Source organism: Xenopus tropicalis, chromosome 4 (assembly GCF_000004195.4).
Source record: "Xenopus tropicalis strain Nigerian chromosome 4, UCB_Xtro_10.0, whole genome shotgun sequence".
NCBI lineage: Eukaryota > Metazoa > Chordata > Amphibia > Anura > Pipidae > Xenopus > Xenopus tropicalis.
This window is the reverse complement of record NC_030680.2, coordinates 151,291,324-151,362,634: the sequence shown is the minus strand read 5'-3', so window position 1 is coordinate 151,362,634 and position 71,311 is coordinate 151,291,324. Positions and strand designations below refer to the sequence as shown.

At 52.9% G+C, this 71,311-nt stretch overlaps 2 protein-coding genes across 3 annotated transcripts in view; both read left to right on the top strand.

Annotated features, from left to right (window-relative positions):
* Positions 1 to 11,897, top strand: part of hrh1 (histamine receptor H1) — a 21,096-nt gene extending 9,199 nt beyond the window's left edge. For both annotated transcript variants that reach the window (XM_031901271.1, XM_031901272.1), the window contains exon 2: positions 10,198 to 11,897. In XM_031901271.1, coding sequence (XP_031757131.1) covers positions 10,267 to 11,766 — 1,500 coding nt within the window. In that variant the 5' untranslated portion in view covers positions 10,198 to 10,266 and the 3' untranslated portion in view covers positions 11,767 to 11,897. The remainder of the gene's footprint in view (positions 1 to 10,197) is intronic.
* Positions 11,898 to 29,172: 17,275 nt separating this feature from the next.
* On the top strand, positions 29,173 to 68,869 carry atg7 (autophagy related 7). Its single transcript, NM_001129922.1, is given in 19 exon segments — positions 29,173 to 29,211; positions 30,141 to 30,336; positions 31,420 to 31,474; positions 32,182 to 32,299; positions 33,138 to 33,215; positions 34,548 to 34,664; positions 35,226 to 35,369; positions 35,633 to 35,721; positions 36,269 to 36,390; positions 36,546 to 36,636; positions 37,007 to 37,151; positions 37,667 to 37,825; positions 41,050 to 41,244; positions 42,497 to 42,697; positions 44,591 to 44,706; positions 44,796 to 44,871; positions 46,443 to 46,523; positions 50,051 to 50,173; positions 67,891 to 68,869. Coding segments are annotated over 18 exon segments (2,121 nt in total). The 5' UTR covers positions 29,173 to 29,211; positions 30,141 to 30,158; the 3' UTR covers positions 67,924 to 68,869.
* The last annotated feature ends 2,442 nt before the right edge of the window (positions 68,870 to 71,311 follow it).

Sequence of the window (71,311 nt, the reverse complement as noted above, 5' to 3'; positions counted from 1 at the left end):
TCAAAATAAGGTAAAGTTACCCTTTAAAGTGTTAATTGGGCTGTGGGAGACCGATATGTTGGAGGGAAGACAGATCTCCATTTGGATCAGTTTTGTTGCCAGGGAGAAGGTTCCATCAGTACCTGGGTGAGGAATGGCCAGTGGGGATAATACTAATGTCACCTTCCCTGTAAGCTCCTCCCCCTGCGTCTGTTCCGATCCGACAGAACTCGCTAAATGATTCCCCGCTGGGGCAGAGGCGCAGGGAATTGGTTTCATTCTCTCTCTATAGACGGATCCAATAGAACTGACGGGTCTCACAGCGCCACTTCCCCAGCGCTAATTGCACCCATTACACTTTCCTTCTCTCTGACAGTAAATTGGATTTTACCCCCCCCCCCCCCCCAGCAAAGTAACAATGGGAAGTTCTGTGTCTCGGCGCCGCTGTTTGATCCGAAACTCACAGCATAAAATATCTCCATATCCTCTCATTCCGACATCGGCTTTCTCTATTTCCTTCATTCCTTTGCCTCTTATTTATGTTACTATACCCAGTGGGGCAAGATGGGGACAGTAGGGCAAGATGGAGACAGTAGGGCAAGATGGAGACAGTAGGGCAAGATGGAGACAGTAGGACAAGATGGAGACAGTAGGGCAAGATGGGGACAGTAGGGCAAGATGGGGACAGTAGGACAAGATGGAGACAGTAGGGCAAGATGGGGACAGTAGGGCAAGATGGAGACAGTAGGGCAAGATGGAGACAGTAGGGCAAGATGGAGACAGTAGGGCAAGGTGGAGACAGTAGGGCAAGATGGAGACAGTAGGGCAAGATGGGGACAGTAGGGCAAGATGGAGACAGTAGGGCAAGATGGGGACAGTAGGGCAAGATGGAGACAGTAGGGCAAGATGGAGACAGTAGGACAAGATGGAGACAGTAGGGCAAGATGGGGACAGTAGGGCAAGATGGGGACAGTAGGACAAGATGGAGACAGTAGGGCAAGATGGGGACAGTAGGGCAAGATGGAGACAGTAGGGCAAGATGGGGACAGTAGGACAAGATGGAGACAGTAGGGCAAGATGGGGACAGTAAGGCAAGATGGAGACAGTAGGGCAAGATGGAGACAGTAGGGCAAGATGGAGACAGTAGGGCAAGATGGGGACAGTAGGGCAAGATGGGGACAGTAGGGCAAGTTGGAGACAGTAGGGCAAGATGGGGACAGTAGGACAAGATGGAGACAGTAGGGCAAGATGGAGACAGTAGGGCAAGATGGGGACAGTAGGGCAAGGGCAGGGGCAACTGCTGGAGCACAAAATTAAGCTGTTTCTCCCCTTAGGGCCCATTAGTGGAACACCTGTGCCATTGGTCTGTGCCACCCGTAACATGTGCCAGATTATTTCATGCTGAGTTGGCCGCCGGGCACATAACCATGAGTTGCACAGACAGAGTAAGTAAATAGGTGCCAGGCCCTTCATGCCAACCGCATTTGCCTTGGGTCTTTCCGGCTTAAGTCCCAGTGGGAGTGGCTGCTCGGTGCCATCACTTGATGCTTCTCCTGGCCCCTCTCCTGGCTCCTCTCCTGGCACCCCTCCTGGCACCTCTCCTGGCTCCTCTCCTTACTCCTCTCCTGGCTCCTCTCCTGGCTCCTCTCCTGGCACCCCTCCTGGCACCCCTCCTGGCTCCTCTCCTGGCTCCTCTCCTGGCTCCTCTCCTGGCTCCTCTCCTGGCACCCCTCCTGGCACCCCTCCTGGCTCCTCTCCTTGCTCCTCTCCTTGCTCCTCTCCTGGCACCCCTCCTTGCTCCTCTCCTGGCACCCCTCCTGGCACCCCTCCTGGCTCCTCTCCTGGCTCCTCTCCTGGCTCCCCTCCTGGCACCCCTCCTGGCACCCCTCCTGGCACCCCTCCTGGCACCTCTCCTGGCACCTCTCCTGGCTCCTCTCCTGGCACCTCTCCTGGCACCTCTCCTTGCTCCTCTCCTGGCTCCTCTCCTGGCACCTCTCCTGGCTCCTCTCCTGGCACCCCTCCTGGCACCTCTCCTGGCACCTCTCCTGGCACCTCTCCTGGCACCTCTCCTGGCACCCCTCCTGGCACCCCTCCTGGCTCCTCTCCTGGCTCCTCTCCTGGCTCCTCTCCTGGCTCCTCTCCTGGCTCCTCTCCTGGCACCCCTCCTGGCTCCTCTCCTTGCTCCTCTCCTGGCTCCTCTCCTGGCACCCCTCCTGGCACCCCTCCTGGCACCCCTCCTGGCTCCCCTCCTGGCACCCTTCCTGGCTCCCCTTCTGGCTCCCCTTCTGGCTCCTCTCCTGGCACCTCTCCTGGCTCCTCTCCTGGCACCTCTCCTGGCTCCTCTCCTGGCACCCCTCCTGGCTCCTCTCTTGGCACCCCTCCTGGCTCCTCTCCTGGCACCCCTCCTGGCTCCTCTCTTGGCACCCCTCCTGGCACCCAGTGATGAGCAAATGGAAGCTGTCACTTTGCCTCATTAGGTCTGTGCGTTGGTGACATCCCTATGAGGCGGGTAATGCAGCCCTGGGTGCCTCGCGTCTGTTTGGGTGACGGCCATTTGGTCGGGGAGACAAATTGCACAGAAACACAGACTGACATGCGTGGGCGCGAGATGAGCTGGGGCACAACCGCCACTCGCACAATTACAGCTTGAAAATAGCCATTGTCTTGTTGAACTAAACCCTTCTACTCCCTGGGGCCCCCCCTCCCCGACCGTATCCCCCAAACTCCCCTGGGTGGCACTGTGGGGGGGCACAGAATAGTCCCATATTGGGCTTTTCTCTCTGGGACACTGGCGTCACTTTAGCGGATGCAGACCCCGTGCCTGCTGGGGGGGCACTGGCAGGGTCGGACTGGGAAAAATCCTGGTGGGCCCTGGTCCTAGTGGGCCCCAGCCAGGCCCTGATTTGTGGAGAGGCCACAAAGGCCCGGGCCTAGGGTGGCAGAAACCTGGGGGCGGCATGCTGCCCCGCCGCACAGAAATCATCTAAAAATTTGTGTTCCCATACGGAGCAATGGGGACTTCTCCAGACTGCTCCGTATGCAAGTTTGGCCTATGGCGCATGCGCACTTGCAAACCCCGCCCCCTCCCGCTATTCGCGCATGCGCACTTGCAACCCCCGTTCACGCATGCACGCACACCCCCCCCCCCGTTCACGCATGCGCACTGGGGGGGGGGGGGGCGTGCAACAGGGGGCGGCCTCGGGGCGGCAAATTTGTAAATCCGGCCCTGGCCCCAGCAGCCCAGACCCAACTCTTGCCAGCGCTCCCCCTGGGGGTTAGGGGATACAGCCGGCGGGGGCACCTGCAGGGGGGCACAGGGGGGCACAGGGGGTACAATCGTCCTGGGCCCGGACGATTTTAACTTTAAAAGGGGGCCTGGCCGTGCTAAAGTTTTCTTATTAGCTCGGGCCTTTAATCAGTTCCGGGCCCTGTCATTGGTGGTCAGCGGGGGATCCTATTGGTTGCGCCCCGGGCGTACATGCACGCCAGTAAGCACGGGGCGCAACCTTATAAAAGGGCCTGTCTTCTGCCGGCACTCAGAAGCGCCGAGGTGTCGTCCAGGGAGGATCTCGCCGGGGGAGTCCGAAGCCGCCGCTGAAGAAGAAGATGCCGGAGGGAGGAGCCGTGCTGTGCTGGCTACCAATGTACTGGGGGGGGGGGGGGGGGTGGTACAGCTGGCTACTAGGGGAGGGGCACAGCTGGCTACCAATGAACTAGGGGGGGGCACAGCTGGCTACCAATGAACTAGGGGGGGCACAGCTGGCTACCAATGAACTAGGGGGGGCATAGCTGGCTACCAATGAACTAGGGGGGGCACAGCTGGCTACCAATGAACTAGGGGGGGCACAGCTGGCTACCAATGAACTAGGGGGGCACAGCTGGCTACCAATGAACTAGGGGGGCACAGCTGGCTACCTATGTACTAGGGGGGGCACAGCTGGCTACCTATGTACTAGGGGGGACACAGCTGGCTACCAATGAACTAGGGGGGGCACAGCTGGCTACCTATGTACTAGGGGGGGCACAGCTGGCTACCAATGAACTAGGGGGGCACTGCTGCCTACCAATGAACTAGGGGGGGCACAGCTGGCTACCTATGTACTAGGGGGGGCCCTGCTGGCTACCATGTATTAGGGGGGGGGCACAGCTGGCTACCTATGTACTAGGGGGGGCCCTGCTGGCTACCATGTATTAGGGGGGCCCTGCTGGCTACCATGTATTAGGGGGGCCCTGCTGGCTACCAATGAACTAGGGGGGGCACAGCTGGCTACCTATGTACTAGGGGGGGCCCTGCTGGCTACCAATGTTTCATGTCTGTGAGTCCTTTGTACTGCTGGGAGGGGGGCCCAGAAAATTTTGTTGTGAGGGGCCCCGTGATTTCTGATGGCGGCCCTGGCCCCGGTGGGCCCTGGAACCCCCAGTCCGACCCTGGGCACAGGGGGGGCTCAGAGAACGGGGTGCGGTCCCTCTATAGTGACTCTAATCCCAAAAAGTTGTGAGGGGAGGGGGCAGCGAAGCCCATTGGGCCCCTCCAAAGAGTTTTAGTAGGAGGGGCCGGCGTATTCTTGTTACGTCTCTGCTCTGGGGCCACATTTATTAATGGGGGGGCACAGATTTCCCTTCTCTAGAGGCAACGCTACATTATTCATTAATGTTACGAGGGCACCCACTCCGTTTAGAAGAAGGGAGGTTCCATTTAAATATTCGGAAAGGATTTTTTACAGTGAGAGCTGTAAAGTTGTGGAATTCCCTCCCCGAATCAGTCGTGCTGGCTGATACATTATATAGCTTTAAGAAGGGGCTGGATGGATTCTTAGCAAGTGAGGGAATACACGGTTATGGGAGATAGCTCTCAGTACAAGTGAGGGAATACAGGGGTAGGGGGATAGCTCTCAGTACAAGTGAGGGAATACAGGGGTATGGGAGATAGCTCTCAGTACAAGTGAGGGAATACAGGGGTAGGGGGATAGCTCTCAGTACAAGTGAGGGAATACAGGGGTATGGGAGATAGCTCTCAGTACAAGTGAGGGAATACAGGGGTAGGGGGGATAGCTCTCAGTACAAGTGAGGGAATACAGGGGTAGGGGGATAGCTCTCAGTACAAGTGAGGGAATACAGGGGTAGGGGGGATAGCTCTCAGTACAAGTGAGGGAATACAGGGGTAGGGGAGATAGCTCTCAGTACAAGTGAGGGAATACAGGGGTAGGGGGGATAGCTCTCAGTACAAGTGAGGGAATACAGGGGTAGGGGAGATAGCTCTCAGTACAAGTGAGGGAATACAGGGGTAGGGGAGATAGCTCTCAGTACAAGTGAGGGAATACAGGGGTAGGGGGGATAGCTCTCAGTACAAGTGAGGGAATACAGGGGTAGGGGGATAGCTCTCAGTACAAGTGAGGGAATACAGGGGTAGGGGGGATAGCTCTCAGTACAAGTGAGGGAATACAGGGGTATGGGAGATAGCTCTCAGTACAAGTGAGGGAATACAGGGGTAGGGGGATAGCTCTCAGTACAAGTGAGGGAATACAGGGGTAGGGGGATAGCTCTCAGTACAAGTGAGGGAATACAGGGGTAGGGGAGATAGCTCTCAGTACAAGTGAGGGAATACAGGGGTAGGGGGATAGCTCTCAGTACAAGTGAGGGAATACACGGTTATGGGAGATAGCTCTTAGTACCAGTTGATACAGGGACTGGTCCGATTGCCATCTTGGAGTCAGGAAGGAATTTTTTCCCCTCTGAGGCAAATTAGAGAGGCTTCAGATGGGGTTTTTTGCCTTCCTCTGGATCAACTTGTAGTTAGGCAGGTTATATATAGGCATTATGGTTGAACTTGATGGACGTATGTCTTTTTTCAACCCAACTTACTATGTTACTATGTTACACAAAGGGCAGAGGAAAGGGTTAAAACTCACCCCCCTGTGACCCCAGTGCTCTCTGCACCATGGCAACAGATCAGGTACCACAGTTGCCCCCCCCCCCCCGTACCTGTAATGTGTATGGGGCAGTAGTAGTGTTTCTGCCCTGTACAGGCTAAGGGGGGGGCAATTACAGATCTGACTCCCCACTAACAGTTCCATCTGCCCCGCATTGATACAGATTTCTCATGTAGTGGGGGGGGGGGAGACTTTGCTTTATGGGGCCCCCCCGCCGGGGGAGATTTGAATGAAAGGTTTGAGATAACAATAAAATGATCGCCATGGCAACGGCATGCAAATGAAATGATTTCAGCCACTTATGCGCTAATTATGAGATTATTCCCAGACTTCCCCCGAGGGGCGAGTAAACGAGCCGCATTATCGGCCCAATCAGGGTCATTTAGCAATTAGCCACCACGGCCAGAACCCTGATGTGTGGGGCAGCGGCAAGCGGAGGTGGGTGAACCTGGCAGCAAATGCCCCCCCCGGGGCAAGGTGAGAGCCTCATCCCAAGTGGCACAGGGGCATTAAATGGGCACCTCGGCAGCCAATCATAGTGAATTAGTGAGGGGGGTAGCGTCGGCCCCCTCAGGTAGGGAGAATAGAAGTGGCCCTGGGGGGACCCTATCGAGTGGGTAGAATCCCGGGACCTGCTGGGTTTCTCTAACTGGCCTGATAGACAATGATTATTGGCCAAATGTGGGCCAGTCAGGCTGTTGGTCGGGGCCCATACAGGACTCGGCTGAAGGAGCTTTAAGCCATGAACATTCATGCCCAGTAGGGTTGGGCGGTTTGGCCAATTGCAACCATAATGCTGGGCCCTCTTTATATGAGGGGGAATGTTAATTTTAATATGTTATAGGGGTACCCACAGCAACCATCACGCAACACCCCCAAATCTCACCCTAACTGGCCCCCATCAGCCTTTATCATGGTCATAGATATCAAAATTGGGGACCAGATTCATTACTTACAGGGCTTTCTGGTATCTTAATAATAAGCCTTTACCCCCAAGGAGCTGACCCGTCGCTCCATATATATTTATATTGGGGGTAAAGAGGCTGAAGATGAAAGACGATTGGGAAGAAACGTCTGTTGGCAGCGCAGATTGGGATTTGTTGGATCTCGGGTTGATCTGATCCATCAAAGGCAGATCCAATATCGTCCAACAGAACCCCCGGCTTATGTACTGTGGGGGGGGGGGGGCAGAGTGAGGAATAGAGAGGGGTCTCTGGGAGTCCTGCTGGGGGTGTAATTATATTCTCTCTTCCCCGCTGGCACTCAATACATATACGTGGGTATCCCGGGGGGGCCTGCGGGGTGCGGGGGGGCCTGCGGGGGGGAGAACATAGGGACATGGGCAGAACAAATCCAATTTCACTGAAATCCCCCGGTGGGTTTGTCCCGCCCCATAATGATAAATATGCCTATTGTTATTTACAGATTCATGTTCAGTAAGTGGAAAATATTTGCTTTGGTGTGTGAGGAACATAAAGGGGAAATAAAGGAAATTAAAGGTTGTGCCTCTGAGAGATGGAGACAGTAGGGCAAGATGGAGACAGTAGGGCAAGATGGGGACAGTAGGGCAAGATGGAGACAGTAGGGCAAGATGGAGACAGTAGGACAAGATGGAGACAGTAGGGCAAGATGGAGACAGTAGGGCAAGATGGAGACAGTAGGACAAGATGGAGACAGTAGGGCAAGATGGAGACAGTAGGACAAGATGGAGACAGTAGGGCAAGATGGAGACAGTAGGACAAGATGGAGACAGTAGGGCAAGATGGAGACAGTAGGGCAAGATGGAGACAGTAGGGCAAGATGGAGACAGTAGGGCAAGATGGGGACAGTAGGGCAAGATGGAGACAGTAGGGCAAGATGGAGACAGTAGGGCAAGATGGAGACAGTAGGGCAAGATGGAGACAGTAGGGCAAGATGGAGACAGTAGGGCAAGATGGGGACAGTAGGGCAAGATGGAGACAGTAGGGCAAGATGGAGACAGTAGGGTAAGATGGGGACAGTAGGGCTTACAATCTAAGGTCCCTATCACATTCCCATCAGCCCCTGCCCCAGTGAGCTTACAATCTAAGGTCCCTATCCCATCAGCCCCTGCCCCAGTGAGCTTACAATCTAAGGTCCCTATCCCATTCCCATCAGCCCCTGCCCCAGTGAGCTTACAATCTAAGGTCCCTATCCCATTCCCATCAGCCCCTGCCCCAGTGAGCTTACAATCTAAGGTCCCTATCCCATTCCCATCAGCCCCTGCCCCAGTGAGCTTACAATCTAAGGTCCCTATCACATTCCCATCAGTCCCTGCCCCAGTGAGCTTACAATCTAAGGTCCCTATCCCATTCCCATCAGTCCCTGCTCCAGTGAGCTTACAATCTAAGATCACACACACTAGGGCAGATTTATCAGGAGCCAATTATCCTGCCTAAATTTTGGGGGGGTTTGGGTATGGGATGAAGACTATGGAATTACCATTGGGGGACACAGGATGTATTTAGGGGACACCCTATCCCTGAGGTTGAATTGGTTACTGCCTTGTTGTGTTCCCTTATATAAAGCTAATAAATGAGAACAGGAATGGGTTAATGGAAGTGGGGGGGCAATGGGAATGTATTGGGGTGAATGCCGACACCATGCTGTGTGTGTGTATCCGTGTCAGTCAGTGGGGGCCCCGGGCACTTGGGCAGGGGTCACATCCTGTGCCAAGGAGAGTGGGTTGGCGACGGTTACCATGGCACCCGGAATATCCAGCGTCTCACCGAGCAAATAAATTCCGCAAATTAGAGAAAGTGATGATAATCTTTATCCTCTCCGAGCGCAGAACCGGGTCTGGACCTGCCCAGTGATTCAGCATTGTGGGCGAATGATGCCACCATTGGTGCCACCCTGGCACCCCGGCACCCTGCCGGATAGAGAGGTGTCACATGTTCCTGGAGCTGGGGGCTTCTATTTATCCATTAGCCCCTGGGGTACCAGGTGGGCACATTTCTATAAATTACTTGCACCCTTCTGGTATCATGAATGTGTACTCGCCCCCTGCTGGTCTGTCCTGGTAACAGTGGAACTGACGTAGGGAGCATGTGCGGCCACTTCTCTGCTCACTTCTATTGCTGATATCATAATAACAACATGATTAAGGGTATATGTGCCCTTTAATGCCAGGGCACATCTCTAGGGGAGTTCAGGCAGAGGTGTTTTTTCCGGAACATTCTATCTTCTGTGCGTGTTTAACGTGTCGGGCAGAGCTGGTCCGTGTGATTTACACGCCAGCGGGAACTCCTTGTACTTGTGATGGGATTTATTGTTCTTGAACAGACTTGTTCTACTGAGGGGAACAGATGGGACTGGGTCTGCGATCAGCAAATCCTATAAACGGGACTGGTCTCTGCCCCACTGCTCAGTGACGTCTCCCAGGGCCCATGGACTCACCCATATTCCAGGGGCAAAGTACTAAAATATATGTTTCCCCCCCCCCCACAATGCAGTGATTTCCCAGAATTCCCCCATTATAGCAGGCACCCACCAAATAGAGTGCCCCCAATTGTGTGCAATTTCCCAGTATGACCCTGGCGCTGTTGCACCCTGTATGCCAGCGATGGCTTGGTGCTTATGGAGCACTTACTGTATAGGGGTAAGTACCTTGGTCAAATGAGCCCCCCACATGTTCCTTACACCCCTCTACTGCAAAATCTGCGAGTCTGGTAGAAACAAAAACCAACCCAAGAAGATGGTCCAATCTGACTGTACCCGATGGCACTGCCCGCTCCAAGTCCTGGGATTGTACATCTCTCCCATTGGACAGCCCAAGCCCCGCCCCCACTCATCTCCTCAGCTCTTTATGTAGAGCAGGTATGTGCCCAGCAGCCCCCACCATTTTTCCCTGGGCACGTGCCACTCCTTCCTGCCCCAGGTTCCGGGCCTACAGGACAGACCAGACTGGTTCTGGGACAGGGAACACAAATGAGGGGGGCAGATGTCATTCCCTAATCAGTCATCCTCATGTACCGTCACTGAGCAGGTAGGAGTGGCGCGGCGGGTACAGTGCCAGCGCAGATGGGAACATTGAGTCTCCGAGTGGCACAGATTGGTACAATTACGTTCATTACGGCAGAGGGCAGAGGGAGCACTTTGCCACCTGTGTCTGATTCCCAGAACCGACGTTTGCCTCTAGAATAACGGAATTTGTCGCCAGTAACGTGCTTTATACATGGCGTGCTGGCGAGTATTTACCTACGAGGGCAAAGGTGGGTGCTGTGGTGCCCCTGGAATTTCATGAACCGGTGTTTCTTTTGTGTTACAGGTCACAAGATGGCGGCCCCCAGAAACCCACACCTGTGACCATTGCGCCTCCCACTGACCTGCAGAGACGATGTGGCAAACCAATCAGAGCATAGTACAGAATGGCACCGAGATCCACTCGGCCAGCCTGGGCCTGGCACTCGGAACCATATCGGCACTGACAGTCGTTCTGAACATCTTGGTTCTGTACGCGGTGAGAACGGAGCGCAAGCTCCACACGGTGGGGAACCTGTACATCGTCAGTCTGTCCATTGCTGATCTGATTGTTGGCGCCGCAGTGATGCCCCTAAACATTGTGTATCTGCTCAACCGCGAGTGGATTCTGGGGAGGCCCGCCTGTCTCTTCTGGCTCTCCATGGACTACGTTGCCAGCACGGCCTCCATCTTCAGCCTCTTCATCCTGTGCATCGACCGCTACCGCTCCATTCAGCAGCCCCTGCGCTATCTCAAGTACAGGACCAAGACCAGGGCTTCCCTGATGATCTCCGGGGCGTGGCTCCTGTCCTTCACATGGGTTGTGCCAATCCTGGGCTGGCACGTGTTCGCCAATGGCGGCATCAGGTCGGTGCCGGAATCTACCTGTGAGACGGAATTCCACAAAGTGACTTGGTTTAAGGTCCTCACCGCCACCTTGAACTTCTACATCCCCTCGTTGCTCATGTTGTGGTTCTACGCCAAGATCTACAAGGCAGTCAGGGAGCACTACCAGCACCGGGAGGTGGTCAATGGCTCCTTCCAGTTGTTCTACGACAGCAAATTGGTGCAGAGCGTTAGGGTGCTCAAGGGCCAACAGAGCTGCACCAAGACCCAATGTAAAGATGGGAATCTTACTGTCCCGGAGATGAACTTTCCGGCACAATATACCCCCATATCCAAAGAGTTCAGGCAGTCGAGAAGCACCCAGGAGAAAGACCCGGTGGAGGATTATGGGAAACAGAAGGGGTTTAGCCACTGTGATAATAATGTCTTTAAGTTGCATTGCTTTCCACTGGCGATCATCCAAGGGAGCCCCCAGGAGTGCAGGAACTATGTGACGGTTACCAGGGGGGCATTAGAGGAACATAACTGCCTCAGACCCCGGCAAAGGGAGGAGATCTCAGAGGAACATACGTTTGCCGAGGCCGCATCTTGTATGGTGGATCTGAGTCAGGTGGGGAAATCCAACATGGAGGCACCAGGTCGGACCGAGGCCAGGCTTTCGGGTAACTTTAGGTACCTTAAACATACCTGGGAGAGATTCCGCACCCATTCCAAGCAGCACATCCAGGGGCTCCACATGAACCGGGAGAGGAAGGCCGCGAAGCAGCTGGGATTCATCATGGCCGCCTTCATGCTCTGCTGGATTCCGTATTTTGTTCTCTTCATGGTCATAGCCTTCTGCCACAACTGCTGTAACCATAACTTTCACATGTTCACCATTTGGCTCGGATACATTAACTCAACCCTGAACCCCCTCATCTACCCCTTGTGCAACGAGAACTTTAAAAAGACTTTTAAGAAGATATTTCATGTGGAGCTGAACTGCGGGGAGTGCAAAAAGGAGAATCGTGCATCTTGTCCTTATGCCTGAACTGGCACATCTACTGTAACTGGGACCAGTGCCCTCAGCCCCATACAAAAAGGGGCTTCACAGTAGGGCAAGATGGAGACAGTAGGGCAAGATGGAGACAGTATGGCAAGATGGAAACAGTAGGGCAAGATGGGGACAGTAGGGCAAGATGGGGACAGCAGGGCAAGATGGAGACAGTAGGGCAAGATGGAGACAGTAGGGCAAGATGGGGACAGCAGGGCAAGATGGAGACAGCAGGGCAAGATGGAGACAGTAGGGCAAGATGGGGACAGTAGGGCAAGATGGGGACAGTAGGGCAAGATGGGGACAGTAGGGCAAGATGGGGACAGCAGGGCAAGATGGAGACAGTAGGGCAAGATGGAGACAGTAGGGCAAGATGGGGACAGCAGGGCAAGATGGAGACAGTAGGGCAAGATGGGGACAGTAGGGCAAGATGGGGACAGCAGGGCAAGATGGAGACAGTAGGGCAAGATGGAGACAGTAGGGCAAGATGGGGACAGCAGGGCAAGATGGAGACAGCAGGGCAAGATGGAGACAGCAGGGCAAGATGGAGACAGTAGGGCAAGATGGGGACAGTAGGGCAAGATGGGGACAGTAGGACAAGATGGAGACAGTAGGGCAAGATGGGGACAGTAGGGCAAGATGGGGACAGCAGGGCAAGATGGAGACAGTAGGGCAAGATGGAGACAGTAGGGCAAGATGGGGACAGCAGGGCAAGATGGAGACAGCAGGGCAAGATGGAGACAGTAGGGCAAGATGGGGACAGTAGGGCAAGGTGGGGACAGTAGGGCAAGATGGAGACAGTAGGACAAGATGGGGACAGTAGGGCAAGATGGGGACAGTAGGGCAAGATGGGGACAGTAGGGCAAGATGGAGACAGCAGGGCAAGATGGGGACAGGTCCCCCCCCCCAATTATAGAGGGACATGGAGAAATCATGAGCGTTTGATCCCCCAGCCTCCCACATAGTCTGAGCCGCAGCAGAGTTTCATGTCTGGGAATGTGGGTTTGGATTTTCTGGATGAATCTTTTGCCCCAATGTGACAGGAGATTTATTCACTATTTTGTTCTCAGTGTAAATGTGCAGTAAAGTAAAGTGATATTAATGTAATGATGGCACCAACCCTGAATGGGCTTTTGTGAAGGGCTGAAGGTCAAATGAACTTCCACTTCAGATGTGTAATTACTGGGGGGACACACATTCCCATCAGCCCCTGCCCCAGTGAGCTTACAATCTAAGGTCCCTATCACATTCCCATCAGTCCCTGCCCCAGTGAGCTTACAATCTAAGGTCCCTATCACATTCCCATCAGTCCCTGCCCCAGTGAGCTTACAATCTAAGGTCCCTATCACATTCCCATCAGCCCCTGCCCCAGTGAGCTTACAATCTAAGGTCCCTATCACATTCCCATCAGCCCCTGCCCCAGTGAGCTTACACTCTAAGGTCCCTATCACATTCCCATCAGCCCCTGCCCCAGTGAGCTTACAATCTAAGGTCCCTATCACATTCCCATCAGCCCCTGCCCCAGTGAGCTTACACTCTAAGGTCCCTATCACATTCCCATCAGCCCCTGCCCCAGTGAGCTTACAATCTAAGGTCCCTATCCCATTCCCATCAGCCCCTGCCCCAGTGAGCTTACAATCTAAGGTCCCTATCACATTCCCATCAGCCCCTGCCCCAGTGAGCTTACACTCTAAGGTCCCTATCACATTCCCATCAGCCCCTGCCCCAGTGAGCTTACAATCTAAGGTCCCTATCACATTCCCATCAGTCCCTGCCCCAGTGAGCTTACAATCTAACGTCCCTATCCCATTCCCATCAGTCCCTGCCCCAGTGAGCTTTTAATCTAAGGTCCCTATCACATTCCCATCAGCCCCTGCCCCAGTGAGTTTACAATCTAAGGTCCCTATCCCATTCCCATCAGTCCCTGCCCCAGTGAGCTTACAATCTAAGGTCCCTATCCCATTCCCATCAGTCCCTGCCCCAGTGAGCTTACAATCTAAGGTCCCTATCACATTCCCATCAGTCCCTGCCCCAGTGAGCTTACAATCTAAGGTCCCTATCCCATTCCCATCAGCCCCTGCCCCAGTGAGCTTACAATCTAAGGTCCCTATCACATTCCCATCAGCCCCTGCCCCAGTGAGCTTACAATCTAAGGTCCCTATCCCATTCCCATCAGCCCCTGCCCCAGTGAGCTTACAATCTAAGGTCCCTATCCCATTCCCATCAGCCCCTGCCCCAGTGAGCTTACAATCTAAGGTCCCTATCCCATTCCCATCAGCCCCTGCCCCAGTGAGCTTACAATCTAAGGTCCCTATCACATTCCCATCAGCCCCTGCCCCAGTGAGCTTACAATCTAAGGTCCCTATCCCATTCCCATCAGCCCCTGCCCCAGTGAGCTTACAATCTAAGGTCCCTATCCCATTCCCATCAGTCCCTGCCCCAGTGAGCTTACAATCTAAGGTCCTTATCCCATTCCCATCAGCCCCTGCCCCAGTGAGCTTACAATCTAAGGTCCCTATCCCATTCCCATCAGCCCCTGCCCCAGTGAGCTTACAATCTAAGGTCCCTATCACATTCCCATCAGCCCCTGCCCCAGTGAGCTTACAATCTAAGGTCCCTATCACATTCCCATCAGTCCCTGCCCCAGTGAGCTTACAATCTAAGGTCCCAATGCTGACTGCCTGATTGCCTCTAGTGTGTGTGAAACTGAAATAATGACAGAGACAGTCACGTAACTCTATTAAATTCTTGGGCATTTGATTGACAGATTGAAGGTAATGAAGCTCTGAATGAGATGGGACGGAGCGGTGATTATATAGAGATATTCCCCGTATTACAATTGGATACAGGAGCGCTTTCTATTATATTATTATGGGCTCCATTTATATTAACGTGAATATCAGAATTGAATTAAAGGAGAAGGAAAGGTAAAATCTCAGTAAGCTTCATCAGAAAGATCTATGTATATACAGCCATAAGCACTCGCTGCACTGAGTCCTCTATCAAAAGAAACACAGGATTTCTTGTCTCCTTTTGTGTCAGACTTCCTGCTCTCAGAAATATCCTTCAGGTCTTGAGCATAAGTCTGTGCAGCTCTCTCCTCTCTCCCCTCTCCTGCTCCCCCCTCCCACCAGAATTCACTCCCCCTCCCAACTCTGTGTAATCTGAGCTCCCAGAAGCCAGAGCTGCAGCAGGGAAGCTACTGAGACCAAGCTAAAATGGCAGCTGCTATGTTAAACAAACAGAGGGAGCTGCTAGGGCTGTTACTCAGGCAGGTAAAGCTTTCTGCAGAATAAATATAGGGTTCTAGCTGGCACTGATATGGTAAATCTATTGGCAATAAAATGCCAAAATGGCTTTTTCCTTTAAACACTGGCATATCTGCCTCATAGCCCCTGTGGTACTTGGGCTACTTGAGGTTCAGCCTGAAGGACTGGTACCAATGAATATACATTTGTATAAAACATATCTGCATAATACACAGGTCATAAATTACATGTACAATATATCCTTATAGACAGTGCCTTGTGCCTTTATATGGGGGGCACAGAACCCCTCAGTGACTGCTAATATCCTTATCATTTACAGTAGGGGGTACATTATCCCTTATAATACATGAGTGATACTCAGAGTTCCCTGTATAACTCAGCCTGCAGCCTTGTGCCTTTATATGGGCACAGAACCCCTCAGTGACTGCTAATATCCTTATCATTTACAGTAGGGGGTACATTACCCCTTATAATACATGAGTGATACTCAGAGTTCCCTGTATAACTCAGCCTGCAGCCTTGTGCCTTTATATGGGCACAGAACCCCTCAGTGACTGCTAATATCCTTATCATTTACAGTAGGGGGTACATTATCCCTTATAATACATGAGTGATACTCAGAGTTCCCTGTATAACTCAGCCTGCAGCCTTGTGCCTTTATATGGGGGGCACAGAACCCCTTAGTGACTGCTAATATCCTTATCATTTACAGTAGGGGGTACATTACCCCTTATAATACAATGAGTTCCCTGTAGCGGGTAATAAGAGTAATACTAGTAGTGAACGTGAGCCCAGAGGCTCAGAATGTAGGATTTGGGGTGCATTTGCCCCCTGGGTACCCCTGAGCTGGAGCACAATAGGAATTTATAAAGAGCAATGACAATAAGAGATTGAAGATAATTAGAGTTTATGGAAGACAAATTAATATTTTTTTATCATTCAAATCTAATTTCCCTCTTTTTAACAACGTAAATCTAATTTCCAATAACTCTGATCTCCCCCCCCCCCCCCCCCCCCGGGAGCTTTTCCCTCTCACTATTCATGGCTGAAACCCAACGAAGGGAATGAGAAGGTTTAACGTTTCCAAATTGCAATTTATCTTTCTACCAAAAACCCACAGTCATTTCTCATTATATATATTCATATTCCTCAATAGTTACAGCTGGGGGCACAGTTACCCCCCAAGCCGCCCACCTCTGCAGTCACCCCAGGAAGGCAACCAAGGCAACACATGCAGCCCCAGCCCTCCCCTTGCCAACCCTTCCCTTCCCAGCCCTCCCCTTGCCAACCCTTCCCAGCCCTCCCCTTGCCAACCCTTCCCAGCCCTCCCCTTGCCAACCCTTCCCAGCCCTCCCCTTGCCAACTCTCCTCCTCCCAGCCCTCCCCTTGCCAACCCTTCCCTTCCCAGTCCTCCCCTTGCTAACCCTTCCCAGCCCTCCCCTTGCCAACCCTTCCCTTCCCAGCCCTCCCCTTGCCAACCCTTCCCTTCCCAGCCCTCCCCTTGCCAACCCTTCCCTTCCCAGTCCTCCCCTTGCCAACCCTTCCCAGCCCTCCCCTTCCCTTCCCAGCCCTCCCCTTGCCAACCCTTCCCAGCCCTCCCCTTTCCAACTCTTCCCAGCCCTCCCCTTGCCAACTCTCCTCCTCCCAGCCCTCCCCTTGCCAACCCTTCCCTTTCCAGCCCTCCCCTTGCCAACCCTTCCCAGCCCTCCCCTTGCCAACCCTTCCCAGCCCTCCCCTTGCCAACTCTCCCAGCCCTCCCCTTGCCAACCCTTCCCTTCCCTTCCTAGCCCTCCCCTTGCCAACTCTCCTCCTCCCAGCCCTCCCCTTGCCAACTCTCCTCCTCCCAGCCCTCCCCTTGCCAACCCTTCCCTTCCCAGCCCTCCCCTTGCCAACCCATCCTGCCCAGCCCTCCCCTTGCCAACCCTTCCCTTCCCAGCCCTCCCCTTGCCAACCCTTCCCTTCCCAGCCCTCCCCTTGCCAACTCTTCCCTTCCCAGCCCTCCCCTTGCCAACCCATCCTGCCCAGCCCTCCCCTTGCCAACCCTTCCCTTCCCAGCCCTCCCCTTGCCAACCCATCCTGCCCAGCCCTCCCCTTGCCAACCCTTCCCTTCCCAGCCCTCCCCTTGCCAACCCTTCCCTTCCCAGCCCTCCCCTTGCCAACTCTTCCCTTCCCAGCCCTCCCCTTGCCAACCCATCCTGCCCAGCCCTCCCCTTGCCAACCCTTCCCAGCCCTCCCCTTGCCAACCCATCCTGCCCAGCCCTCCCCTTGCCAACCCTTTCCTTCCCAACCCTTCCCTTGCCAACCCATCCTGCCCAGCCCTCCACTTGCCAACCTATCGTTTACAGCCCTCCCCATCCCAGGCCTTTCCTTCTGAGTCCTCCCCTTGCCAACCCTTCCCACCCTTTCCCTTTCTAACCCTTACCAGCCCTCCCCTTGCCAAACCTTCCTTCACAACCCTACCTTTGCTGACTCTTCCCTTCCCAGTCCTTCTCTTGTCAACCATTTCAAGCCATTCTCTTGCCAACCTTTCCTTCCCACCCCCCTACCAGATTTATACCCACACATACTCACACCAGTAATGGCCGCACCTTCCCCTGGGCAGCTAATGCCCCTGCCTATTCACAGGGAAGGTGGCACATTTGGGAGAAAGATACGAAAAAAGGGACCAAAGAAGCTTCTCCAGACTCCCGGGAGCTGCGCCCATTTACACTGCACGTTGCAGGCAGTATGGGGGTACAGCAATGGGTCAGTGCAGGTTGGACTGTAAGGTGTTAAGTGAAGGTGCCATATGTCAAAATTAACAATATTGGGCCCATGTTAGCGCTTGGGTTCTGATTCAGTTCTGCCCCAACAGGTTTGATCCTTTCTCCCATTATATGTTTTAGGGTACACGGCAGGCCCAGACTGGCAATCTGTGGATTCTGGTACATGCCAGAAAAGCTGCTGTAGTCTGTACCCCCAAGTCCATACCCCCAAGTCTGTACCCCCGAGTGTGTAACCCTGAGTCTGTACCCCCAAGTTTGTACCCCTGAGTCCATACCGCTGAGTCCATACCCTCAAGTCTGTACCCCCGAGTGTGTAACCCTGAGTCTGTACCCCCAAGTTTGTACCCCTGAGTCCATACCGCTGAGTCCATACCCTCAAGCCTGCACCCTTGAGTCAGTCTGTACCCCCGAGTCTGTACCCCCGAGTCTGTACCCCAGAGTCTGTACCCTAGAGTCTGTACCCCAGAGTCTGTACCCTGGGGACTCTCAATCTCAGAGGAAGACAATAAAAGGCATAAAGCTGTTTGCCCAGGGGACCCCGGGATACCGAGGAACAAAGCCCAGAAGGCCCTGCAGGGAATTGGGGTTTGTTTAGCCCCATGCACGCCCCTTGGTACTTGGGCGCAGGCGGCCGCGACGCTGAGCGATTGCCAGCTCTCTGCCCAGTCCAGCTGAGGTGCCACTGGATACAGCTGACAAAACCCAGATGGTTCCGGACTCAGCGTCACTGTCAGGAATCAGCGAGAGCCCCGGGGTGGGAAACGGGAATGTGTTTTATCTAACGAGGGGATAATTACTGGGAAGCAGCAGGGCCTGGGGTAACGAGGTGGGTAATGAGCTTCAGTGGCTGCACTTGCACAAACACATTCTCCCTCTGAGCTGAACCACATGGGAGGTTCTGTCCAACGGTGTTGGATCGACAGATTGGATCGGATGCAGTTGTGTAAACATTAGCAACTTGGTGGTATTTGCCCCAAACTCCTGCCTGAGAGGAATAGTATACAGAGTATCATTCCTGGCCCAGCTCCTGCCTGAGAGGAATAGTATACAGAGTATCATTCCTGGCCCAGCTCCTGCCTGAGAGGAATAGTATACACAGTATCATTCCTGGCCCAGCTCCTGCCTGAGAGGAATAGTATACACAGTATCTTTCCCGGCCCAGCTCCTGCCTGAGAGGAATAGTATACACAGTATCTTTCCCGGCCCAGCTCCTGCCTGAGAGGAATAGTACACACAGTATCTTTCCCGGCCCAGCTCCTGCCTGAGAGGAATAGTACACACAGTATCATTCCCGGCCCAGCTCCTGCCTGAGAGGAATAGTACACACAGTATCATTCCCGGCCCAGCTCCTGCCTGAGAGGAATAGTACACACAGTATCATTCCCGGCCCAGCTCCTGCCTGAGAGGAATAGTATACACAGTATCATTCCCGGCCCAGCTCCTGCCTGAGAGGAATAGTATACACAGTATCATTCCCGGCCCAGCTCCTGCCTGAGAGGAATAGTATACACAGTATCATTCCCAGCCCAGCTCCTGCCTGAGAGGAATAGTATACACAGTATCATTCCCGGCCCAGCTCCTGCCTGAGAGGAATAGTATACACAGTATCTTTCCTGGCCCAGCTCCTGCCTGAGAGGAATAGTATACAGAGTATCTTTCCTGGCCCAGCTCCTGCCTGAGAGGAATGGTATACACAGTATCTTTCCTGGCCCAGCTCCTGCCTAAGCGGAATAGTATACACAGTATCTTTCCTGGCCCAGCTCCTGCCTGAGCGGAATAGTATACACAGTATCTTTCCTGGCCCAGCTCCTGCCTAAGCGGAATAGTATACACAGTATCTTTCCTGGCCCAGCTCCTGCCTGAGCGGAATAGTATACACAGTATCATTCCTGGCCCAGCTCCTGCCTAAGCGGAATAGTATACACAGTATCTTTCCTGGCCCAGCTCCTGCCTGAGCGGAATAGTATACACAGTATCTTTCCTGGCCCAGCTCCTGCCTGAGAGTAATAGTTTACACAGTATCATTCCCGGCCCCAGCTCCTGCCTGAGAGGAATAGTTTACACAGTATCATTCCCGGCCCAGCTCCTGCCTGAGAGGAATAGTTTACACAGTATCATTCCCGGCCCCAGCTCCTGCCTGAGAGGAATAGTATACACAGTATCATTCCCGGCCCCAGCTCCTGCCTGAGAGGAATAGTTTACACAGTATCATTCCCGGCCCCAGCTCCTGCCTGAGAGGAATAGTATACACAGTATCATTCCCGGCCCAGCTCCTGCCTGAGAGGAATAGTTTACACAGTATCATTCCCGGCCCCAGCTCCTGCCTGAGAGGAATAGTTTACACAGTATCATTCCCGGCCCCAGCTCCTGCCTGAGAGGAATAGTTTACACAGTATCATTCCTGGCCCAGCTCCTGCCTGAGAGGAATAGTATACACAGTATCATTCCTGGCCCAGCTCCTGCCTGAGAGGAATAGTTTACACAGTATCATTCCTGGCCCAGCTCCTGCCTGAGAGGAATAGTATACACAGTATCTTTCCTGGCCTAGCTCCTGCCTGAGAGGAATAGTATACACAGTATCTTTCCTGGCCCAGCTCCTGCCTAAGCGGAATAGTATACACAGTATCTTTCCTGGCCCAGCTCCTGCCTGAGCGGAATAGTATACACAGTATCTTTCCTGGCCCAGCTCCTGCCTGAGAGGAATAGTTTACACAGTATCATTCCCGGCCCCAGCTCCTGCCTGAGAGGAATAGTATACACAGTATCATTCCTGGCCCAGCTCCTGCCTGAGAGGAATAGTTTACACAGTATCATTCCTGGCCCAGCTCCTGCCTGAGAGGAATAGTATACACAGTATCTTTCCTGGCCTAGCTCCTGCCTGAGAGGAATAGTATACACAGTATCTTTCCTGGCCCAGCTCCTGCCTAAGCGGAATAGTATACACAGTATCTTTCCTGGCCCAGCTCCTGCCTGAGCGGAATAGTATACACAGTATCTTTCCTGGCCCAGCTCCTGCCTGAGAGGAATAGTTTACACAGTATCATTCCCGGCCCCAGCTCCTGCCTGAGAGGAATAGTTTACACAGTATCATTCCCGGCCCCAGCTCCTGCCTGAGAGGAATAGTTTACACAGTATCATTCCCGGCCCCAGCTCCTGCCTGAGAGGAATAGTATACACAGTATCATTCCCGGCCCAGCTCCTGCCTGAGAGGAATAGTATACACAGTATCATTCCCGGCCCAGCTCCTGCCTGAGAGGAATAGTATACACAGTATCATTCCCGGCCCAGCTCCTGCCTGAGAGGAATAGTATACACAGTATCTTTCCTGGCCCAGCTCCTGCCTGAGAGGAATAGTATACAGAGTATCTTTCCTGGCCCAGCTCCTGCCTGAGAGGAATGGTATACACAGTATCTTTCCTGGCCCAGCTCCTGCCTAAGCGGAATAGTATACACAGTATCTTTCCTGGCCCAGCTCCTGCCTGAGCGGAATAGTATACACAGTATCTTTCCTGGCCCAGCTCCTGCCTAAGCGGAATAGTATACACAGTATCTTTCCTGGCCCAGCTCCTGCCTGAGCGGAATAGTATACACAGTATCATTCCTGGCCCAGCTCCTGCCTAAGCGGAATAGTATACACAGTATCTTTCCTGGCCCAGCTCCTGCCTGAGCGGAATAGTATACACAGTATCTTTCCTGGCCCAGCTCCTGCCTGAGAGTAATAGTTTACACAGTATCATTCCCGGCCCCAGCTCCTGCCTGAGAGGAATAGTTTACACAGTATCATTCTCGGCCCAGCTCCTGCCTGAGAGGAATAGTTTACACAGTATCATTCCCGGCCCCAGCTCCTGCCTGAGAGGAATAGTATACACAGTATCATTCCCGGCCCCAGCTCCTGCCTGAGAGGAATAGTTTACACAGTATCATTCCCGGCCCCAGCTCCTGCCTGAGAGGAATAGTATACACAGTATCATTCCCGGCCCCAGCTCCTGCCTGAGAGGAATAGTTTACACAGTATCATTCCTGGCCCAGCTCCTGCCTGAGAGGAATAGTATACACAGTATCATTCCTGGCCCAGCTCCTGCCTGAGAGGAATAGTTTACACAGTATCATTCCTGGCCCAGCTCCTGCCTGAGAGGAATAGTATACACAGTATCTTTCCTGGCCTAGCTCCTGCCTGAGAGGAATAGTATACACAGTATCTTTCCTGGCCCAGCTCCTGCCTAAGCGGAATAGTATACACAGTATCTTTCCTGGCCCAGCTCCTGCCTGAGCGGAATAGTATACACAGTATCTTTCCTGGCCCAGCTCCTGCCTGAGAGGAATAGTTTACACAGTATCATTCCCGGCCCCAGCTCCTGCCTGAGAGGAATAGTTTACACAGTATCATTCCCGGCCCCAGCTCCTGCCTGAGAGGAATAGTTTACACAGTATCATTCCCGGCCCAGCTCCTGCCTGAGAGGAATAGTTTACACAGTATCATTCCCGGCCCCAGCTCCTGCCTGAGAGGAATAGTATACACAGTATCATTCCCGGCCCCAGCTCCTGCCTGAGAGGAATAGTTTACACAGTATCATTCCCGGCCCAGCTCCTGCCTGAGAGGAATAGTATACACAGTATCATTCCCGGCCCAGCTCCTGCCTGAGAGGAATAGTATACACAGTATCATTCCCGGCCCAGCTCCTGCCTGAGAGGAATAGTATACACAGTATCATTCCCGGCCCAGCTCCTGCCTGAGAGGAATAGTATACACAGTATCATTCCTGGCCCAGCTCCTGCCTGAGAGGAATAGTATACACAGTATCATTCCCGGCCCAGCTCCTGCCTGAGAGGAATAGTATACACAGTATCATTCCCGGCCCAGCTCCTGCCTGAGAGGAATAGTATACACAGTATCTTTCCTGGCCCAGCTCCTGCCTGAGAGGAATAGTATACAGAGTATCTTTCCTGGCCCAGCTCCTGCCTGAGCGGAATAGTATACACAGTATCTTTCCTGGCCCAGCTCCTGCCTAAGCGGAATAGTATACACAGTATCTTTCCTGGCCCAGCTCCTGCCTGAGCGGAATAGTATACACAGTATCTTTCCTGGCCCAGCTCCTGCCTAAGCGGAATAGTATACACAGTATCTTTCCTGGCCCAGCTCCTGCCTGAGCGGAATAGTATACACAGTATCTTTCCTGGCCCAGCTCCTGCCTAAGCGGAATAGTATACACAGTATCTTTCCTGGCCCAGCTCCTGCCTGAGCGGAATAGTATACACAGTATCTTTCCTGGCCCAGCTCCTGCCTGAGAGTAATAGTTTACACAGTATCATTCCCGGCCCCAGCTCCTGCCTGAGAGGAATAGTTTACACAGTATCATTCCCGGCCCCAGCTCCTGCCTGAGAGGAATAGTTTACACAGTATCATTCCCGGCCCCAGCTCCTGCCTGAGAGGAATAGTATACACAGTATCATTCCCGGCCCCAGCTCCTGCCTGAGAGGAATAGTTTACACAGTATCATTCCCGGCCCCAGCTCCTGCCTGAGAGGAATAGTATACACAGTATCATTCCCGGCCCCAGCTCCTGCCTGAGAGGAATAGTTTACACAGTATCATTCCTGGCCCAGCTCCTGCCTGAGAGGAATAGTATACACAGTATCATTCCTGGCCCAGCTCCTGCCTGAGAGGAATAGTTTACACAGTATCATTCCTGGCCCAGCTCCTGCCTGAGAGGAATAGTATACACAGTATCTTTCCTGGCCTAGCTCCTGCCTGAGAGGAATAGTATACACAGTATCTTTCCTGGCCCAGCTCCTGCCTAAGCGGAATAGTATACACAGTATCATTCCCGGCCCCAGCTCCTGCCTGAGAGGAATAGTTTACACAGTATCATTCCCGGCCCCAGCTCCTGCCTGAGAGGAATAGTTTACACAGTATCATTCCCGGCCCCAGCTCCTGCCTGAGAGGAATAGTATACACAGTATCATTCCCGGCCCCAGCTCCTGCCTGAGAGGAATAGTTTACACAGTATCATTCCCGGCCCCAGCTCCTGCCTGAGAGGAATAGTATACACAGTATCATTCCCGGCCCCAGCTCCTGCCTGAGAGGAATAGTTTACACAGTATCATTCCTGGCCCAGCTCCTGCCTGAGAGGAATAGTATACACAGTATCATTCCTGGCCCAGCTCCTGCCTGAGAGGAATAGTTTACACAGTATCTTTCCTGGCCCAGCTCCTGCCTGAGAGCAATAGTTTACACAGTATCATTCCCGGCCCAGCTCCTGCCTGAGAGGAATAGTTTACACTGGCAGATGGTTTTTAAAGGGGAAGTGTAGGGCCTAGCAGATAAATCGCTATTTTATTAGGCTTCTAGTGAAAATGAGACATTTCCCACTCCCCCCCACCCCAAGCTCCAAGCACGTAACCCAGTTCATCTCAAACCTGATATTTCCCTTCCTTTAGGGAACAGTGAGGGGCACGAGTGGGCCAAACAGGCGCAGAATTATCCCCGGGGGCAGCCATACACAGTAATTGTGAATGAGTCAGAAGGCAAGCAGCCCATAATGAGTTGGCCCTAAACTGTAGCCCCCGGCTCCCTGCGAGGGGCCAATCAGCACGTCTGACTTGCAGAATACAAGCCCATTAGTGTCAGTAAGTGAGCAGCGCTAGTGGGGGGGGGGCACATAGCAGCTGAACAACAAGCAAACGCTCATCAGGTTCCACCCTTTCCTCTCCTACAGGGTCTCCATGGAGAGAGAAGAAGGACGTTCGGCTATCGCTTTGGGCTACTGGACAATACAGTCATCTGACCAAAGTGCCCGGCCATCCTTTAGATCTTTACTGTTATATGTAATAAAGGGCACTAAGTTTGCCCAGGTGCAGTAACCCATAGCAACCAAGAACATGTTTGCTTTTAAACAGAAGACCGGTAAATCCTACCTGCTGACTGGTTGCTATGGGTTACTGCACCTTAGTGCCTTTTATTACATATCCTGACTTATAGGGTTAAAGGGGAAAACCCTAAGGCTGTTGGGTCGCTCAGGCGCTGGCACTTGGGGCACTTTGCTGGCGTGGGGGGGGGCTAAACACTAGTAATTGTCTCTCTATGGATTTGTATGGGCCTTATGGACCCCGCCAGTGCTCTTATGGGTCAGGCTTTAGTCTCTCAGTAATCATGTGACCTACAGTGCACCAATAGGATGCAAGCCTATGGGGGCCTATAGAGGGGCAATTACTAGCGGTTTGTTACCCCAGGTGTGCCAGTGCCCTCAGGAATAGACTGAATGGGAGGTAGAATCCCGGCTGTACGTATAAATAGCGAGCGATGGGAACACCGTGTTCTGTTTGTCCCAATGGGACTAATGTGGCCCCAAATGATCCAGGCCCCGCGGGAGGGAAATCACACGGAACATAAGGACTTGTCTCTCAGGCCATTAGCCGCCCAATTAGCTGCACTCACCGGCAGGTTAAACACAATAAACTTACCCTTTACTTGGCAGAACGATGGCCGCCCCTTGTCTCAGGGATAATAATGCTGATTAGAGTCCGGTCCGACTCACAGGCGGCCCAGTAATTACCCTCAGTCACTGCCGCTTTTAAGTCATTTTCTCTTTGTGCGTCTGACTGCGCCTCAATAACAAGCCGATCCATAAATATATAGACATTTGCCCTCCCCAGCAATTACCCAGAATCCTCAGCCAGCCTGGGACTTCCCATCATGCTTCACTGCATGGCAGCATACGAGTTAACGTTTAGCATGAGGTAGTAATATTCTGAGATAATTTGCAATCGGTCTTCATTATTTGTGTTTTTTTTTAATATTTCATTTAAAGTAACAATAACAATAAAACTGGAGCCTCACAGAGCAATAGGGTTTGGCTGCCGGGGTCAGTGACCCCCATTTGAAAGCTGCAAAGAGGCAGAAGAAGGGAAATAATTCAAAAACTAAAAAAATGAAGACCAATTAAAGACTTTCTAAGAAAAGGCCGTTCTATAACGTATTAAGGTGAAACTCCCCTTTTTAAGTGCTTAACCCTTTAGGGGTTGCCCATTACTGTACCATTTGGCTTAGTGGGTAAAGGAGACATTAAATATGATAGTGGAGCGACCCAACCCCAAGTCCATTCATTGTGACCCGCTGCCCATGCAAGTATTATGTCACCTTCTAGTGACCCCAGTTGCTGGACAAGACTTAGTGGCGCCTATTTGGTGCCCAGCTAGTGCCCGGGTGCCATTCTGATTGTGATTGGGCAACTGAGTTCTGTTCACTCCCAGACAAGAGACACAGGGCACAGACATCTCTCTGGGATAAAAATGTCTCTGGGAATGAAGGGATTGTGGGCAAAGAGGGATGCGCCTTTGGCACTACAGTGGGGGGCACTCCCTGCCCAGCTGCCTCTAAAGTTGCTCAGTTTTGGATCAGGCAGAGGCTTGGGGGGCAGGAAACAGTGTGGGGGGGGGCAGAGGCTTGGGGGGCAGAAAGCAGTGTTGGGGGGCAGAGGCTTGGGGGGTAGAAAGCAGTGTTGGGGGGCAGAGGCTTGAGGGGCAGGAAGCAGTGTTGGGGGGCAGAGGCTTGGGGGGCAGAAAGCAGTGTTGGGGGGCAGAGGCTTGGGGGGTAGAAAGCAGTGTTGGGGGGCAGAGGCTTGAGGGGCAGGAAGCAGTGTTGGGGGGCAGAGGCTTGGGGGGTAGAAAGCAGTGTTGGGGGGCAGAGGCTTGGGGGGTAGAAAGCAGTGTTGGGGGGCAGAGGCTTGGGGGGTAGAAAGCAGTGTTGGGGGGCAGAGGCTTGGGGGGTAGAAAGCAGTGTTGGGGGGCAGAGGCTTGAGGGGCAGGAAGCAGTGTTGGAGGGGCAGAGGCTTGGGGGGAAAGAAGCAGTGTTGGGGGGCAGGAAGCAGTGTGGGGGCAGAGGCTTGGGGGGCAGGAAGCAGTGGGGGGCAGAGGCTTGGGGGGCAGGAAGCAGTGTTGGGGGGCAGAGGCTTGGGGGGCAGGAAGCAGTGTTGGAGGGGCAGAGGCTTGGGGGGTCGGAAGCAGTGTGGGGGGGCAGAGGCTTGGGAGGCAGGAAGCAGTGGGGGGCAGTAAGCAGTGTGGGGGGGCAGAGGCTTGGGGGGCAGGAAGCAGTGTGGGGGACAGAGGCTTGGGGGGCAGGAAGCAGTGGGGGGCAGAGGCTTGGGGGGTCGGAAGCAGTGGGGGGCAGAGGCTTGGGAGGCAGGAAGCAGTGGGGGGTAGTAAGCAGTGTGGGGGGGCAGAGGCTTGGGGGGCAGGAAGCAGTGTGGGGGACAGAGGCTTGGGGGGCAGGAAGCAGTGGGGGGCAGAGGCTTGGGGGGAGAGTTGTTGGCGGTGGGGAAGAGGACAGGGTGGATGATACAGGGCAACTTGCCCTGGGCACCATTCTGCCTGCCCTGTCTCTGCATCTGATATGTCACTATGTTACCCAGTCACTGTGTTACTATGTATATGTTACTGGCCCCTGGGGGGACTTGAGGCCTAGGGCAAATATCTGCCACTTGCAGATATAAGGGCACCTACAGAGTAGTTGGGGTGGGTCCGCCAGGTTCCTTGTGTGGGTGGGTGACTGAACTGGGGGGGGTGTAATATATTATAGCTATATATACAATCACTAACTCACACACACGTCATGGGGAGTTGAAACATAAAAAGCTGCAGAAATGAAACAAAATACCCGTATTTATCAGCCAATGTCACAAGAACGGGGGCTATTTGTGGGCTTTTCCCTAAATAGAATGAAAGGCATGTTGGTACCGGCGGTGCCCCACATACACTCATACTGGAACAGGACCAGGAGGGAAGGGGGTCCATTTGTACCTTTGCAGAAACAGAACCAAATTCCCAAGTTGAACGTGATGGACGTATGTCTTTTTTCAACCCAACTTACTATGTTACTATGTTACTAAGTTCTTGCCCAAAGCTGTTTTTTGCATTGCTGCCCCTCCCTCGCCGTCTCTTCTATCGGTTCTACCACTCTCTATAGGCGCCCAAAGGGGAAAGATCAATTAAATTGCCTCTGGGGGGCGCAGGTCGGGGTGCCCCAAGGCAGGACACCCTATACTGAGGGGCACTGCCCCCTACGGCCCTAGCTCTGTCACTGACTGGGGAGACTCCCTGCCAATTGCCACAGAGGGGCCCCGGGAGAGACAGGGAAGCGCAGCCATAGGAGTTGGTAACTCCACCTCTGCTCCCCAAACACCACGGTTGCCAGATTTATTTTCCCAAACCAGCCAAAGTCAGTGCTAAAACCAGCCCAAAACTAGCCCAAAGCCACTTTGAAAGTAGCCCAACAATAGCCCAATATGTGCAATGAAAAAAAATTCTTAAAAAATAAAAGTATATCTGGGAAAAGCTGCCTTTGTAAAGTGTATAATCACTGCCCAGTTACTGGGATGGCTGTTTCCCTGCTCTCTGGGCCCAGTTACTGGGATGGCTGTTTCCCTGCTCTCTGGGCCCAGTTACTGGGATGGCTGTTTCCCTGCTCTCTGGGCCCAGTTACTGGGATGGCTGTTTCCCTGCTCTCTGGGCCCAGTTACTGGGATGGCTGTTTCCCTGCTCTCTGGGCCCAGTTACTGGGATGGCTGTTTCCCTGCTCTCTGGGCCCAGTTACTGGGATGGCTGTTTCCCTGCTCTCTGGGCCCAGTTACTGGCATGGCTGTTTCCCTGCTCTCTGGGCCCAGTTACTGGGATGGCTGTTTCCCTGCTCTCTGGGCCCAGTTACTGGGATGGCTGTTTCCCTGCTCTCTGGGCCCAGTTACTGGCATGGCTGTTTCCCTGCTCTCTGGGCCCAGTTACTGGGATGGCTGTTTCCCTGCTCTCTGGGCCCAGTTACTGGGATGGCTGTTTCCCTGCTCTCTGGGCCCAGTTACTGGGATGGCTGTTTCCCTGCTCTCTGGGCCCAGTTACTGGGATGGCTGTTTCCCTGCTCTCTGGGCCCAGTTACTGGGATGGCTGTTTCCCTGCTCTCTGGGCCCAGTCCCTGCAGGTTATTGTAGTTTTGATGCCTCAGATTCAGCAGAGGAATAGAAAAGGGAGCTGCTGTCTATAATTGCATTCTGGGTATTGTAGTTTTATAGTCAGCCTAGCTGTAGGCCAATAGTAAAGATACAAACTACATTACCCAGCATGCACTGGGACAGACATGTCAGGGGGAAAACACTTTGGCTAGTTTCCAAACTACAAACCCGCCAAGGCGCCAAAAACGAACCCAAATTTGTACCTTGGCGGGTTTGTACTTTGGAAACCCTTCTGGGCTGCAAACTATTAGCCCAATCTGGCGGGAAACCCTGCCTGACACACTACAAATAGAAAGTTCAAACGCGATGATGTCTGTCCCCGCCCAGTGCCCACTGTCAGGTGACTCCCTGCCCATGTGACTAACCCGGAAGCTGCTGAGAGCAGAGAAGGAGCAGCTGGATCTGCAGAGCAACAGTGAGTGGGACCTTCCTGCCCCGCACTGGGGCATCTAACGCAGCCCTCCCCGGTATCGGGGCACTTATATGTCTCTGCTGCTGAGGATATTAACTCTTTCCATGTACTTGTGGGGGTTGTTGCATCCCATTCCCTGCTGCTATTTACCCTCCCTTCCTGCTTCTGGGGCATCGGAGCTTTCGATTTGCCAAACTTGTTTTAATAGGGATACTGGGAGTTGTAGGGTTAATGGGGAGGCTGGGAGTTGTAGGGTTGGTGGGGAGGCTGGGAGTTGTAGGGTTAATGGGGAAGGCTGGGAGTTGTAGGGTTGATGGGGAGGCTGGGAGTTGTAGGGTTGGTGGGGAGGCTGGGAGTTGTGGGGAGGCTGGGAGTTGTGGGGAGGCTGGGAGTTGTGGGGAGGCTGGGAGTTGTAGGGTTGGTGGGGAGGCTGGGAGTTGTGGGGAGGCTGGGAGTTGTAGGGTTAATGGGGAGGCTGGGAGTTGTAGGGTTGGTGGGGGAGGCTGGGAGTTGTAGGGTTGGTGGGGGAGGCTGGGAGTTGTAGGGTTGGTGGGGGAGGCTGGGAGTTGTAGGGTTGGTGGGGGAGGCTGGGAGTTGTAGGGTTGGTGGGGGAGGCTGGGAGTTGTAGGGTTGGTGGGGGAGGCTGGGAGTTGTAGGGTTGGTGGGGGAGGCTGGGAGTTGTAGGGTTGGTGGGGAGGCTGGGAGTTGTAGGGTTGGTGGGGGAGGCTGGGAGTTGTAGGGTTGGTGGGGGAGGCTGGGAGTTGTAGGGTTGGTGGGGGAGGCTGGGAGTTGTAGGGTTGGTGGGGAGGCTGGGAGTTGTAGGGTTGGTGGGGACCCTGATGTATCTGCCAGTCAGGGGGGTTGGCAGCTCTCGGTGGAACCAGTTCATCTCTGCACCTTAATATGAGATTTCTTCTGTCCTTTCCCTGCAGCCGAGCCCCCCGGGCACCATGGCGTCTGGGACCGACCCCCCCAGTGATCTCCTCGCTGCCGACGATGCCAAGTTACAGTTTGTGCCGTTCACCAGCGCCCTGGATGCCGGCTTCTGGCACCAACTGACTCAGAAGAAACTCAACGAGTACAGACTGGACGAGACCCCCAAGGAAATAAAGGGACATTATTATAATGGTGAGTGTGAGTATGGGGGGGGGGGGGGCGGTGCCTTATATCATTGGGCAGGGACCTCCCTCTGCCGCTCCTGCTGGACTTTCTATAATGAAAGTAAATCTAATTATAAGCAACTAATATCCACATTGTGCCTGTCCCTTTCCCTTCCCTGCACTGCTGGTTCTGACTCCTGATACAACTCCCCAATATCCATTCATTCCTCATTCTCACTGGGTTTATAGTTATGTGTAACTGTCACTGTGTCTGTCCCTTCCCTGCACTGCTGGTTCTGACTCCTGATACAACTCCCCAATATCCATTCATTCCTCATTCTCACTGGGTTTATAGTTATGTGTAACTGTCACTGTGTCTGTCCCTTTCCCTTCCCTGCACTGCTGGTTCTGACTCCTGATACAACTCCCCAATATCCATTCATTCCTCATTCTCACTGGGTTTATAGTTATGTGTAACTGTCACTGTGTCTGTCCCTTTCCCTTCCCTGCACTGCTGGTTCTGACTCCTGATACAACTCCCCAATACCCATTCATTCCTCATTCTCACTGGGTTTATAGTTATGTGTAACTGTCACTGTGTCTGTCCCTTTCCCTTCCCTGCACTGCTGGTTCTGACTCCTGATACAACTCCCCAATATCCATTCATTCCTCATTCTCACTGGGTTTATAGTTATGTGTAACTGTCACTGTGTCTGTCCCTTTCCCTTCCCTGCACTGCTGGTTCTGACTCCTGATACAACTCCCCAATACCCATTCATTCCTCATTCTCACTGGGTTTATAGTTATGTGTAACTGTCACTGTGTCTGTCCCTTTCCCTTCCCTGCACTGCTGGTTCTGACTCCTGATACAACCCCCCAATATATATATATATATGTTTCCCTCTCTGAGGGGTGACATGCTTGGGCAGTGCCAGGGCAGTAAGTAGTGATTGTAACCCGTTAGGATTGGAGAAAGCTACAGATATGCACAGATGTGTGGTGGGATTTATTGGGTGAGTATTTGGGTGCAAATACATTTCTGTGTCTCCCTGTATTTTCCCTGTGTGTAACGACTCTCACCCTGTGCAACCTGATTGTCTTTTGTCTGCAGGGGATCCAGCCGGACTCCCAACCCGTCTCACTCTGGAATTCAGCGCCTTCGATGTGTAAGTAAATGTCTGTCTGATGGCCTGCGGCACAGGGGGCACTGTCTGTCCCAGAATGCATCTGTTCCCATTACCCAGCAAAAGTCAGAGGCGAGAGATACCAGAGGGATTCCCCAGTACTAAGCACAATTCAGCAGGAACAGCCCCCTAAGTTTGCCCATAGCCTGTACAGAGAGATACCATAAAACTATGGCACATAGGGATTCCCCTGTACTAAGCACAATTCAGCAGGAACAGCCCCCTAAGTTTGCTCATAGTCTGTACAGAGAGATACCATAAAACTATGGCACATAGGGATTCCCCTGTACTAAGCACAATTCAGCAGGAACAGCCCCCTAAGTTTGCCCATAGCCTGTACAGAGAGATACCATAAAACTATGGCACATAGGGATTCCCCTGTACTAAGCACAATTCAGCAGGAACAGCCCCCTAAGTTTGCCCATAGCCTGTACAGAGAGATACCATAAAACTATGGCACATAGGGATTTCCCTGTACTAAGCACAATTCAGCAGGAACAGCCCCCTAAGTTTGTTCATAGCCTGTACAGAGAGAAACCATAAAATTATGGCACATAGGGATTCCCCTGTACTAAGCACAATTCAGCAGGAACAGCCCCTAAGTTTGCTCATAGCCTGTACAGAGAGATACTATAAAACTATGGCACTTTGTACAGTGGATTAACAAGTACATTATTTGTCATTGGCAGTAATACCCCCACCCCTGCCCGCTGCTGCCCGGCGCTCGGCTCGCTGTACAACACCAACACTCTGGAGTCATTCAAATCGTGCGATAAGAAGGCGCTTTTGGATCGAGCAGCCAATGAGGTGAAAGCATCTGACAAGCATGTGATGTGTGGGATCCAGTTGTTGATATATAAAGGGGCAGGCGTGTTGCACTCAGCGGCCATAGGGAACTATTAATGCACATTAATCATTTGAAAATTATTTTTGTATGTGTCAGTATCACTGTAATCATGTGATGTAAAGTCACATGATTTTAAGGGTTCTGATCCAGTGCATCCCTACTTTAAACACCTAGAAGCCAGTAGTGTGCCAAAGATTTGCTGCAGAACTACATTACCCATCAACCCCTGGCAGCCTTGCTGGGCATTTATTACTATAACAGAGGTTGTAATTCCTCACCCCCCCCGATAATGTTTCTGCAAGGAGCGAAGACACTGGCACCCCAAAGAAGCTGCTTCCTTCTCCCCATTATTGGAACCCTCACATTTGTCTAGTACTTTCATTTAGTGGGGGGCAAGCAGATCTCAATATTACAGGCTCCTGAGCGCCCCCTGGTGCCCCTACGGCTGCCACACTACTGTACCCATAGGCTTCATATTTGCCCCCTAGGGACCCTGAACCCCATTATTATACATTACAAGCTCTGCCCCTGTGCCCGTCTTTCTCAAGTACCCCAATATTTAGAACCCCTAAATACAGAGGTCACCCTGCCCTTATACAGGCACCATTCCAGCCAGCAATTAGCAACCCGGTGTACTATGGGTAATACACTTCCCATCATCCTTAGCTACACCAGCTCCAAGGGAGGGTCTCAGTCAGGTAATGCCTCTCTCTGAGCTGATGTGAGGCCACTGACGTTTTTTATGTTGGGGGTGTCTCTCCCTAAATCTGACAGTCGGGGTGCCTTATTGTTCTGCAGATTTGGGAGGCGATTCAGTCGGGAGCTGCCATTGAGGATCCGACGCATCTGACTAAGTTCCACCTCCTCACATTCTCAGTAAGTCGCTGTTTCACAAGCCATTGGTTGCGCCAGATGCTGCGCTGTGAGCCCCGCCCAGCTGTACCCTCATTGCACTGCCCCTTGTGCCATGTTCTCTGTGCCCCTTGGGGGTTTCAAGGTGTAAGAAACTGTGGTAGTTTCCCTTTGGGCCAAACACTTGCAGGTTCTGGTCTGTTATTGCGTCACATTGTCTTTGGTTCTGATCCAATCCTGAATAACTACTTCCCCCCTCTTCCCCAGTCTCATGTGTCTCTGGTACTGATCCGACCCTAGGTTTAGTCAGTGTGTGAGACGGAAGGAGAGTCTGGGCCTGTTACTTAATTGGTGCAAAAATGCCCCCCCCCCCCTCCCCAGGGGTGCTGGCGCCGGGCCTGTGGGCTCCCTGGGGTGCTGGCGCCGGGCCTGTGGGCTCCCTGGGGTGCTGGCGCCGGGCCTGTGGGGCTCCCTGGGGTGCTGGCGCCGGGCCTGTGGGGCTCCCTGGGGTGCTGGCGCCGGGCCTGTGGGCTCCCTGGGGTGCTGGCGCCAGGCCTGTGGGCTCCCTGGGGAGCTGGCGCCGGGCCTGTGGGGCTCCCTGGGGTGCTGGCGCCGGGCCTGTGGGGCTCCCTGGGGTGCTGGCGCCGGGCCTGTGGGGCTCCCTGGGGTGCTGGCGCCGGGCCTGTGGGGCTCCCTGGGGTGCTGGCGCCGGGCCTGTGGGGCTCCCTGGGGTGCTGGCGCCGGGCCTGTGGGGCTCCCTGGGGCGCTGGCGCCGGGCCTGTGGGGCTCCCTGGGGCGCTGGCGCCGGGCCTGTGGGGCTCCCTGGGGCGCTGGCGCCGGGCCTGTGGGGCTCCCTGGGGCGCTGGCGCCGGGCCTGTGGGGCTCCCTGGGGCGCTGGCGCCGGGCCTGCGGGCTCCCTGGGGCGCTGGCGCCGGCTCAGGAGAGGTCAGGGACTGCCGGATGACTTTGGAACAATGTGCAGATGTTGCTGTGGGGGCAGCCGGGGGCAGTAATGAGCGAGCGGCACATTTGCCTAATGGGCACTTAAGATGCACGGGGTAATAAGGAGAGTGGTTTGGGCACAAAGGTTACTGGGGGCGGAGCCGTGTCTGCGCCAAATGCTCCTTATTTTTATATAAAAAGGAGCGATTTCCATAGTGAGACTTTTAACTCTCACACCACCAGATCGGGGGCGGTGCCAGAGGGGCCCCTGTAATTACTTCTTAGCCAATGGCAAGTGTGGAATAAAGACACATCTGCCACCCCCCATTACTTACCCCAGTACATCTACCACAAGCCGCCCCCCCCCCCCCGATTTTCTCAGAATCTGAAATTCTTGTTTTTCTGTTCCTGTAGGATTTAAAGAAATACCGCTTCTACTACTGGTTTTGTTTCCCTGCCCTGTGCCTTCAGGAGGGGGTCCGTCTCCTACAGCCCCCGGCTTCACTTGCCCAACGTTTCTCTGAGCTTCAGGTAAGTGGCTCCTCCCACTGCGTGGGACAGACTGTGTAATGGTCACTGGGACCGGCACCTTCCCTGGGAGGGGGAGTCACTGGGACCGGCGCCTTCCTTGGGGGGGGAGGAGTCACTGGGACCGGCGCCTTCCTTGGGGGGGTCACTGGGACCGGCGCCTTCCCTGGGGGGGGGGGGTCACTGGGACCGGCGCCTTCCCTGGGGGGGGGGGGGGAGTTAATGGGACCGGCGCCTTCCCTGGGGGGGGGGGGGGGAGGAGTCACTGGGACCGGCGCCTTCCCTGGGGGGGGGGAGTTAATGGGACCGGCGCCTTCCCTGGGGGGGGGGGAGTTAATGGGACCGGCGCCTTCCCTGGGGGGGGGGAGTCACTGGGACCGGTGCCTTCCTTGGGGGAGTGGCTGGGAGTAACTAGCCCCTCCCTCTGTATGTGAATGTATTGAGTCGCCTTTCTGGGTCGTGGTTCTGTTCCATTGCAGTAAGTGGGAGGTTCCGCTGCAGCCTGTGCTGGCACATATATATACTGTATGTGGCACTTAACCTCACAATCTCCATTTCCTGCAGGTGGGGGCGCTCCAGAGATCTTATGATGAGTTATGGCAGAAGGAAGGGACCCCCCCACCTTATTTCCTGGTGAAATACACTGAGACTTCCTGTGCTGTGGCCCCGCTCCGTGCGTTCCCCGACTTCTATAAGGATGGAGACAAAGTGAGTCTGCTGCTCAGTGTTTAATTATTTCCCCTCGCTCACTTGCGCCCCCCCCTCGCTCACTTGCGCCCCCCCCTCGCTCACTTGCGCCCCCCCCTCGCTCACTTGCGCCCCCCCCTCGCTCACTTGCGCCCCCCCCTCGCTCACTTGCGCCCTTCCTTCCTCCCTTGCCCTTCCTCACTTGCCCCCCCTTGCTCACTTGCCCCACTCGCTCACATGTGATACAGTTGTGCCCCGGCACTAATATTCTTTGTGATTTGCAGGTGACATTGGGGTTCTGTGACCCCTGCACTTTACCCCAGTACCCGGGGTGGCCCCTGCGCAATCTCCTGGTCCTGGCGGCGTATCATTGGTCAGTACTGATATTTATACCGAGTGCAACCTTTACTGTATGTATCTGACCCTTGTTACCTGGGCCCTTGGGGCTCTATAACCCTGTGCCCCGGGCCCTTGGGGATATTGGTGCCACAGGGCAGGCAACTCTGTATCTGGCTCAGCTGAAATTCCGGTTACAGATCTGACTGCCCAGGGTTCTGCTGCCCCCAAGTGGTGGTAGTTGGCAGCACAGGGCAAAATAAACTGCAGCCCATAAGTTGTTATATATTGGCCGGTCCTACTTGTATATTAATAACCCTGTACTGTTGGCAGGTCCCAGGTATCCCCTCCCTGGCTAAGGCTGATGGGAGTTGTAGTTCAGTGACAGCACTGCGTGGGTTCATTTGCCAGACATAAATAGATAGGAGGCAGTTAAGCCCCCAGGATGATTATACACCTGCCCTGATTAGAGTAATTAAACCAAAATATCTCTCCAGTTAACCCCCCAGGGAGCAATTAATGTGCATCTATTGGATCAGGGGCCCTTGCTGGGTTAATAACCCGACTCCATGTTTCTCTTGCAGGGGAAGCCGCGTGCGGGAAGCTGAGGTTCTGTGCTTTCGGGACCGGACCCTCCAGGGGGAACGAGATGTCACCCACAGCCTCATCTTCCACATTCAACTCCCAGAGATGCCAGCCAATCAGGGTAACCCCCTTGCCCACCTTTGTACCCCTACATTCTATGGTCTAGAGCAGTATGGCAGCCCGAACCCCCCCCCCCGGGTTATCGGTGCAGATACTCACAGATCAGATGAGGGGCTGCCGGAACATTCTGTCATTTTCTGTCTCATTTATTAACAGAGCTCCCAAAAGCAGTTGGATGGGAGAAGAACCAGAAAGGGCAAATGGGCCCCAGGATGGTGAATCTCAGTGAATGTATGGATCCAAAAAGGTAAACTTAACCCAACAGTTTAGTCAGGGGGCAGCAAGGGGCCCCAGACAAGGGGAAGTGATGGAGTATCAGGAAATACACTCCCCCGTGCAAAGGAAGTAGAGACAGTCACATGGGTACCAGGAAATACACTCCCCCTTGTAGAGGAAGTAGTGACAGTCACATGGGTACCAGGAAATACACTCCCCCATGCACAGGAAGTAGTGACAGTCACATGGGTACCAGGAAATACACTCCCCCATGCACAGGAAGTAGAGACAGTGACGGGGTAAGATATGCAGAGGGAGTGGGACACATGATGGAGAGCGAGTGCTAAGGAGAATGGGCAGTGACTGTTGGCGCCAAACTAAGCCCCGCCCTTTGCCCGCAGGTTGGCCGAATCCTCCGTTGACCTGAACCTGAAGCTGATGCGCTGGAGACTCGTCCCAACTCTGGACTTGGATAAAGTGATTCACACCAAGTGTTTGCTGCTGGGGGCTGGCACGCTGGGCTGCAATGTGGCGCGGGCACTAATGGTGGGTTCTCACCCCCTGGAGGGTCCTGAAACCCACGCAGTTATCTATTAGCGGTGTATGTATTCTAATCATAAAGGAGTGACTGCCATCTTAGGGTTCCGATTGTACCCCAATATCCATAATCATGGGGCCCAGACTTTTGAGTTAATGGGGTTCCCCCACTCGAGTGCCCCAATTATTAGCCTACTGGTCACCTGAGCCCCCTTGTTGCTGGGCCCTTTAGCCATGCCCCCTTTAACTCAAAGTCACACCCATGATCCTCCCACAGAGAACAAATCCAGGCACCTCATTTACCTGTGGCCCCTGTGTGTGTACAGGTATTGGAGGGCAGAATGTGGCATTGGCCCACAGAATATAGGTTGCCCAGTGGCTAATAAACTTCATCTGCTGAGTGGCCTTTCTCTGTGTCACCCAAAAATTATGAGGTACCAGAGGGGCCAGAATTGTCGGTTGGCTCTGCCCAAGGCTCTCATGGCGCGGGGAGTCGGGCACTAATACCTTTGTTTCTGCCCCAGGGCTGGGGAGTCAGACACATAACCTTCGTGGACAACGCCAAGATCTCCTACTCTAACCCTGTGCGGCAGCCCCTCTATGACTTCTCCGACTGCCTGGGCGGGGGCAACCCCAAAGCTGAGGTGGCAGCGGCAAAGCTGGAGAAGATATTCCCTGGCGTGGTGAGTGCCCTGTATGTGGCCTATCCAGGGGTAACTATAGAGTGAATGTGTCTCTTTCTGCCCCCACTTACATACCAACGGCTGAGGCTGAGGCTGACTCCTGGGGGGCAGAGCAGTACATCTCTTTATGGGAACCCCCAAAAATCTGCCCCCAGCCCCCCTATCAGCACAATCACTGCTCCCTTGCCTGTGCCCCTCTCTCTGCCTGTTATTAGATTGACTCTAACGATCAGGGGAAATTAAAGGAGAGGATTGGCCTTTTCCATATTCCAATTAAGCCCCCTGAGGGCCCCCCCCCCCCACATGCATAATGGGATCCCTTTAATTATCCATGTGCCAATCATTCACCACATCAGGAGGCAGAAATGAAGTTTGATCAGATGGAATGAACCTTTGATGAGACAGAATAGAATAACGAGTTCTGTTAATCAGCTCCAGTCCCAGGGCAGCCCCCCCCCCCACTTACTGCTAATTACTTGTCTTTCATGTCATTAGCAGGTATAAGGGCACTGCCATCTACAGAGGTGTCTTTAGGGTTATAACTGGCATCACTGCCATAGTGCCCCCCAGAACTGGCATGGAAGGTATAGATACGTCCTGTAATATAATCCTTAATGTATAGCTGTCCCATGCCTGGTAAACAGTATGGGGGGTAATTATAGTCTGTGGCTGTGGGATAGCAGGTATAGTAGGGAGAGATGGTGCCTATAGTAGCAGTGGGGGGATAATAGCCTCTGGGAAGGGACTGGGGCTGTGGGATAGCAGGTATAGTAGGGAGAGATGGTGCCTATAGTAGCAGTGGGGGGATAATAGCCTCTGGGAAGGGACTGGGGCTGTGGGATAGCAGGTATAGTAGGGAGAGATGGTGCCTATAGTAGCAGTGGGGGGATAATAGCCTCTGGGAAGGGACTGGGGCTGTGGGATAGCAGGTATAGTAGGGAGAGATGGTGCCTATAGTAGCAGTGGGGGGATAATAGCCTCTGGGAAGGGACTGGGGCTGTGGGATAGCAGGTATAGTAGGGAGAGATGGTGCCTATAGTAACAGTGGGGGGATAATAGCCTCTGGGAAGGGACTGGGGCTGTGGGATAGCAGGTATAGTAGGGAGAGATGGTGCCTATAGTAGCAGTGGGGATAATAGCCTCTGGGAAGGGACTGGGGCTGTGGGATAGCAGGTATAGTAGGGAGAGATGGTGCCTATAGTAGCAGTGGGGGGATAATAGCCTCTGGGAAGGGACTGGGGCTGTGGGATAGCAGGTATAGTAGGGAGAGATGGTGCCTATAGTAGCAGTGGGGGGATAATAGCCTCTGGGAAGGGACTGGGGCTGTGGGATAGCAGGTATAGTAGGGAGAGATGGTGCCTATAGTAGCAGTGGGGGGATAATAGCCTCTGGGAAGGGACTGGGGCTGTGGGATAGTAGGTATAGTAGGGAGAGATGGTGCCTATAGTAGCAGTGGGGGGATAATAGCCTCTGGGAAGGGACTGGGGCTGTGGGATAGCAGGTATAGTAGGGAGAGATGGTGCCTATAGTAGCAGTGGGGGGATAATAGCCTCTGGGAAGGGACTGGGGCTGTGGGATAGCAGGTATAGTAGGGAGAGATGGTGCCTATAGTAGCAGTGGGGGGATAATAGCCTCTGGGAAGGGACTGGGGCTGTGGGATAGCAGGTATAGTAGGGAGAGATGGTGCCTATAGTAGCAGTGGGGGATAATAGCCTCTGGGAAGGGACTGGGGCTGTGGGATAGCAGGTATAGTAGGGAGAGATGGTGCCTATAGTAGCAGTGGGGGGATAATAGCCTCTGGGAAGGGACTGGGGCTGTGGGATAACAGGTATAGTAGGGAGAGATGGTGCCTATAGTAGCAGTGGGGGGATAATAGCCTCTGGGAAGGGACTGGGGCTGTGGGATAACAGGTATAGTAGGGAGAGATGGTGGCCTATAGTAGCAGTGGGGGGATAATAGCCTCTGGGAAGGGACTGGGGCTGTGGGATAACAGGTATAGTAGGGAGAGATGGTGCCTATAGTAGCAGTGGGGGATAATAGCCTCTGGGAAGGGACTGGGGCTGTGGGATAACAGGTATAGTAGGGAGAGATGGTGCCTATAGTAGCAGTGGGGGGATAATAGCCTCTGGGAAGGGACTGGGGCTGTGGGATAGCAGGTATAGTAGGGAGAGATGGTGCCTATAGTAGCAGTGGGGGATAATAGCCTCTGGGAAGGGACTGGGGCTGTGGGATAACAGGTATAGTAGGGAGAGATGGTGCCTATAGTAGGGGGGGTAATAGCCTCTGGGAAGGGACTGGGGCTGTGGGATAGCAGGTATAGTAGGGAGAGATGGTGCCTATAGTAGCAGTGGGGGGATAATAGCCTCTGGGAAGGGACTGGGGCTGTGGGATAGCAGGTATAGTAGGGAGAGATGGTGCCTATAGTAGGGGGGTAATAGCCTCTGGGAAGGGACTGGGGCTGTGGGATAGCAGGTATAGTAGGGAGAGATGGTGCCTATAGTAGCAGTGGGGGGATAATAGCCTCTGGGAAGGGACTGGGGCTGTGGGATAGCAGGTATAGTAGGGAGAGATGGTGCCTATAGTAGGGGGGGTAATAGCCTCTGGGAAGGGACTGGGGCTGTGGGATAGCAGGTATAGTAGGGAGAGATGGTGCCTATAGTAGCAGTGGGGGGATAATAGCCTCTGGGAAGGGACTGGGGCTGTGGGATAGTAGGTATAGTAGGGAGAGATGGTGCCTATAGTAGCAGTGGGGAATAATAGCCTCTGGGAAGGGACTGGGGCTGTGGGATAGCAGGTATAGTAGGGAGAGATGGTGCCTATAGTAGCAGTGGGGAATAATAGCCTCTGGGAAGGGACTGGGGCTGTGGGATAGCAGGTATAGTAGGGAGAGATGGTGCCTATAGTAGCAGTGGGGGGATAATAGCCTCTGGGAAGGGACTGGGGCTGGGGGATAGCAGGTATAGAAGGGAGAGATGGTGCCTATAGTAGCAGTGGGGGATAGTAGCAGAGAGTAGGTGGGAGATACAAATAATAATAATGGCAGTTTCCCTTCCCAGAGAGACGCCAGAACTCGCTGCTCGTGGGCTGAGGGGGGGGGGGGCTCTATAGGAGGAGATATCAGTGTTCCTATTGGGCTGAGTTCGTTGGGTTCTCGTTGGACACAGAATAGAATTTGTGGTTCTCGTTCTCCTTCCTTTAACCCTTTCACATTTGTTCCTTCCCAGAATGCCAGAGGATTTAACCTGAGCATCCCCATGCCGGGGCATCCGGTCCATTTCTCCCAGGAGACCGTGCAGCAGGCCCAGAGGGACGTAGAGAAGCTGGAAGCTCTGATTGGCCAACACGATGTTGTGTTTCTGCTGATGGACACGCGGGAGAGTCGCTGGCTCCCTACGGTCATTGCTGCCAGTCAGCAAAAGGTACCAACTGCCCTGGGGGCTCGGAGCTGCTTATAAGCTGAGAACATAGGGGGTTTGTGGTCAGTGAACCAGAGCCCCATCTGCCCAACGCACTGACTGGACCCCTACTGTAAATGATAAGGATATTAGCAGTCACTGAGGGGTTCTGTGCCCCCCATATAAAGGCACAAGGCTGCAGGCTGAGTTATACAGGGAACTCTGAGTATCACTCATGTATTATAAGGGATAATGTACCCCCTACTGTAAATGATAAGGATATTAGCAGTCACTGAGGGGTTCTGTGCCCATATAAAGGCACAAGGCTGCAGGCTGAGTTATACAGGGAACTCTGAGTATCACTCATGTATTATAAGGGATAATGTACCCCCTACTGTAAATGATAAGGATATTAGCAGTCACTGAGGGGTTCTGTGCCCCCCATATAAAGGCACAAGGCTGCAGGCTGAGTTATACAGGGAACTCTGAGTATCACTCATGTATTATAAGGGATAATGTACCCCCTACTGTAAATGATAAGGATATTAGCAGTCACTGAGGGGTTCTGTGCCCCCCATATAAAGGCACAAGGCTGCAGGCTGAGTTATACAGGGAACTCTGAGTATCACTCATGTATTATAAGGGATAATGTACCCCCTACTGTAAATGATAAGGATATTAGCAGTCACTGAGGGGTTCTGTGCCCCCCATATAAAGGCACAAGGCTGCAGGCTGAGTTATACATTTACCCAGAATCCTTTGCCTGGGGGGGGAGTGCACACAAGTCTGAATTTACAGAATTTCTGCTTCTCTTGCACATTTATTTTGTTACAACCCCCCCCCCCCCGGAGTTATTTCCCCCCGTGGGTGACACATCAGTGGGATTCAGAGGGGGTTTTGGGAAGTGTTAGTCACTCAGCGCCTGTGGAGGTGGGGGGGGGGGGTTAATAAGAGACAGTTCTCTCATGTGGTTCTGTATATTGTGGTGCTGCCATGTGACTCAAACGTTATTGGCTTTATTTTCCCTTTAGTCTGGTCCAGTCTGACTCTCACACAAACCCCGCCCCTCTAGTTTTCATCTCCTTGCAAGAGAAGAGGGGGGGCCCCCTGGCAAGATAACAAGGCCAAAGCCCCAGGTGTGTGGGGGGGGGGTGCCTGTGACAGCTGGAGGGCCACATCCTGATACTATTGTTGCACATTGTAACGTTCTATTGCCCCCAAGCAGGGGCAGTTCTCTCTGTTCTACCCTCAAACCCTGTGTATTTGGCCTTTGCAGTTGGTCATTAACGCGGCGCTGGGCTTTGACACGTTCGTAGTGATGAGGCACGGCCTGAAGATGCCAAGGAAGGCGGGCGCGGCTGAGTCGTGGGCAGACGGTGCCAACTCCTCCGATCTTCTGGGCTCCTCCCTTTTCTCCAACATCCCTGGGCACCGGCTTGGCTGCTATTTCTGTAACGACGTGGTGGCACCAGGAGATGTGAGTTGGGCCAGTTATGCCTTGTGCCCCCCAGGCGTGGGCAGTGTATGTGGCGGGGGGAAAGGGGTGAGTTGGGCCAGTTATGCCTTGTGACCCCCCCCCCCCCCAGGCGTGGGCAGTGTATGTGGCGGGGGGAAAGGGGTGAATTGGGCCAGTTATGCCTTGTGCCCCCCCAGGCGTTGGCAGTGTATGTGGCGGGGGGAAAGGGGTGAGTTGGGCCAGTTATGCCTTGTGCCCCCCCCCCCCCCCAGGCGTGGGCAGTGTATGTGGCGGGGGGAAAGGGGTGAATTGGGCCAGTTATGCCTTGTGCCCCCCCAGGCGTTGGCAGTGTATGTGGCGGGGGGAAAGGGGTGAGTTGGGCCAGTTATGCCTTGTGCCCCCCCAGGCGTTGGCAGTGTATGTGGCGGGGGGAAAGGGGTGAGTTGGGCCAGTTATGCCTTGTGCCCCCCCAGGCGTTGGCAGTGTATGTGGCGGGGGGAAAGGGGTTAGTTGGGCCAGTTATGCCTTGTGCCCCCCCCCCCCCAGGCGTGGGCAGTGTATGTGGCGGGGGGAAAGGGGTGAATTGGGCCAGTTATGCCTTGTGACCCCCCCCCCCCCCCAGGCGTGGGCAGTGTATGTGGCGGGGGGAAAGGGGTGAGTTGGGCCAGTTATGCCTTGTGACCCCCCCCCCCCCAGGCGTGGGCAGTGTATGTGGCGGGGGGAAAGGGGTGAGTTGGGCCAGTTATGCCTTGTGCCCCCCCAGGCGTTGGCAGTGTATGTGGCGGGGGGAAAGGGGTTAGTTGGGCCAGTTATGCCTTGTGCCCCCCCCCCCCCAGGCGTGGGCAGTGTATGTGGCGGGGGGAAAGGGGTGAATTGGGCCAGTTATGCCTTGTGACCCCCAGGCGTGGGTAGTGTATGTGGCGGGGGAAAGGGGTGAATTGGGCCAGTTATGCCTTGTGACCCCCAGGCGTGGGCAGTGTATGTGGCGGGGGAAAGGGGTGAATTGGGCCAGTTATGCCTTGTGCCCCCCCCCAGGCGTGGGCAGTGTATGTGGCGGGGGGAAAGGGGTGAATTGGGCCAGTTATGCCTTGTGACCCCCAGGCGTGGGTAGTGTATGTGGCGGGGGTAAAGGGGTGAGTTGGGCCAGTTATGCCTTGTGCCCCCCCCCAGGCGTGGGCAGTGTATGTGGCGGGGGGAAAGGGGTGAATTGGGCCAGTTATGCCTTGTGACCCCCAGGCGTGGGTAGTGTATGTGGCGGGGGAAAGGGGTGAATTGGGCCAGTTATGCCTTGTGACCCCCAGGCGTGGGCAGTGTATGTGGCGGGGGGAAAGGGGTGAATTGGGCCAGTTATGCCTTGTGCCCCCCCCCCCCCCCAGGCGTGGGCAGTGTATGTGGCGGGGGGAAAGGGGTGAATTGGGCCAGTTATGCCTTGTGACCCCCCCCCCCCCAGGCGTGGGCAGTGTATGTGGCGGGGGTAAAGGGGTGAGTTGGGCCAGTTATGCCTTGTGCCCCCCCCAGGCGTGGGCAATGTATGTGGCGGGGGGGAAAGGGCACGGCCACCTACCTGCCCTCTGGGCCACTCACCTACCATTGGTACTGCATTGGATCAGACTGGTATTGCTCATGGTGCTACATGCCAGTCCCACCCAGGGGGATGCTGCCAGCCGTGCCCAGCCCCTAGAGTGACACATGTAATGTATAAGCCCACCCTGTAGCCCCCCAAGGGGTAAGGGTAAAGCCTGTCTCTCCAGCTGCCCAGACCCCTTTCTGTCAGTCTGTGGTATCCCGTGGGGGGGAGCAGCTGGGTACGTGCCCCAAAATTTATTCCAAGCAGGAAGGGGTTAATTGGCACATTATTCCCGCGCTATAGAGCAAGGGGCCACATTGTGCCGCGAGTGACTCCGTGTGTTTCAGTCCACTAGGGACCGCACTCTGGACCAGCAGTGCACGGTGAGCCGACCGGGACTGGCTATGATCGCCGGAGCCCTCGCTGTGGAGCTCATGGTGTCCGTTATCCAGCACCCCGAAGGGTAACGTTTGTACCTCTGTACATAGGGGCGGCCATATTGGCCTCAGGATGGAATCTTCATTAATGTCGGCACCTTTGATCTAATTGCAGAGGTTACGCAGTCGCTAGCAGCAGTGACGACCGTATGAATGAGCCCCCAACTTCCCTTGGGCTTGTGCCCCATCAGGTATTTACTGCTTCCTACTCCCACCCTATATACGTACTGGGTACTTCCTACCCCCACCCTATATATGTACTAGGTACTTCCTACCCCCACCCTATATACGTACTGGGTACTTCCTACTCCCACCCTATATACGTGCCGGGTGCTTCCTACTCCCACCCTATATACGTACTGGGTACTTCCTACCCCCACCCTATATACGTACTGGGTACTTCCTACCCCCACCCTATATACGTACTGGGTACTTCCTACTCCCACCCTATATAAGTGCCGGGTGCTTCCTACTCCCACCCTATATAAGTGCCGGGCGCTTCCTACTCCCACCCTATATAAGTGCCGGGTACTTCCTACCCCCACCCTATATACGTACTGTGTACTTCCTACCCCCACCCTATATAAGCACCGGGCGCTTCCAACTCCCACCCTATATAAGCACCGGGTGCTTCCTACTCCCACCCTATATAAGCACCGGGCGCTTCCAACTCCCACCCTATATAAGTGCCGGGCGCTTCCTACTCCCACCCTATATACGTACTGGGTGCTTCCTACTCCCACCCTATATAAGCGCGGGCACTTCCTACTCCCACCCTATATACGTACTGGGTACTTCCTACTCCCACCCTATATAAGTGCCGGGTACTTCCTACTCCCACCCTATATAAGCACCGGGCGCTTACTACTCCCACCCTATATAAGTGCCGGGCGCTTCCTACTCCCACCCTATATACATACTGGGTACTTCCTCCTCCCACCCTATATACATACTGGGTACTTCCTACTCCCACCCTATATAAGCGCGGGCACTTCCTACTCCCACCCTATATAAGCGCGGGCACTTCCTACTCCCACCCTATATACATACTGGGTACTTCCTACTCCCACCCTATATACATACTGGGTACTTCCTACTCCTGCCCTATATAAGTGCCGGTCACTTCCAACTCCCACCCTATATAAGCGCGGGCACTTCCTACTCCCACCCTATATAAGCGCGGGCACTTCCTACTCCCACCCTATATACATACTGGGTACTTCCTACTCCCACCCTATATACATACTGGGTACTTCCTACTCCTGCCCTATATAAGTGCCGGTCACTTCCTACTCCCACCCTATATACATACTGGGTACTTCCTACTCCCACCCTATATACATACTGGGTACTTCCTACTCCTGCCCTATATAAGTGCCGGTCACTTCCTACTCCCACCCTATATACATACTGGGTACTTCCTACTCCCACCCTATATACATACTGGGTACTTCCTACTCCTGCCCTATATAAGTGCCGGTCACTTCCTACTCCCACCCTATATACATACTGGGTACTTCCTACTCCTGCCCTATATAAGTGCCGGTCACTTCCAACTCCCACCCTATATAAGTGCTTCCCCGACCCAATCCCTCCTGCCCCACACTCAGCTGCTATAGTGCAGTTACACTGTTCAGACACAAGATGGCACCGCGGTTCCACTGAGTTTTCTTTCCCCCCAGATATTAGTATTCTGGTGTTTTTAACTTTTCGTGGGGATATTTGGGTTTTTCTTATAACATTTCCTGTTCTTCCATTGCAGATCCGAGGCTTTTTGTCGAGGTTTGATAATGTGCTGCCAGTGAGCCTGGCGTTCGACAAGTGCACTGCCTGTTCTCCCAAGGTACGTGATGGATTTGCCCCATAGTAATGCCCCGATACTCACACTCAGCTGAGTGTTAGACATGTTCCCTCTGGGGCTTTTTGCTGGGCCCGGCCCTCTGGTTGTACTTGGTGCCGGTGTCAAGGTACTGAGACTTGTGGGTACCGGCCTGCCCGTGGGTACCAGCCTGCCCGTGGGCGAGGGCTGAGCATTCTGGGAGTTGTAGTTCAGCTTGAGAGTTGCAGGTTCGGTCCGTGGGTACAGGAAGAACCACTTGCCCAATATTGTGGGCCCTGTGAGGTATTTGGCAGTAGGTGCTGTGAGGAAGTTGCCCAACTTACAGGGTCACTTGTAGGGGAGGGGCAGGGAGTGTGTCACTCAGGCAGTGGGTGGGGCTAGAGCATAATGATGGCAGCTTGTAGGGGAGGGGCAGGGAGTGTGTCACTCAGGCAGTGGGTGGGGCTAGAGCATAATGATGGCAGCTTGTAGGGGAGGGGCAGGGAGTGTGTCACTCAGGCAGTGGGTGGGGCTAGAGAAAATGATGGCAGCTTGTAGGGGAGGGTCAAGGAGAGTGTCACTCAGGCAGTGGGTGGGGCTAGAGCAAACGATAGCTTGTAGGGGAGGGGCAGGGAGTGTGTCACTCAGGCAGAGGGTGGGGCTAGAGCAAACGATGGCAGCTTACAGTATCTAATGCTAATAATGCAATGAAAGGATGAGGAGGGGAGGGGTTCGACTTCACGCAGCTGAACATCTGTTCCGAGCAATAAAAATGTCTATTTTTGGGGATCCATTTACCGCAGACCAAGAAAATCTTCATTTCCATATTTAATGTTAGAGTCCCCGTGGGATGGGGGGGGGTTGTTTGTACGGAGCAGCGGTAATTGCCGCCCAAACACAGCAATACGGTTGCTCATCAGGAGGCTGAAACCCAATCTGCCCCCCCCCGGCTCTGCTCCTGGCTCCGCACTTCATTCGCTTTGTGCAACTGGGAACAAAGTGAGTGTTTGTGGGAGGATTTCCCCTTTAGTTCTTGGGTGCAATCAAGCAGCAAAAACATAACAAAGGGCCCTTTATGTGGGGGGGGGGGGGGGGGGTCTCTGCCATTGTCCCGCCGAAGGCTCTGGCTGCCTGGGCAGAATGATATGCCAGTGGTACCGTGGCACAGCACCGGGCATCAGTACCAATAGGCTTATTCACCCAATAATATTCATTATTATATGTTATTTACATGGCGCCAACATAGTCTGCAGCGCTGTACAGAGATTATACACCAGTCGTGGCCCTACAGTGGCCAAGGGCCCTATCCAATGAGATGAGTGCTCTTTGCAGTGACTGTCAGTTCCAGGCCCATATTAGGAGTCCGCTGGTTGGTTCCCAGGGGAGGCTGCTGATGGTTCTGTGCTGTTTGGGTTGGTGCTTCCTTTAGGGGACAGTGAAATCACTGCACGCTTCCAGGCCCATTTCCTTCCTGTACTCCCTTCCTGTTTGCGCAGCCTGAGCCCCCCCGGGGGGGGGGGAACTTTCCTCTTTTGTGATGGGCAGGAAGGTTTCTCCTTCACTACAGACCTGATCCTTTCTGATTATTGTCCCAACAGGACCTTCTGCTCCATTGCCTAAACCCCATGATTTTATTTATTGTGGTTACAGGAGGAAATTTGGGGTACCTGTACCCTATTGCCCACTGAGATGCCATTGGTCCTGCCTCCCATTTACTGCCCCCCCGGCCTTAGCAGCTTCCTACTGGCTCTGGGCCGTGGGGCTTATTATCCATGGGCAGTGTGTATAATGCCCCCCTGAATATAATCTTTTGCCCACCCCTCTATCAGCAGTACATGGACCTGCCCCGGCCAATATAACTGCCCCACTGCTTTAGTTAACCCTGTGTGGCATTTGTAGCCCCTGACCCCCATGTTGTGCCTCCTGCGCTCCATCGCCATCTTCCATTTGCTGCAGGTTGGGCGCTGAGCTGCCAAACAGGTTTCTGTGTAGAAGAGCTCGCGCCTCACCCCCGGCCGCCACATGTCCCAACACGAAGCCTCACACAAAGCGGCCGCCGTGTGTCAGAACTTGTACTGTGTGCAAAAAGGGCCCATTGTCTCGGGCGCCCGGGGCTCCTGCGCTGGATTGGCAGGAACTGATCATTCCCCACGAGGGGATGGCTCCTCCCACTATAATCCAGGCAGATCCCCCTCCTCTCCCCAAAATTCTCCTCTCCTTGTAGCACAACCAGTGTTTATAGCCCCATTAATGGGCAGGGGGGCCCCGCTGAGTAGTACTTGGGTATCATTGTTCCGTACCCGGTATCTAGCGCAGGAGGGAGTACTTGGGTATCATTTTTCCGTACCCGGTATCTAGCGCAGGAGGGAGTACCTGGGTATGATTGTTCCGTACCCGGTATCTAGCGCAGGAGGGAGTACTTGGGTATCATTTTTCCGTACCCGGTATCTAGCGCAGGAGGGAGTACCTGGGTATGATTGTTCCGTACCCGGTATCTAGCGCAGGAGGGAGTACTTGGGTATCATTTTTCCGTACCCGGTATCTAGCGCAGGAGGGAGTACCTGGGTATGATTGTTCCGTACCCGGTATCTAGCGCAGGAGGGAGTACTTGGGTATCATTTTTTCCGTACCCGGTATCTAGCGCAGGAGGGAGTACCTGGGTATGATTGTTCCGTACCCGGTATCTAGCGCAGGAGGGAGTACTTGGGCATCATTGTTCCGTACCCGGTATCTAGCGCAGGAGGCAGTACTTGGGTATGATTGTTCCGTACCCGGTATCTAGCGCAGGAGGGAGTACTTGGGTATCATTGTTCCGTACCCGGTATCTAGCGCAGGAGGGAGTACTTGGGTATCATTGTTCCGTACCCGGTATCTAGCGCAGGAGGGAGTACTTGGGTATCATTGTTCCGTACCCGGTATCTAGCGCAGGAGGGAGTACTTGGGTATCATTGTTCCGTACCCGGTATCTAGCGCAGGAGGGAGTACTTGGGCATCATTGTTCCGTACCCGGTATCTAGCGCAGGAGGGAGTACTTGGGCATCATTGTTCCGTACCCGGTATCTAGCGCAGGAGGGAGTACTTGGGTATCATTGTTCCGTACCCGGTATCTAGCGCAGGAGGGAGTACTTGGGCATCATTGTTCCGTACCCGGTATCTAGCGCAGGAGGGAGTACTTGGGCATCATTGTTCCGTACCCGGTATCTAGCGCAGGAGGGAGTACTTGGGTATGATTGTTCGTACCGGTATCTAGCGCAGGAGGGAGTACCTGGGTATGATTGTTCCGTACCCGGTATCTAGCGCAGGAGGGAGTACTTGGGTATGATTGTTCCGTACCCGGTATCTAGCGCAGGAGGGAGTACTTGGGTATCATTGTTCCGTACCCGGTATATAGTGCAGGTGAGGTTACTGAGCCCCTAACAAATGTAAAAAAGGGGCCCCATGACGCCGCTGCCCCTGCAGTAATCCCTGTTATTGCCCCCCCACCCCCCGCATTACACTTAGGGCCCCATAGGAGGCACAGGAGGTGATAGTGTGTTCCGCTTGCTCTGCAGGTTCTTGATCAGTACGAGAGGGACGGATTCCAGTTCTTGGCCAAAGCTTTCAACTCCTCTCATTCATTCCTGGAGGATCTGACCGGCCTGACGCTGCTGCACCAGGAGACCCAGGCTGCGGAGGTGGGTGCCGGGGTGGGTGTGGGGGTGGGTGCCGGGGTGGGGGTGGGTGCAGGACTCCTTATTCACAATCACACACATGAGGCTGGCACTGGGGGTTTCTGCTGATTCATGAGTCAGGTTCCAGCAGTGCAGCCTGGGAACCCAGGGCTGGGCGTTCTAGGGGTGGGACATGGCTTGGGGTACTTGGGGCGGGACATGACTGGGGGTGGCAGGGGGTTCTGGGAGTGGGACATGGCTGGGGGTGGGATGTGGTTGGGGGTTCTAGGGTTGGGACACGGCTGGGGGTTCTGGAGGTGGAGAAGCACCCCAGTGTGTCGGCAATGCCTTTAAATTAATTTATTTGCAGAAATGTACAAACAGCACAAGCTTTCAGGGGTGACGCCTTCTTCAGGTGCTTGCACCTTCCACATGTTGGATATGGAAATTCCGTTGCTATGGATCTGTTTCCGGTTGCAGTGGATCCGGGCCAGGCTAATAATAGCGCCACAGCTCTGGTTACTGCCGGGTTATTACAAGAACCGGTTACTTCATCCGACTGATATAGCCCCCACCTGCCCGCGCCATTCCTGCCTGATCCGCGCCACTTCCCTCAGATACAAGCGCTGGTCCTGTAGGTGTAACATGGAACTGGGTCAGTACAGTATTGTGTAACCCGTGTCTGTGGGGCAGCCTGCAGCCTTGTGCCTTTATATGGGGGGCACAGAACCCCTCAGTGACTGCTAATATCCTTATCATTTACAGTAGGGGGTACATTATCCCTTATAATACATGAGTGATACTCAGAGTTCCCTGTATAACTCAGCCTGCAGCCTTGTGCCTTTATATGGGGGGCACAGAACCCCTCAGTGACTGCTAATATCCTTATCATTTACAGTAGGGGGTACATTATCCCTTATAATACATGAGTGATACTCAGAGTTCCCTGTATAACTCAGCCTGCAGCCTTGTGCCTTTATATGGGCACAGAACCCCTCAGTGACTGCTAATATCCTTATCATTTACAGTAGGGGGTACATTATCCCTTATAATACATGAGTGATACTCAGAGTTCCCTGTATAACTCAGCCTGCAGCCTTGTGCCTTTATATGGGGGGCACAGAACCCCTCAGTGACTGCTAATATCCTTATCATTTACAGTAGGGGGTACATTATCCCTTATAATACATGAGTGATACTCAGAGTTCCCTGTATAACTCAGCCTGCAGCCTTGTGCCTTTATATGGGGGGCACAGAACCCCTCAGTGACTGCTAATATCCTTATCATTTACAGTAGGGGGTACATTATCCCTTATAATACATGAGTGATACTCAGAGTTCCCTGTATAACTCGGCCTGCAGCCTTGTGCCTTTATATGGGGGGCACAGAACCCCTCAGTGACTGCTAATATCCTTATCATTTACAGTAGGGGGTACATTATCCCTTATAATACATGAGTGATACTCAGAGTTCCCTGTATAACTCAGCCTGCAGCCTTGTGCCTTTATATGGGCACAGAACCCCTCAGTGACTGCTAATATCCTTATCATTTACAGTAGGGGGTACAATATGTAAAGTATTAGTGTGAATGTGGCTCAGTCACGTTTATGGATACGCTAATAATTATTAGAGGCCTACGGGGGAGTTGGGGGACGGGGCCACAAGACCCAGGGGATACAGAAGGGAGAAATAAATGGAGTTTCCCCTGAGGCCAATGAATGGATTGTTCCTATGACGGCGCCTGGGAGTGGGTGTCAGGGAGTTGATAGAGAGGAAAGTTTCTGTGAGTCACTCTGAGTCACTTTCCATCTTTACTGTTTCCCCTCATCCCCTGTGGCACGAGATTCCCCTTCTCCTATTGGCTGCCGAAATAACTGCACCACCATGATCAGCCGGGCTTCTCTTTGCTATTGGGCCTGGGATACAGATTGTAGCGGTTGAGGTTAAAAAAGGAACCAATTAATGGAATTCAGTGTCTGGCAGAAATAATTCAGCTGGATGGAAGGAGGGGGGGGGTCCAATCACAAATTGTCTCCTGTAAAGGCAAAGTTTGGCCAAAAACAGTTAAAAAGGCTTCTATCCCTTCCTTGTATCAGGAGTCAGAACCAGCAGTGCAGCGAAGGGAAAGGGACAGACACAGTGACAGTTACACATAACTATAAACCCAGTGAGAATGAGGAATGAATGGATATTGGGGAGTTGTATCAGGAGTCAGAACCAGCAGTGCAGGGAAGGGAAAGGGACAGACACAGTGACAGTTACACATAACTATAAACCCAGTGAGAATGAGGAATGAATGGGTATTGGGGAGTTGTATCAGGAGTCAGAACCAGCAGTGCAGGGAAGGGAAAGGGACAGACACAGTGACAGTTACACATAACTATAAACCCAGTGAGAATGAGGGATGAATGGATATTGGGGAGTTGTATCAGGAGTCAGAACCAGCAGTGCAGGGAAGGGAAAGGGACAGACACAGTGACAGTTACACATAACTATAAACCCAGTGAGAATGAGGAATGAATGGATATTGGGGAGTTTGTATCAGGAGTCAGAACCAGCAGTGCAGGGAAGGGAAAGGGACAGACACAGTGACAGTTACACATAACTATAAACCCAGTGAGAATGAGGGATGAATGGATATTGGGGAGTTGTATCAGGAGTCAGAACCAGCAGTGCAGGGAAGGGAAAGGGACAGACACAGTGACAGTTACACATAACTATAAACCCAGTGAGAGTGAAGAATGAATGGGTATTGGGGAGTTGTATCAGGAGTCAGAACCAGCAGTGCAGGGAAGGGAAAGGGACAGTGACCCATGGCAACCAATCAGATGTAAGCTTTCATTGTTCTACCTGCAGCTGGCTGGAAAAAGCAAATCACTGATTGGTTGCTATGGGTTACTGCCCAGTGTTTATAAATGTGCCCCAATTAACGCTACAATCAGAGAGGAGTTCAGTTCCATCCCACTGACACTCAGATATTTATTGCCAAGTTAAATATAGGAGTTGGCAGAAGGGCACCTTGGCACGGTGGGAGGGGCTTAGTACTAACTGAATTCAGTTGCACAGAGTGAGGCCCTTGTGGCAGTGGGCAGGGTAGATGGAGTGCAAGCTCCTCTGTCCCCCCGGGAACAATCGGGGATAATGGGGCACTTGCAGTTAAGGGGAATGAGTTATGGAATAAAGGCCAAGTAACACGAGTTCTTCCATAAGGAGGAAACATTCTGGTTCTGACCCGGCCCATCTGGTTTCTGTTTGGGTTCTCTGGAACTGATCTTTAGTTACTTGTTGTTTTACCAACAGTGTCGTGCAGCGTGAGCGTGAGTGGGCAGCGGGAGTGGGCAGCGGGAGTGTGCAGCGGGAGTGTGCAGCGGGAGTGGGCAGCGGGAGTGGGCAGCGGGAGTGGGCAGCGGGAGTGGGCAGCGGGAGTGGGCAGCGGGAGTGGGCAGCGGGAGTGGGCAGCGGGAGTGGGCAGCGGGAGTGGGCAGCGTGCAGCGTGAGTGTGAGTGGACAGCGTGCAGCGTGAGTGTGAGTGGGCAGCGTGCAGCGTGAGTGTGAGTGGGCAGCGTGAGTGTGAGTGTGCGCAGCTCCTCCCAGCACAAACACGCATTAAGGCGCTATGAGATTTTGTTGGAAACAGCTGTAGCTTTAAGAACTCTCAGTGTCCCATTTGGACCGTGTTTCTATCTGCCTGGCCCGACTCCAGAACCTCTTTATTTCCCCCCAGAGCCCAATGGAAGATGAGTTCTAATAGCAAAGCCCTGAGTGGCCCTCCCTCCGAGGTGGGTGGCAGGGAGTGAGTGAGAGTGGGAAACAGAACTCGGGTGAAACAGAGGCCGGAGAGAGGGGGAGCTGCCATGTTGCTGTGCGGGGGATTGGAGATTGGTGCTCTGCTTATGTAACAGCCCTGGTAATGAGATGGGGAGGGGCATTGAGATGGTGGGAGGGGTGGGGAAAACACTATGGCACCTCCTACCCATATGTATAAATAGAAATATACAGAGAAGGAATGTTCTGGGCACACAATAAGCTGTACCCCCATACTGTACTGTCTAAGGGAAACACTATGGCACCCCCTACCCATATGTATAAATACAAATATACAGAGAAGGAATGTTCTGGGCACACAATAAGCTGTACCCCCATACTGTACTGTCTAAGGGAAACACTATGGCACCCCCTACCCATATGTATAAATACAAATATACAGAGAGGGAATGTTCTGGGCACACAATAAGCTGTACCCCCATACTGTACTGTCTAAGGGAAACACTATGGCACCCCCTACCCATATGTATAAATACAAATATACAGAGAAGGAATGTTCTGGGCACACAATAAGCTGTACCCCCATACTGTACTGTCTAAGGGAAACACTATGGCACCCCCTACCCATATGTATAAATACAAATATACAGAGAGGGAATGTTCTGGGCACACAATAAGCTGTACCCCCATACTGTACTGTCTAAGGGAAACACTATGGCACCTCCTACCCATATGTATAAATACAAATATACAGAGAAGGAATGTTCTGGGCACACAATAAGCTGTACCCCCATACTGTACTGTCTAAGGGAAACACTATGGCACCTCCTATAGTGGGGGGGGGGGGGGCTGGAAGGAAGTTGCGCAACGCTGTGAGTGGGAGGGGGTGAAGATAAATATTGCTCAACTACGATTCCCAGCAGCCCCTGTGGACATGCCTGACAGGGATAAAAAGTGATGGATCAGATTGGAACATGGAATCAGTGCCTCTGGCTCTAGTGATTTGGATCTGCTCCTCACACAGGTCCGGTACAGTCTGGAACTGGCCCCACTGGCGCCCCGTAACTTGCTGGGGAGCTCACTGGGGGTGTCAGCTTTGGGCTGGTCCTGCCTCGTGGGGCTTTTGTTTCTGCACAAGTGAGAATTGCCCCACAGTACTCTGTGTCACGTGTTGGATTTCATGTAGTTGGACTAATCACAGGCACTTCCATCCAAAGGAAGCAGAGACAGTCACATGGGTACCGGGAAATACACTCCCCCGTGCAAAGGAAGCAGAGACAGTCACATGGGTACCAGGAAATACACTCCCCCATGCAAAGGAAACAGAGACAGTCACATGGGTACCGGGAAATACACTCCCCCGTGCAAAGGAAGCAGAGACAGTCACATGGGTACCAGGAAATACACTCCCCCATGCAAAGGAAACAGAGACAGTCACATGGGTACCGGGAAATACACTCCCCCGTGCAAAGGAAGCAGAGACAGTCACATGAGTACCAGGAAATACACTCCCCCATGCAAAGGAAGCAGAGACAGTCACACGGGTACCAGGAAATACACTCCCCCGTGCAAAGGAAGCAGAGACAGTCACATGGGTACCAGGAAATACACTCCCCCGTGCAAAGGAAGCAGAGACAGTAACACGGGTACCGGGAAATACACTCCCCCGTGCAAAGGAAGCAGAGACAGTCACATGGGTACCAGGAAATACACTCCCCCGTGCAAAGGAAGCAGAGACAGTCACATGGGTACCAGGAAATACACTCCCCCGTGCAAAGGAAGCAGAGACAGTCACATGGGTACCAGGAAATACACTCCCCCGTGCAAAGGAAGCAGAGACAGTCACATGGGTACCGGGAAATACACTCCCCCGTGCAAAGGAAGCAGAGACAGTCACATGGGTACCAGGAAATACACTCCCCCGTGGAAAGGAAGCAGAGACAGTCACATGGGTACCGCGAAATACACTCCCCCGTGCAAAGGAAGCAGAGACAGTCACATGGGTACCAGGAAATACACTCCCCCGTGCAAAGGAAGCAGAGACAGTCACATGGGTACCGGGAAATACACTCCCCCGTGCAAAGGAAGCAGAGACAGTCACATGGGTACCGGGAAATACACTCCCCCGTGCAAAGGAAGCAGAGACAGTCACATGGGTACCGGGATATACATTCCCCCGTGCAAAGGAAGCAGAGACAGTCACATGGGTACCAGGAAATACACTCCCCCGTGCAGAGAAAGCCGAGACAGTCACATGGGTACCAGGAACAGATGAACAGTTCAGAGACTGCCCCTGGGTTACTGGGCTGTGAGACTGAGACCCCAGAGAGAGAGGGACAGTTCAGAGACTGCCCCTGGGTTATTGAGCTGAGAGAGAGAGAGAGAGAGAAACAGTTCAGAGACTGCCCCTGGGTTACTGGGCTGTGAGACTGAGACCCCAGAGAGAGAGGGACAGTTCAGAGACTGCCCCTGGGTTATTGAGCTGAGAGAGAGAGAGAGAGAGAGAGAGAGAGAGAGAAACAGTTCAGAGACTGCCCCTGGGTTCCTGAGCTGTGAGACTGAGACCCCAGAGAGAGAGAGACAGTTTAGGGCCCATTCCTGTATTCCCATTATTTACCCCTCTGTCTCTCTGGCAACAACTGAAATTCCCTTCTCTGCCCCCCTTATGCCCCGCCCCAAATCTCTAACTCCTCCCCCCGCTGGCATGGGGGGGGGGGGGGGTCCTGCATTTGTTTTTCATTTCTGTTCCCCAAACTGCATTTTCTACTTGTGCTGACGAGAAGACTCCGATAATTTGTGCCTTGATTTGTTAATTACCCTAATTACCCCTGGCACCAGCAGTCTCTGGGGTGGGAGGGAGGTGCCGACGCCCTGAGTCAATCAAACCGGATCCTGGGCCTGTGTCCTGCCTGTGCCGGGGGGGGGGGGGCCCTGATACTGGTGCCCCCCAGTCTCCTGTGTTAGTCTGAGCTCCAGGCTTATCTGTGGCGCCCATCCCACCCTCTCTCTGTCTGTCTGTCTCTGCCGCTCTCTCACTGACACCTCCCTGTCTCTTGCTGCTCCCAGGATTCCTTCACTGAGCTCTAATCTGTCTCTTATCTGTATGGGAAGTGGGGCAAATCCTCCGTGTCTCACCCTGTGAGGTGTCAGATTCTCCCTTCTAATTGCCCCCCCCCCCCCCATTATCTACACAGCAGGGACACATGTAACATGTGAGTTTAACGGGGAAATTCCCTTGTCATTCATTTCTCATTCTCTGCACTGCTGGTTCTGACTCCTGATACAATACAGGATACAGATACACTCCCCCGTGCAAAGGAAGCAGAGACAGTCACACGGGTACCGTGAAATACACTCCCCCGTGCAAAGGAAGCAGAGACAGTCACATGGGTACCAGGAAATACACTCCCCCGTGCAAAGGAAGCAGAGACAGTCACTACGGGTACCAGGAAATACACTCCCCCGTGCAAAGGAAGCAGAGGACAGTCACACGGGTACCGGGGAAATACACTCCCCCGTGCAAAGGGGAGCAGAGACAGTCACACGGGTACCAGGAAATACACTCCCCCGTGCAAAGGAAGCAGAGACAGTCACACGGGTACCAGGAAAATACACTTCCCCCGTGGCAAAGGAAGCAGAGACAGTCACATGGGTACCAGGAATACACTCCCCCGTGCAAAGGAAGCAGAGACAGTCACATGGGTACCAGGAAATACACTCCCCCGTGCAAAGGAAGCAGAGACAGTCACATGGGGTACCGGGAAATACACTCCCCCGTGCAAAGGAAGCAGAGACAGTCACATGGGTACCAGGAAATACACTCCCCCGTGCAAAGGAAGCAGAGACAGTCACATGGTACCGGGAAATACACTCCCCCCGTGCCAAAGGAAGCAGAGACAGTCACATGGGTACCGGGAAATACACTCCCCGTGCAAAGGAAGCAGAGACAGTCACATGGGTACCGGGAAATACACTCCCCCGTGCAAAGGAAGCAGAGACAGTCACATGGGTACCGGAAATACACTCCCCCGTGCAAAGGAAGCAGAGACAGTCACATGGGTACCGGGAAATACACTCCCCCGTGCAAAGGAAGCAGAAGACAGTCAACACGGGTACCAGGAAATACACTCCCCCGTGCAAAGGAAGCAGAGACAGTAACACGGGTACCGGGAAATACACTCCCCCGTGCAAAGGAAGCAGAGACAGTCACATGGGTACCGGGAAATACACTCCCCCGTGCAAAGGAAGCAGAGACAGTCACATGGGTACCGGGAAATACACTCCCCCGTGCAAAGGAAGCAGAGACAGTAACACGGGTACCGGGAAATACACTCCCCTGTGCAAAGGAAGCAGAGACAGTCACATGGGTACCGGGAAATACACTCCCCCGTGCAAAGGAAGCAGAGACAGTAACACGGGTACCGGGAAATACACTCCCCCGTGCAAGGAAGCAGAGACAGTCACATGGGTACCAGGAAATACACTCCCCCGTGCAAAGGAAGCAGAGACAGTCACATGGGTACCAGGAAATACACTCCCCCGTGCAAAAGGAAGCAGAGACAGTCACATGGGTACCGGGAAATACACTCCCCCCGTGCAAAGGAAGCAGAGACAGTAACACGGGTACCGGGAAATACACTCCCCCGTGCAAAGGAAGCAGAGACAGTCACATGGGTACCAGGAAATACACTCCCCCGTTCAAAGAAAGCAGAGACAGTCACACGGGTACCGGGAAATACATTCCCCCGTGCACAGGAAGCAGAGACAGTCACATGGGTACCGAGATATACACTCCCCCGTGCAAAGGAAGCAGAGACAGTCACACGGGTACCGGGAAATACACTCCCCCGTGCAAAGGAAGCAGAGACAGTCACATGAGTACCAGGAAATACACTCCCCCCGTGCAAAGGAAGCAGAGACAGTCACATGAGTACCAGGAAATACACTCCCCCGTGCAAAGGAAGCAGAGACAGTCACATGGGTACCAGGAAATACACTCCCCCGTTCAAAGAAAGCAGAGACAGTCACACGGGTACCGGGAAATACATTCCCCCGTGCACAGGAAGCAGAGACAGTCACACGGGTACCAGGAAATACACATTTATAGGCTGTGGAATTGCCTTCCCCAGGGGACCAGCCCCTAAATGACTCTCTTTAACCCCCCAGTTGTGTTGGACCCGGGGGCGCTGGGCAGTAAGGAGGGAGTATTTGGAGGCCACGTGTGATGATTCACTTTCCTCTCTGCCCTAATTATTTCCCAGTTCCCTCATTACAGTGAATGTTGTTATTTGCTCGTTAGCACCTCTGGCCTCGTTAGACTGTAGGTGCTACTGAGACATCACTAGGCTGAGTGCGCAGCCACAACTGCCCCTCCCTGACTGACCCATTTAGAGAGAACCTGACCTGGCATGTTCCATGCGGGTGTCCTCTGGGGGGTGGGGTGCAGGTTTAATGGGGCCCCACATTCTGGCGCTACAATATTCCCTATCTTTTAGCCTTTAGATGAAGTGCCCCAGGTTCTGATGCCCCCCCTCAAGGAGTATTTAATCATCACTGCCATTGGGCCCTAATCTTACCATTTCCCCATCCGAGTGTCACTTGGCCCCTAACAGCGCCGTGTCGGACCCCAAACTGCCTGTTGGAAGGAACCAGAATCCAATGAATGAAGTTGTGTGGGCTCTGTGGCCCCTGTGTGTGGCCCCCGTGTGTGGCCCATCTGGTGCAAGTGACAACACTCGGCTACTGGGCAGAACCAACTGGCTGCTGATGTGACAGTTGGGTTTTGGGTTAAACACCTCTAATTTTAATATTATTTTCTTGGGGACCCCCAGGCAGCCACTCCATGTAATTGGTCCGTGCAGTCGGTACATGGAACCCTTGCAATTGGCCCGTGCAGTCGGGCCGTGGAACCCTTGCAGTCGGTACATGGAACCCATGTAGTGGGGCCGTGGAACCCTTGCAATTGGCCCGTGCAGTCGGGCCGTGCAACCCGTGCAGTCGGGCCGTGCAACCCATTTAGTGGGGCCGTGCAACCCTTGCAATTGGCCCGTGCAGCCGGCCGTGCAACCCGTGCAGTCGGCCCGTGCAACCCTTGCAATTGGCCCGTGCAGCCAGGGCCATGGAACCCTTGCAATTGGTCCGTGCAACCCGTGCAGTTAGGCCGTGCAACCCATGTAGTGGGGCCGTGCAACCCGTGCAACCCGTGCAGTCGGGCCGTGGAACTCTTGCAATTGGTCCGTGCAACCCGTGCAGTTGGGCCGTGGAACTCTTGCAATTGGTCCGTGCAACCCGTGCAGTTGGGCTGTGGAACCCTTGCAATTGGGCCGTGCAACCCGTGCAGTCGGGCCGTGCAACCCTTGCAATTGGCCCGTGCAGTCGGGCCGTGCAACCCATGCAGTCGGGCCGTGCAACCCATGTAGTGGGGCCGTGCAACCCGTGCAGTCGGGCCGTGCAACCCATGTAGTGGGGCCGTGCAACCCGTGCAGTCGGGCCGTGCAACCCATGTAGTGGGCCGTGCAACCCGTGCAGTCGGGCCGTGCAACCCATGTAGTGGGGCCGTGCAACCCGTGCAGTCGGGCCGTGCAACCCATGTAGTGGGGCCGTGCAACCCTTGCAATTGGCCCGTGCAGTCGGGCCGTGCAACCCATGTAGTGGGGCTGTGGAACCCTTGCAATTGGCCCGTGCAGTCGGGCCGTGCAACCCATGTAGTGGGGCCGTGCAACCCATGTAGTGGGGCCGTGCAACCCGTGCAGTCGGGCCGTGCAACCCATGTAGTGGGGCTGTGGAACCCTTGCAATTGGCCCGTGCAGTCGGGCCGTGCAACCCATGTAGTGGGGCCGTGCAACCCGTGCAGTCGGGCCGTGCAACCCGTGCAGTCGGGCCGTGCAACCCGTGCAGTCGGGCCGTGCAACCCATGTAGTGGGGCCGTGGAACCCTTGCAATTGGCCCGTGCAGTCGGGCCGTGCAACCCATGTAGTGGGGCCGTGCAACCCGTGCAGTCGGGCCGTGCAACCCATGTAGTGGGGCCGTGCAACCCGTGCAGTCGGGCCGTGCAACCCATGTAGTGGGGCCGTGCAACCCGTGCAGTCGGGCCGTGCAACCCGTGTAGTGGGGCCCCGCAACCCGTGCAGTCGGGCCGTGCAACCCATGCAGTGGGGCCGTGCAACCCGTGCAGTCGGGCCGTGGAACCCTTGCAATTGGTCTGTGCAACCCGCGTAATTGGGCCGTGTAACCCGTGTAATTGGACACATGTTTCAGACGTGCTGAACAGCAATAAAAACACCATTTGCTGCTTTACTCTCAGCGCGTTCCGGGCCCTCACAGTTTCGGCTCCGTGTCGCACACTGACTGCAAATTCCGGTTGCCATGGTTACGGCTTTCCCAAAAGCGAAAAGGAACCGACCTCCCATCGTGCATTGAATTTTCAGGAGAAACACAGCAACTCTCAGCCCTGCTAGAAGCAAACAGCTATTACTGTGAGGCACGGCCCCCAGGGGCAATCAGGGGGCAACTAATGTCAGGGTCAGGGGTACAAATCATCCTTGGGCGCAACTTTAGGCAGTCACCCCCTCTCTTATACAGCTCCACTGCATACTGTGCTGCCAGTGGTTGTTGCTCTGTCCTTTCCTACCTAGCAACGGCAACGGGGGTCCCTTCCTCTCTGTGATTTTCCTTCCCTGGTAACAAAGGGTGCAGTGGGTAATTCTATGGGGGCAGATAGGTTACGTGAGGCTTTGGGCAGGCAAGTAAGGGAAAATGGGGGTGCAGACTTAGTTTTGGGGGGATGAATAATAGCAGGGAGGCGCAGAGGTTGTAGTTACACAAGTTACACACTGGTTCCAGAATTAATTGTAGAAAATAGATAGAAAATGAGAAACTGACTGTGGCACAGGCTAAGACTAACCCCAATAGCTATATAATGGGATCTGTCATATTTATGGGGCTGTTTATCTCTAAATGACCCTGTTACACAGCAAATAATTCCCTCTGCCATTTACCCTTTTATTCTTCAACCAACAAATGTATTTGTAGCTGTAATATTGGTGTGTAGGCGCCATCTCAGTGCCTTGTGCCTGAGTCTGAGCTTTCAGCCAGCGCTACCCATTAGAACTGCTTTCAGCTAACCTATTGTTTCTCCTACTCCCATGTAACTGGAGGAGTCCCAAGCCGGACTTGGATTTCTTACTACTGAGTGCTATTCTGATACCTACTGGGAGCTGCTATCTTGCTCCCTTCCCATTGGATCTTAATTGATCTCCATTCTGTTCTGATCCCTACTAAATACCATGTGACTAGCTATATGGCGCTGCCCAGTTAGTGCCTGGCAGGGACCATTTTGCCCCTCAGGCTCCCCCCCAGTGCCCCAGTTATATATCAGCTCTGTGTGCTGGGGTGTCAGTGCTAGGAAGAGGATATAGAGTGTTTGTGTGTGGCTGAGAAATTACGCCACGCTGGGATTAATGGGGGTCACGTCTCTGGCTGCTGCGAGACCCCCGCATTCCCTGTCAGCGCTCTCTGTGCCACAGAGTCACCGGGAGTTGCCGCAGGGAATCCCGCAGGATCTCTAACACCAGATCCCTTGACTTCTGGGCCAACTCCGCCTCCTCGTTGCAAGTTCCCCTTTAAAGGTAAAGCTGTGGGTCATATTAGGTCTGTAACCCAAACCTGTAGGCTCCTGGGGGGGCAGATAAGGATCAGGATTTACCCCCGGGGCCAATTCTGCACTCACTGTCACTTTAGAACCAGGACGAGGCTTCGATTTCCACCATCAAAGAGCAAAGGGCACGGGGTAATATCTACACTGGGCTCCTTGTAACTTGCACAGACCCCTCCTACAGGGCCTAGTGATCAGCAGCGGGGGCCCTCTATATAGGGGGATTAATTCAACTACAACTCCCAGCAGCCCCTGAGAGCCTTTGTGTGTAGCTGGAACATTCTGCCTTCATCACCTTGCCTTACTATACACACTGTCCCGCTGCTACAGCCCATTCCCGAACATCACCTTGCCTTACTATACACACTGTCCCACTGCTACAGCCCATTCCCGAACATCACCTTGCCTTACTATACACACTGTCCCGCTGCTACAGCCCATTCCCGAACATCACCTTGCCTTACTATACACACTGTCCCGCTGCTACAGCCCATTCCCGAACATCACCTTGCCTTACTATACACACTGTCCCGCTGCTACAGCCCCTTCCCGAACATCACCTTGCCTTACTATACACACTGTCCCACTGCTACAGCCCATTCCCGAACATCACCTTGCCTTACTATACACACTGTCCCGCTGCTACAGCCCCTTCCCGAACATCACCTTGCCTTACTATACACACTGTCCCGCTGCTACAGCCCCTTCCCGAACATCACCTTGCCTTACTATACACACTGTCCCGCTGCTACAGCCCCTTCCCGAACATCACCTTGCCTTACTATACACACTGTCCCGCTGCTACAGCCCCTTCCCGAACATCACCTTGCCTTACTATACACACTGTCCCGCTGCTACAGCCCATTCCCGAACATCACCTTGCCTTACTATACACACTGTCCCGCTGCTACAGCCCCTTCCCGAACATCACCTTGCCTTACTATACACACTGTCCCGCTGCTACAGCCCCTTCCCGAACATCACCTTGCCTTACTATACACACTGTCCCGCTGCTACAGCCCCTTCCCGAACATCACCTTGCCTTACTATACACACTGTCCTAAAGTTACTGCCCCTTTCTCAGATACCAGCTTGCCTTACTATACCCAGTCTCCCACGTTCAATGGATATATGTATATTTTTCCTTTACGTTGCCATTTCACTTCAGTAGAGTGCCACAAAGAGTGGGACCCAGGGCAGTTGCCCCCAATAATTACCCCCGCTGGCCCCATTAGCTATAACTCTTATGTTGGGGGGGGGTTCCTTTCCCACCCAGTGACCTTTCCAAACTCCTCGTTACTTTGGTGACAAATTTAAAACTCTTAGATTTGAGCAGCTTCCGGGTCCAACCACCCAGTCTGTGCCACGTGTGCCACGTACCCCTCTCACCCCTGTGTTAACCCCATGTATTAACTGTTTCCCTCATGTTTCCCTGCCCCCCCCCCCCCCCCCCCAGTGTAACCAATCCCAACTGGGCCAGCCTTTCCCCATAACTGAGCCCATTCCCTTTATCAGCTTAGTCGCTCTTCCCTGTACTTTCTCTATTTCATTACTGCCCCCCCCCTTATATATTTATATATAGTGACCCCCCCTTAACTGCCCCTTCCCCAGTGTAACCAATCCCAACTGGGCCAGCCTTTCCCCATAACTGAGCCCATTCCCTTTATCAGCTTAGTCGCTCTTCCCTGTACTTTCTCTATTTCATTACTGCCCCCCTTATATATTTATATATAGTGACCCCCCCTTAACTGCCCCTTCCCCAGTGTAACCAATCCCAACTGGGCCAGCCTTTCCCCATAACTGAGCCCATTCCCTTTATCAGCTTAGTCGCTCTTCCCTGTACTTTCTCTATTTCATTACTGCCCCCCCTTATATATTTATATATAGTGACCCCCCCTTAACTGCCCCTTCCCCAGTGTAACCAATCCCAACTGGGCCAGCCTTTCCCCATAACTGAGCCCATTCCCTTTATCAGCTTAGTCGCTCTTCCCTGTACTTTCTCTATTTCATTACTGCCCCCCCTTATATATTTATATATAGTGACCCCCCCCTTAACTGCCCCCCCCCCCCCCAGTGTAACCAATCCCAACTGGGCCAGCCTTTCCCCATAACTGAGCCCATTCCCTTTATCAGCTTAGTCGCTCTTCCCTGTACTTTCTCTATTTCATTACTGCCCCCCCTTATATATTTATATATAGTGACCCCCCCTTATCAGATTTGTCTGACATGACCTGTCCTTCATAAATCCATGCTGATTTCTACCCATAATGCCATTCTCCAGAACATAATTCTAAATATGATCCCTTAAGAAGCCTTTAAATAACTTGCCCCACAGACGTTACCAGGGTCGGACTGGGTTGTGGAGGGCCCACACCCATAGCGTACCCCCCCAAGGGCCCCCCTAACCCCCCTCACAGGGCCCCCCACGGGGTCTGGGCTGCCGGGGGCCCACTAGAGCCGGGGCCCACTAGAGCCGGGGCCCACTGGGATTTTTCCCGGTGTCCCGGCGGCCCAGTCCGACCCTGGAACGTGACCCAAGGGTGGGCCTTGGAACCCCTCTATTGTATACACTTTAGGAAAGAGCTGATTTAGCACATTTTCTGTATCAGTTATAATCACATTATTACCATTATTTAAAGGAGCCACACTCTCTTTTTATAATTAGTATACTTGAAAAAAACCTTTTTGGGGTTAGTCTTAGCCTGTGCAGCAATCAGGGCCTCACTTTCTATCTTTGCCTACTGGATTGCTGCTTTACAACATTGTTACAGTGTTTATATTCATTAAATGCAGCTCCTGCCCCCCCAGACTTGTAGTTAGTAAAATCTTCCCTTTAGTTCCCAGTTGGGCCACACAGGGGTGCTCCTGCATTTACTACTTAAGGGATTAAATTGAGAACAGTAATTGAATATTATTATAAAAGACCATTCCTGCTGTGGGTTTTTAGCAGAAAGCCTATTGCCCCAGTCTGTGCTCGGAAGCGCTGCCCTTATGGAGCTAAAATTTGCTTTTATGAAATTCACAGGCTCTGTTGCCCCCGGGTATATTTGCTTTTTGTGCCAAACATGAAATAAGATAACATTATGGTCACTATTACCCAGGGGTTCTGGTTCTGGGTCATTAGAGATCACTAGATCCAGTACAGCATGATTTCTGGTTGGCTCCTGCCCAACTTGTGACATGTAACTGTTTATAAACATGTTCCCATTAACTGCCCCGGCGGTACTGTTGCCCCAGTCAGCACCTGGGTAGTTAAAACCCCCCATTATCATTACTTGCCCCAAACTTGCAGCCTTTTCTATTGGCACAAACTGATCCTCTCCCTCTTTACCTACATTAGGGGGTCATTATCTGTCCCATTAATTCATTTGCTGGACTTGTTACAATCTGTGAGAAGCCCCACCCATAAGGCCCCGCCCCCTAGCTTCCAGCCATCAATTTACCCTTTATATTGGCCTTTAGATCCTGCCCAACAAACAGACAGACCCCTCCTTTGTTTAATAATAGGCACAGATCTGCCTTGGTGGCTAAACTGTCCCATTGGGCTGTTTAAAGGGGAAGTTCACCTTTATGTTAACTTTTAATGGCCAATTATAAGCTACTTTTCAATTGGTCTTCCTTATTTATTTTTTATAGTTTCTTTTTAATTATTTGCCTTCTTCCTCTGACTCTTTCCGGCTTTAAGATAGGGGGTCACTGACCCCGGCAGCCAGGGGGAGGCTACAGTTCTATTTGTTAATTTATTTTATTTCTTTCATTTGTTATTGTTACTTTTTATTCCTTATCTTTCTATTCAGCCCCTCCCCTATTCATATACCAAACCACTCCCTGGTTGCTAAGGTAATCTGAACCCTAGCAACCAGATAGCTGCTGAAACTCCAAACTGGAGAGCTGCTGAACAAAAAGTGATATAATTTAAAAACTACAAATAATAAAAAATGAAGACCAATTGCAAATTGTCTCAGAATATCCCTCTCTACATCCTACTGATAGTCAACTCAAAGGTGAACTTCCCCTTTAATGGTGGATACAAGTTACTTTGCTGAAGGCTCGGTTGCCCCCAGTCCTGCCGGTTCCGTTCCGTGTTATTTCCCAAGTCGGAATCTCCCAGGGAGGGGGCGGGGCAACGAGCGGCACAAACAGGATGCGACTTCCCCAATGGCTTGTAGCCGAGCAATAGGGATGTTGTGTTTGGCAGCCCCAGCGCCTCTCATTCCTGCCTCCCATCATCTCAGCTTGAACCCCCTTTTGGGGCGGAAGTCCAACTCCCTCCCACCCTAGAGATTTATTGACAGAGAGGGTAATACTATAATGGCTTCTCTACATCCTTGGGACTTTCAGTATGATGTACAGAGGGATATTCTGAGACAATTTGCAATTGGTCTTCATTTTTTATTATTTGTAGTTTTTTAGTTATTTCATTTTCAGTTCAGCAGCTCTGCAGTTAGGAGTTTCAGCAGCTATTTGGTTGCTAGGAACGAAGTTACCTTAGCAACCAGGGAGTGGTTTGGATGAGAGACTGGTATATGAATAGGGGAGGGGCTGAATAGAATAGAAAGTTACAAAAAGTAACAATAAGAATAAAACTGGAGCCTCACAGAGCAATAGGGTTTGGCTGCCGGGGTCAGTGACCCCCATTTGAAAGCTGCAAAGAGTCAGAAGAAGAAGGGAAATAATTCAAAAACTATAACAAATAAATAATGAAGACCAATTGAAAAGTTACTCATAAATGGCCATTCTATAACATACCTTAAAGTTAACTAATATTCTGAGACAATTTGCAATTGGTCTTCATCTTTTTATGTCGTACTTTTTAATGATTTCACTTTTTGTTCAGCAGCTCTCTACTTTGGAGTTTCAGCATCTGGTTGCTAGGGCCCAGATTGCCTTAGCAACCAGGGTCTGGTTTCAATGAGAGACTGAAATATGAACGGGAACAAAAGTTATAAAAAGTAACAATAATAATAAAACTGGAGCCTCACAGAGCAATAGGGTTTGGCTGCCGGGGTCAGTGACCCCCATTTGAAAGCTGCAAAGAGGCAGAAGAAGAAGGGAAATAATTCAAAAAGCATAAAAATAAATGCTAAAGACCAATTGAAAAGTAGCTTATTATTTCCTAATTATCAGGGCCCCTGAGTTCCTGATTGGTTCCCAGTTATGATGAGAATCGGTGTATGTTGAGAACATTGCTGGGCACCCCCAGACTGGCTTGTGTGTATTTCAGGGGCTTCACTGCTGGGGGTAACATTATGTGGGGGCCCCCGGGACATGTTAGTGCTCCTAATGGAGCTTTCTCATTCTGTTTCCTTTGTTTCTCCCCAGATCTGGGACATGAGCGACGATGAGATTGTGTGAAGAGTAACAGAAACGAGTGACCCCCCCCCCCGTGCAATATGGCGTCGCCCTCGCCGCACCCCCACCTATGCAGAGAGCCGCACTGTGTTACAGAATCTTTATTAAAATACATATCTGTATAATAACCTGCGCCCCCCCCAGAGCTCTGCTCCTGCCCCCCCCAGATTCAATTATTTTTATAGTTTTTTGTTTTATTTCTAAATATTAAACTGCCCCTGTGTTACCCCCAGGGTACCCGGTGTTTGCCCCAAGGGCCCCAGTGTTACCCCCAGGGTACCCGGTGTTTGCCCCAAGGGCCCCAGTGTTACCCCCAGGGTACCCGGTGTTTGCCCCAAGGGCCCCAATGTTACCCCCAGGGTACCCGGTGTTTGCCCCAAGGGCCCCAATGTTACCCCCAGGGTACCCGGTGTTTGCCCCAAGGGCCTCAGTGTTACCCCCAGGGTACCCGGTGTTTGTCCCAAGGGCTCCTTTGGTAGCCCCAGGGTACCCGGTGTTAGCCCCAAGGGCCCCAGTGTTACCCCCAGGGTATCCAATGTGTCCCTTATGGGTATTCTTGTTGAATATCAGCTCTGTAAATATCTGCCCCGGTGCATGCTGCTATATTTTTCTTGCCCCACATACAGGGCGCTGGCATGCAACTGCGCATAAGAACCTGCGACTGTGCCCACCCCCCCCAGGAACTGCAGAGAGAAAAGGAGGGGTTATTTATCAATAGAGATATTATATTTTTCATTGTAAGCAGGTTCGTGCCCCAGAAATGGAGACCAAGGTAACTGTGAGTGGGGCCGGGGGGCCGGGGCAGGGAGGGGAGTTACCAGCAGGATCGTTGGAACTCTCTCACTCACCTCATTTTTGTAACAAAATATTTTCTAACATAAAAATGTTTCGGTTCTGTATAATGATCCATAAAGTTCTAGTTCTGCTCAAATAAATCTGTCCGACAAAATCTTGATTTTCTTTTTCTTCTTGTCATTTGTGCTTAGTACAGGGGAATCCCTATGTGCCATAGTTTTATGGTATCTCTCTGTACAGGCTATGGGCAAACTTAGGGGGCTGTTCCTGCTGAATTGTGCTTAGTACAGGGGAATCCCTATGTGCCATAGTTTTATGGTATCTCTCTGTACAGGCTATGAGCAAACTTAGGGGGCTGTTCCTGCTGAATTGTGCTTAGTACAGGGAAATCCCTATGTGCCATAGTTTTATGGTATCTCTCTGTACAGGCTATGAGCAAACTTAGGGGGCTGTTCCTGCTGAATTGTGCTTAGTACAGGGAAATCCCTATGTGCCATAGTTTTATGGTATCTCTCTGTACAGGCTATGGGCAAACTTAGGGGGCTGTTCCTGCTGAATTGTGCTTAGTACAGGGGAATCCCTATGTGCCATAGTTTTATGGTATCTCTCTGTACAGGCTATGGGCAAACTTAGGGGGCTGTTCCTGCTGAATTGTGCTTAGTACAGGGGAATCCCTATGTGCCATAGTTTTATGGTATCTCTCTGTACAGGCTATGGGCAAACTTAGGGGGCTGTTCCTGCTGAATTGTGCTTAGTACAGGGGAATCCCTATGTGCCATAGTTTTATGGTATCTCTCTGTACAGGCTATGAGCAAACTTAGGGGGCTGTTCCTGCTGAATTGTGCTTAGTACAGGGAAATCCCTATGTGCCATAGTTTTATGGTATCTCTCTGTACAGGCTATGAGCAAACTTAGGGGGCTGTTCCTGCTGAATTGTGCTTAGTACAGGGAAATCCCTATGTGCCATAGTTTTATGGTATCTCTCTGTACAGGCTATGGGCAAACTTAGGGGGCTGTTCCTGCTGAATTGTGCTTAGTACAGGGGAATCCCTATGTGCCATAGTTTTATGGTATCTCTCTGTACAGGGCTATGGGCAAACTTAGGGGGCTGTTCCTGCTGAATTGTGCTTAGTACAGGGGAATCCCTATGTGCCATAGTTTTATGGTATCTCTCTGTACAGGCTATGGGCAAACTTAGGGGGCTGTTCCTGCTGAATTGTGCTTAGTACAGGGGAATCCCTATGTGCCATAGTTTTATGGTATCTCTCTGTACAGGCTATGAGCAAACTTAGGGGGCTGTTCCTGCTGAATTGTGCTTAGTACAGGGGAATCCCTATGTGCCATAGTTTTATGGTATCTCTCTGTACAGGCTATGAGCAAACTTAGGGGGCTGTTCCTGCTGAATTGTGCTTAGTACAGGGAATCCCTATGTGCCATAGTTTTATGGTATCTCTCTGTACAGGCTATGGGCAAACTTAGGGGGCTGTTCCTGCTGAATTGTGCTTAGTACAGGGGAATCCCTATGTGCCATAGTTTTATGGTATCTCTCTGTACAGGCTATGGGCAAACTTAGGGGGCTGTTCCTGCTGAATTGTGCTTAGTACAGGGGAATCCCTATGTGCCATAGTTTTATGGTATCTCTCTGTACAGGCTATGGGCAAACTTAGGGGGCTGTTCCTGCTGAATTGTGCTTAGTACAGGGGAATCCCTATGTGCCATAGTTTTATGGTATCTCTCTGTACAGGCTATGAGCAAACTTAGGGGGCTGTTCCTGCTGAATTGTGCTTAGTACAGGGGAATCCCTATGTGCCATAGTTTTATGGTATCTCTCTGTACAGGCTATGAGCAAACTTAGGGGGCTGTTCCTGCTGAATTGTGCTTAGTACAGGGGAATCCCTATGTGCCATAGTTTTATGGTATCTCTCTGTACAGGCTATGGGCAAACTTAGGGGGCTGTTCCTGCTGAATTGTGCTTAGTACAGGGGAATCCCTATGTGCCATAGTTTTATGGTATCTCTCTGTACAGGCTATGGGCAAACTTAGGGGGCTGTTCCTGCTGAATTGTGCTTAGTACAGGGGAATCCCTATGTGCCATAGTTTTATGGTATCTCTCTGTACAGGCTATGGGCAAACTTAGGGGGCTGTTCCTGCTGAATTGTGCTTAGTACAGGGGAATCCCTATGTGCCATAGTTTTATGGTATCTCTCTGTACAGGCTATGGGCAAACTTAGGGGGCTGTTCCTGCTGAATTGTGCTTAGTACAGGGGAATCCCTATGTGCCATAGTTTTATGGTAGCTCTCTGTACAGGCTATGGGCAAACTTAGGGGGCTGTTCCTGCTGAATTGTGCTTAGTACAGGGGAATCCCTATGTGCCATAGTTTTATGGTATCTCTCTGTACAGGCTATGAGCAAACTTAGGGGGCTGTTCCTGCTGAATTGTGCTTAGTACAGGGGAATCCCTATGTGCCATAGTTTTATGGTATCTCTCTGTACAGGCTATGGGCAAACTTAGGGGGCTGTTCCTGCTGAATTGTGCTTAGTACAGGGGAATCCCTATGTGCCATAGTTTTATGGTATCTCTCTGTACAGGCTATG